The sequence below is a fragment of the Apodemus sylvaticus genome, chromosome 22 (assembly GCF_947179515.1).
Source record: "Apodemus sylvaticus chromosome 22, mApoSyl1.1, whole genome shotgun sequence".
Lineage (NCBI taxonomy): Eukaryota > Metazoa > Chordata > Mammalia > Rodentia > Muridae > Apodemus > Apodemus sylvaticus.
The window spans coordinates 3,323,642-3,395,730 of NC_067493.1; the positions used below are offsets into that span (position 1 = coordinate 3,323,642).

Genomic DNA, 72,089 nt, shown 5'->3' on the forward strand with positions numbered 1-72,089 from the left:
AAGCGCAGCACTGTGAGAGGTCGGCCATGTAAGCCCTTTGGTGATGGTGCAATCTCAGTTGCAATTGATGGGCCAAGACATAAGGGGGTCATGCATAGGAGCTGAGGCTTGGCACCATGAAAAGTGACTATGAGAGGCTGTATGTGAAGCCTAGTTATGGCAGAAAACAGCAGTGTTTTGGAGATGACAGTACCATGAGATGACCACCAAGAACAGCAGCAGCAGTGGAGTACAGGCAGCTGAACCCTAGAAGAAATGTTGTGTGCTACAAAGGGCAGAGTGGGAGAAATGACCACAGCCCTCAGAGGAGCCTGGAAGTTCTTGAGTTGGATTCCAGACATTGAAGTATTTAAGTTTGAGTTTTGCTTTTGATTGTGACTGTGCCCTGATATTTTTCACTCTTGAAGGAAGAAAGTATTTTAGTGGAGCCCACAGTTAAGAGAATTTGAATTTTTAAAATACTTTGAATTTTAATAGATATTGGACCTTTTAAAGGAATTGAATTTTTAATATATAAAGAGTATGGGACTTGTAAAGTTATTTAGATCTTAGGGATGAATAAGAAAGTAAGGATATAGGATTAATAATGATATGCTGGTGTGTCAAGTGACAAGGGGTCAAATGTACTGGCTGATTTATGTGTCAACTTGACACAGGCTGGAGTTATCAGAGAAATGAGCTTACCTTGGGGAATTTCCTCCAAGAGATCTAACTGTGGGCCATGTTTTTCAATTTGTGATCAAGAGCGGAGTGTCTCTTGTGGATTGGGACCATCCCTGGACTTGTATTCTTAGGTTATATAAGAGAGCAGGCTGAGTTCCTTTTACCTCCTTTGGTTATGAACAGATGTATGGAAGTAAAAGGTCAATAAACCCTTTCCTCTCCAACTTGCTTCATGGTCATGATATTTGTTCAGGAATAGAAACCCTGACTAAGATATGGGGTAATGAAAATGAGTAGCAGTTGAGCCTCACCAGTATGAGCAGCCAGGAAAGGTTAGTGGCGAGGTAAAGACACAGGAGCAGTTGAAGATTCAGGACTGAAGAGATTTTGAAATGAAGCTGGGTCTTGCATAGCGGTGTGTGTGTTTGTGTGTGTGCATGTGTGTGTGTGTGTATGTGTGTGTGTGTGTGTGTGTGTGTGTGTGTGTGCTTGTGTGTGTGTGTGTGTGTGTGTGTGTGTGTGTTGGGGGGACATGCTAGTCCCAATCTGGATACCCATTTTCTTTTTTTAGTGTCTTATCGTTGAGGTTCACCATTCTTTATGTCTGAGTGCATTCTTCCTTTCCATCTGCTAATTCCTTTTGGAACAACCTGGAAACACAGTTTTGCCCTTGGGAAGGCAGTGGTGAAACTTAGTAGATTGTTGATGAGCTTCCTTGCTTTCCTTTAAAAACAAAACAAAACTAGAATTGCCCATCTGTTGAGTCTGGAACTCAAAACAGTGAAAAATGTATAAGAGCACTTTATCATCACTATCATTATTATTATTATTGATTGTCAAGAGCGTTTTTTTTTCTGTGTAGCCCTGGCTGTTCTGGAATTTTCTCTGTAGACCAGGCTGGCCTTGATCTCACAAGAGATCCACCTGCCTCTGCCTACAGAGTGCTGGGATTAAAGACTTGCACCACCACCACCAGTCTTAAGAGTTTAGGAGAAAGGCATTTCACTTTTTTGGTGACATGCGGATCATCATGTTTGGGGAAATTTAATTTACAGTTATGATGGGAATTAAGTATCTGGATGGTTAAGATCATGTTCATCTACCTGTAGAAAGGAATGTGAGTTGACATCACTTAATAATGGCTTTCCCTCTTGTGCTACCACAGATGGCAGATTCTGCAGCTCCCCCAGCATTGCTGTTGGAGAGCATGCTGACAGTAAAATGGGCTGAGGTGCATCACATGTGTGTGTTAGGCATTAGGGATTTGGTACAGCATCAGTATATGGTACAGATATCACTTTGATAACTGTCATGGGTGCTGCTTTTGCCTGGCATGGCAGAGATGATGAGAGTTTATTTATTCAACAAATGAGATAGTGGAGTTGATGTGTTTAGCAGGGAGCCTGGCATCTAATAAGGTATCGAGTGCCCAGGGAATGGTTATATGGAATGCTTAGGTTGGGTCTTATTCCAGTATGCGGGCATATATTTTAAAAATAACAGCAGTGCATTTAAAATGTTGACAGACCCTAAAAGTAAATGTCTTACAGGAACTAGGCCTGCTTTTCCTCTTAACTTTGAGAACATAAAATAATAATGAGAGAATGTCCCAGATGTCTAGAAAAGACAAAGATATATAAGTTTTGACTTTTTCCCCTTAAAACTCTTCATAATAGACATGGTATGAATAGGATTTGATTAAAATAATAAAACCTTAAAATATTTTTTATTTAAAAAAACAAACACATTCAGAGGTGGGATTTACCTTGCAATCGAATGCACAAGGGTGACACCTGAGGCTCAGTCTTAAGGCATCAGGCAGTGAGATTGCTGGGAATTAAAGTGCAATTGACATGTCAGGGTAAGATGAGGCTGTGGGGGAAGATGATATGGATGGGTCCTCAATGGATGGGTAAGGGGGTGGCCTTGGAACATGTTTGAGACTGGTGGGACATTTTCCATGCTTGTCAAGGGTATTTGATTGTCTGGTTTGGTTTGTTTGTTTGATTGATTGTTTGATTGATTGATTGTTTTTTAGACTGGGTTTCATTATTTGCCTTAGCTGTCCCTAGATCTTGTTCTGTAGACCAGGCAGGACTCAAACTCACAAGAGATCCGCATGGCTCTACCTTCCACCCCAAGTACTGGGTATAAAGGTGTGTACCACTACTGCTTGGCTGTCCAGGCTACTTTAAATAGACATAGACGAGCAGTGAGAGCCACATGAGACCTGAGACCACATGGCAACTGCTAAGTGCAAAACCTGTGTTTGCTGTGCTACTGTGTAGTTGAAGCAGTAGGGATATGAGAGGGTTTTAAAAGTGTGGGACCTTCAGCAGCCAAGTCATTAGCTCAGTGGCGAAACTTTGGCCCATTTTTTTACTGTGTTTGCAGTTATCACTGTAAAGCTGTAAAGTAGAGCAGTGTTATTTAACATTTCCTTTGAGAAAGGAGTCCAAGCCCCATGTCCATAAGATGCTGCATTGAAGTAACAAGCTGTAATTTCTAAATGTCGCCTGCAAACTTTTTTCTCAAACTGAAGTCCTTTGAGTAGCATACATAGAGTATGTGATGTTTATTAACTTGAGGATTTGAGGCAGGATCTTGCTGTGTAGTCTAAGGCTGCCCTAAAACTCACTGTGTCTTCTAGGTTGGCTGGAGCTCACTGCAGTCTCCTGCTTTACAAGTACCCAGTGGTGTGTGTGGTGGTGGCAGTGAATCAATGCCTCACCTGGCTTGGCTTATGCTTTTAAAGAATCTCTTCAGAGCCTGAGGAGGAGGAGGTGTGTCCTGACCTCAGAGTAGTTAATAAATTGATCAGCAAGTACTAACTAATAACAAGGACATTTTACTGCCATTCTTTAATAAACTTAAGAATTTCTTTAGGTACAGTGTGTTAGTGAGCTGGGGAAAACTGATGTTGTGAGTCACATTTATTCTTCTTTTGTATGTAAACTGGGCCGCATAGTAATGTAAAGATATTTCCCATCTGGGAATTCTAGGTTTGTGGACAATTCACTTTCCACTTTCAATGGGCGACAGAAAGAAGATTTTGCTATTATGAAAATGAGGACTAGGAAGGCAGATGGGAGAAAAGATAAAAGCAGAGTCTACATAGCAAAACAAACAAATTCTTTGACCTAATCCTGAGACTAACCCTAACTCTGACATTTCTTCTTTGTGTAATAGGGATACTATTGATTCAGTGGGACCATCAAGAATAATGGTGGCCACCTTAACCATAACCCTGTGCCTAACCCTTGGACTTACCCTAATACTCTAATACTATCTAAACCCCTTAATTTCCTAAGCATCGTAATCCTAAATACACTTATCCTGATCCTAACCATAACCCTCTAATCCCCTAACAATAACCCTAATCCTGGTTATTGTGGGGGATGTTTCTTAAGTATACCTTTTAAATTGAGAATCCCATTCTTACTCTTGATCTTTAGAGATTTTCTGATCCAGCTTTGGCCTAGGCTATAGATGCATTTTTAAACTATATATGGAAAGGTCATTTGTGTGTGTGTGTGTGTGTGTGTGTGTGTGTGTGTGTATGTGTGTGTGTGTGTTTTCATTTGTATAACTATTCCCTGTAAGATGCTGCAAAATTAAATTAACCAGTTCTTGATTTATTTAACTTCCCTTGGCTTGACAGCCTTCATCAGGACAGTCTATTAACTACCCTTTCTATATACAGAGAAAGATTCATTTTCTCTACGATGTAAGATAGGCTTATCTCGAAGATCTATACTAATCCAACTGTATAGATTACAGATTTTTTTCTCTATTTTGCCACTGATGAAAATGTGCTGGATAATAATAGTGCTCAACAGTGTCTCCCTTATGCATCTGGCTTTTCATCTGAGGTTGTCTATTACCTGTCATCTGTTTGAGGGAGCTTCAGTTTCCCTGATCCAAGCATTTAGCCATAAACAAAACGCTTGCTTTGTTTGTTTGTTTGTTTTGTGACAGGTTTTCTCTCTATAACCCTGGATTTTCCAGAACATACTTTGTAGACCAAGCTGGCCTGGAAAAAGTACACCAGCCTCTGCCTCCCAAGTGCTAGGATTACAGGCATGCACCACCACTGGCTGACTAAAGCTCTTTTCATTAAAAATATATCCTTAATGTTCAAAGCTTGGGTCATGCATTGGTTCATCCATTACTGGGTCATATTGATACCTCCAATGCACCTTTAGCAATGGGCTTTGCAAACTCTTCACCATGATTATGGGAAGAAGACAAGTGCTTTGAGAAATGCTTAGGCAAAGTCTGTAATCAGGTCCTCTTAAGTGCAGGGTCTTGGTTCACAGAGGGGAGGAACAGGCGGCTAACCAGCTGCTGATGGAATGTTGAGTCCTCCCCAAGCACTAGGTGGGGTGAGATTCCTCTTGGAATTTTGATTCAAATGATGAGTTCAAACCCCTCCTGGTATCTCAAGGTTTTTTTTTTCCTAGACACAGACACTAAAGCACACTCTAACCTAAGGAGGGCTTGACTCACTGGCCAATCAAGGCTGCCAGACAGACCTGCAAGTCAGGCAAAGAGGCGGGATCTTCCAGGTGCCTTTTTGTGTGTTCTCTGTGGTATGCAGCTTGAATGGTTCTCTGCGTCCTGCTCTGAGCTTTGCTTTTGGGTGCTGTGAGGGGACCTCAGGGAAGCTCTGAAATCAAGACATGGTGAGCACAAGATATCTCCCCTCAATGGGGAGGTCCATGTGGCTGAGCAGTGGGTGCTGGGGTGGTGGGTCCACTATGGGGTTGGATCGGAAGCATCAGCCACATGTGACTTCCTGTGAGGTTTCTAGTGGTGCTTCTTACTTGCAAGTTCAGGGCATGACCTATGAATAACTTCAGTATCATGGCTGATTGTAATTCTGCCCAAAACATCTGGTCTAGTTGCTTTCTTGTAGAAGCCTGGGTGGTTTCTGTGAATATACATCACCTGTGTCCAATCTATTTTTTTCTTTTTATAATATACATTATGAAGTCGGGGTCAGGCCTGGAGAGTTGGCTCAGAGGATAAGAGCTCTGGCTATTCTTACACCGGCCATGAGTTCAATTCTTAGCAATCACATGGTGGCTCATAACTGTAAGTAATGGGATCTGGTGGCCTCTTCTGGCCTGCAGGAATAAATGTAGGGAGAACATTTTATAAGTAATGAATTCATTCCTTAAAAACCTAGAAGACAAATATGAATCTAATAGTTCTGGTTTCATACATTACTCATTCTATTGTTTAATTTGTTTTTTTGGCTGTAGCTTTTTTTATATGTATTTAATATGTTTAGTGTTGTGATTATTACATAGCAAAGGGACTTTTATCCAATTGTTTGGTATTTTTGATGTTTCTTGTACATTAACGGGCACCTTTTTTGCTTTAGAAAAATTTTCCATTCATCATTTCATTTGAAATATTTTTGAGACCTTTATGCTGATTGATCTTTTTCATCTTCCTCCTCCTCCTCCTCCTCATTCTCCTTCTCCTTCTTCTTCTTCTTCTTCTTCTTCTTCTTCTTATTATTATTCCTTCTCTCTCTCTATCATGTCCTGAGAAACTAAACGCAACTGAAACATGTAAGAGTCAGATGTGAAAGAGGTTGTTTGAGGGAAAGGAGAGGAGTGAAACCCTGAGGATGGTGACTTATTTTCCTGCCTGGTATTGCTTATCTTTCCATCCAGGTGTCTGGGCAGCATCATTTGTAGTGATTATTGGTCTAGTTAAGGTTTCCCAGTTTGTCTTGGTGGTGAGGATGTTTATTCCTGTGTTACATTTTTCTGTCTAGATTTTCATTGTGTTGGCTGAGTGTGGCTTCTTTTACTGACATTTTTGTTATATTCAAGAGAGATTGCTAGTTAATGTTGAAAGCTAGGAGAGGAGGTGGGCAGTAAGAGATGATCTTCTCAATCCACAAAGAGACATGGTCAAGAGAGAGGTAAATCTGCCAGCATTTCATTATTTCAGAGCTACAGTCATCTTAAGGAGCCTCAGTTGAGGGTGTGCCCTCATCAGAATGGCTGGTTGCTATGTCTGTGTGAGACAGTGTGGATGATTGAAGTGGGAAGGGTCTTCCACTGAGGGTGACAATATTCATAAGCCAGTGGGCCTGGGCTGGATGAGAAAGATACCTGAGCATGGGACACTGACCAACGGGGAGGAACATGGAGCTGAGCAGTGGGTGCTGGGGTGGTGGGTCCACTGTGGTGTTGGATTGGAAGCATCAACCAGATGTGACTTCCTGTGAGATTTCTACTGGTGCTTCTTACTTGCAAGTTGAGGCCATGACCTATGAATAACTTCAGTATCATGGCTGATTGTCATTCTGTTCGAAACATCTGGACTAGTTGCTTTCTTGTAGAAGCATGGGTGGTGTCTATGCACCTGTGTCCAAATTATATTTTCCTTTTATCATATACATTAAGAAGGCAGGGTAAGGCCTGGGGAGATGTCTCAGAGGATAAGCGCTCTGGCTATTCTTACTCAGTCCATGAGTTCAATTCTAGGCAACCACGTGGTGGCTCATAATTATATGTAATTGGATCTGGGATCTGGGACCCTATTCTGGACTGCAGGAATACATGCAGGGAGAACATTGTATTAGTAATGAATTAATTCCTTATGAAAAGACTAACCCTACCCTGGCATTTTTTCTTTGTGTAATAGGAATACTATTGATTCAGTGGGACCATCGAGAATAATGGTGGTCAGCTTAACCTTAAACCTGAGTTTAATCCTGGGACTTATCCTACATTTCTAATCCTATTTTAACCCCTTAATTTCCTAACCCTAACAACCCCTATCCTGATCCTAACCATTACCCTGTAATCCCCTAACTGAAACCCTGATTTCTGTGGGGGATGCTTCGTTTGTTGTATGTAAACTGGTTTGGTTGGTGTAATTAAATCTCAACTGGGGGGGGGGTGTCCTGCTTGACTTTAGGATTTGGCCCTCTTCAGTGTCTAATTCTCACTACTATGCATTTCAGCTAAGATCACCCCCATAGACTCCCTCTAGCCATCCCTTTCATTGTCTGTGGCGCATCCTTAAGCCTGCACCCTTAGAACCTTGACAGCTACAGATTTCAGTTCATTTTCCTGTCCCTATGGCCCTTCCTTTTCTCTCACCACACCTGTTACTTGCCTCCCCTTTTTTTTTCTTTTGCCTATGTGCATGAATAAGAATATTATGTTTTTCACCTTTACTATTGTCAGAAGATGGCCTCAGAATTTTTATTTTGAAGTAATGAGTAGTTGTTGGTCCTGTGTGTTTGTGAGAAATTGACCACCATTATGTGGAAGACAAGCAAGAGCTCTCCACTGATGAATTCTCTCTCCAAACCTACATTGCTTATTTATCATCAACATTTATATTACTATTATTTTCATCTGTTCGTTTGTAACTATTTGATCATGCATTGTCTTTTAGTAAAATTTTATTAATGTTATAGTTTAAACTGTTGCACTTCACGTTTCTGCAACATTAACACAGATCTGAAATGAATGCATGATTCTTTGCAGGAACTCTTAGTAAAGAATTGTGAGTTCTCTATCATTTTTGTTTCCTTGGTTGATTTTGGAAGATTGTTGATGTTCTTAATATATAACTTTTGGTCTCCTAGAACACATTACATAGGCCATGCTGCCGTCAAGCTAAATGACATATACCTGCCTGTAACTCTGTGATTAAAGGCATGAGCAAATACACCCAGCTTGCCCATGAGTTTTGTAGTTAGTAATCGTTCATACAATTTTTCAGATGTGTGCTCAGTATTTTGGATCTGTTGCCCCTGCATCAACCTCTCAATTGGCATTTCTCTGGCAAGTCTGTATCCTATTCAATGTGTTCAAAATTGACACACCTAAATGTTATAAGTCAAAATCCCTCTAAAATGACACAGTGATTATAAATTCTGAGTCAGAATATAAGTGCATCATGTGCCAAAATTATATGTATATGTTTTTGAGGAAGCATATATTTCCTTTACAGTGATGTTAATATGATCCTTTGTGTTATACACATGTATGGGATATTTAGGATGCCATGACTTTTGATGATGTACATGTGAACTTCACTGGGGAAGAGTGGAATTTGCTGGATCCTTCCCAGAAAAATCTCTACAAAGATGTGATGTTGGAAACCTACCTGAACCTCGAAGCTATAGGTAAGACTGTTATTTTTTTTTCTAAAGGAAAGAAAGGTTTCTTGGTTATTGATGATCTTCTATTATTTTAATTGTGAATAATGAAGATTGAGCTGAATAATTCAAATTTACTGAATTTTAATTGTAACCTTCATAATGCAGTGATAATTCACAGTACCTTGAATTTTGCCTAATTTCCAATAGTATATCATTGATTTTCTGGTACTGTGTTTTAGGCTATTATCAGGAAGATCATCATCTTGAAGAAAATTGTCAAATTAGTAGAAGACATGAAAGGTAATTTTTATGTGCAGGCTGATACAAATTTGCCTCTGAGGAAGTGTCCATATGTTCTGGAATCTCCATTGAAAAGCAAGAGTGTAAAATAACAGTCCTTTAAGAGTAGCTCTAATTATAATATTCTGACAAAACCATATATATACCTTAAGATCTGATATCTGGTTAGTGTATCCATTTGATATGTAGCTCCTTAAGAACTATGCTATGCACCTGTCAATCTGTATAGTCTCATAGTACTTAGAAATTGTATATTGAATAGAGAAAAATTTATATCCAAAACATCCTAATAAGCATATACTCCATAGTAAGATTATAGGGATATTGAAGGAAGCAACACATTTTTTTGTTCTAGAACAATGAGAAGTTATGTAGCATTCTGCCTTTGCTAGACATTAGGAATATGATGTACATTTGCAACTAAGTGGTTTTATAGTTTTACAGGGAATATCCCCAAACTCATAGTGTAGAAAATCTTTATGGGTACTAGGAATTTGGAAATTTTTCTGTGTATCCTGGTTCACAGTAAAATGTGTTGTAATTTACTCTATAGGGGAAATTATGAATGTAATTAGTGTTGCAAAGATGAGAGTTGTTCAAACTTTCTTCAGATAGCTGAAATATATTATATAAAAATCCCTTATATAAACAGGATGTTATAAATATGAGCCATGTAATAACGATCACAAGTGACTTGAACAACTCTTGATGAGGGAGAACACCATAAACATACAAAGGGCTAAAACCTTAGGATCTGATGCTTTTCTACCATATACCAAATTGTAAACATAATTCAAACTGATTACATGATTCATAAGAGTAATTAATACAGTAAAGGTTTCACATGTGCTAATTATTGTTGCAGGCCTTTAAGAAGTCATAGTGGAGAGAAACCATATGAATGTAAAGTCTTTGCAAGACCCAGTAATCTCCAATATCATAAAAGAACACATACTGGAGAGAAGCCATATGAATGTAATCAATGTGGTAAATTCTTTGCAAGAACCAGTCATCTCCAAGATCATAAAAGAGCACACAGTGGAGAGAAACCTTATGAATGTAATCAATGTGTTAAAGCCTTTGTAAGTCACAGTGTTCTCAAAAGCCATAAAAAAACACATACTGGAGAGAAACCTTATAAATGTAATCAATGTAGTAAAGCATTTGCATGTCACAGTCATCTCCAATATCATAAAAGAACACATACTGGAGAGAAACCTTATGAATGTAATCAATGTGGTAAAGCCTTTGCACAGCGTAGTAATCTCCAAAGACATAAAATGACACATACTGGAAAGAAACCTTATGAATGTAATCAATGTGGTAAAGCCTTTACACAGCACACTAATCTCCAATATCATTAAAGAACACATACTGGAGAGAAACCTTATGAATGTAAACAATGTGGTAAAGCCTTTGCAAGACCCAGTGATCTCCAAAGACATAAAAGAACACACACTGGACAGAAAACTTATTAATGTAATCAATGTGGTAAAGTGTTTTCACCAGGGATAAGTCCCCAAATTCTGTGTCCTGGAGAGAAAATTAATGAATATGATCATGAATTAAGTGGGAGTAAGGAGGGTATCATAAAGTAGGATATGATAGACATGGGTGCTTGGGATTATTTCCACTCTGGAGATGTTTTTTTTGTTTGTTTGTTTGTTTGTTTGTTTTTTTAATGCTTTTGCAAAGAAGTTTGCTGTCCTCGTCTGAAGAGTTTCCTTGAGGTTAAGGTAAAAATATTTACATTAATTGTATTGACAAAGTAAGTCATGAAAATCACCGCATAGAATTTGGCATGAAATTTTTTAACAAACATAGAAACTAAGAAAGTAAAAATAAAAAAAGAAAGGTTCAAAATACAAGGCATCGTCAGGAAGTTGAATCCCGTTTAATCTTGTGATCAAGGATATTCAATGGCATTAAAGGAATAGTTACATTAGGACAAGACTACATTCAGCTAAACATATGGGTTTGCAGTTGTATGAAAGAGAACTGTATCATGTTAGGAATTATTATTACCTAGTTATTGTTTTGATGTAGACATATGAAGATACAAGTATGTGTCAAATTGCCAAGGGATATATTTGGATTCTGGGTTCTGAATTTAAAATATAAACAGAAAATCTTAGTTCCAGGCATGCTGTTACATGTTTTTTAACCCACCATTCACGAGATAGAGTCATGCAGAACTTTGAGATCAAGGTAGATCTCTAAGCATGTTCCAGGAAAGCCAAGATTAAGCAGTGATATATTTGAAATATTGAAAGCTGCTGATAATGGAATAGAAGGAGCCATGTTCCAGCCCCAGGAAGCACCAGAACTCTGAGAATTTTATCATGAAGTGGTGTTGAATATTGTCAGAGAAGTTTATATTACCTCATGAGATGATCAATTCTTGGTTTTTCTTAAACTTTAATCCCATTTTGTTGAACCATCACTGTTTCTAGAATGAAGCCTTCCTCACTGTTAATGGTGGACGATCTTTTGATGTGTTTTATATTTTATTTTATTTGTTTTATCTTTTAAGCATTTTTGAATCTGTAGTATTAGGGTAATTGGTCTGTAATTCTTTTTTTATCACACAGTCTTTCTTGACTGGATGTATGAGTAATCAGGGGTTCAGAAAATAAATTGACTAATATTGATTTTGTTTCTATATTGTTGAATACACTGAATTCTTGTTAAATCCTCTTTGAAAGTCTGGTAGGACTCTACCCTAAAACTCATAGACGTGGGCTCATATTGGGGACATATTTTTAATGAATTCTATTTTCCTTCATGTTTATGTCAGTTTAAGTTGTTTTTCTCTAGTTTAATTTTGGGATGTGGAATATATTGAGGAAGTTAGCTATTTCTATTAGAATTTCCAAGTTGGTGGAATGCACCCTTTTAAACTATGTCTTTACCACTCTCTGGATTTCATTAATTTGTATATTCTTTATCTTTTAATAGGGGTTTGTTTATCTTGTCTAATAAAAGGATCAAAAGACCAACTTCATGTTTCATTAATTCTTTGAATGGTTCTTTTTCTATTTTATCAATTTCATCCCCCAACTTGAAAATTTCTTGATGTCTCCTCCTCGTTTTCTTTGCTCCTTCACTTCTTTTTGTTGTAACCTTTAAAACATGCTGTTAAATTGCCAACATGGGAGTTCTCCAATTTTTTTCATGTAGGCATTTTGTGCTGTGAACTTTCTTTTAGCTCCACTTTCATTTTCTTTGTGTTCCATGAGATTGTACATGTTGCATATTCATTTCCATTCAACTCTAGAAAGTCTCTGATTTCTTCCTTTTTTCTGTGTAGACCCATTTTCTCTCAAACATTAGTTTGTAGTCAGTTAGCTGTCCTCCCTCATCTCTTACAACACTGAGACATCAACAGATTTTGGTCCAGATCATATATTTTGTCTCAACAGAGAGTATGGGGACTCCTGGGTCTGGTGCAATCAAGGACATGAGGAACCCAATTTCTAGGGGCCACCCACTGGGCTTTCTTGTTGCTCTCTGGCATGCAATTTAGTCCTTCACCATCAGATCGGTCCTCTCCTTACAAATGGCCCCATGGGTATGCGAGGTAACAATAGCACACCAGTCATGTGTGTTCTGTCTTTTCTCAGCTCTAATGACATTTCAGAGCTGCCAGTTCAACTTCCTGGGCTGACATTCCTGCCACGTGTTGTCCTCCACATGTGATCTCGGTATTTGACACCACCACTGCCCCAGCGTACCCCTGTCCATCCTGAATGAGGCAGTTGCAATTGGTGAACCCTCTTACCCCTACATCCATTTAAGCCATCATGCAGAGGCCCATCCAGTGAGGTCAGGGTCCCACAGCAGGACAGCTGAGTAGTTACACTGGGGGGATTCAAGAAGGGTGGCTGGTAATGAGTCCTTCTGATATCATTTTTACCCAGAAGCCATTGTGACTGAGGTGTAAATAGAGTGGTTGTTAGCTTATGCCAATTGGTTACACATTGGCCATTGGCTAATGCCAGGACCCCTGGTCTGAGTATGCAGTCCACAGGTCTACAGAGGTCACCTGAAGTTGGTAGAATAAGGCTTTTTTTCTTTGTAGAGGCTTAAATAGCCTCAATTTTAAGGCATCTAAGAGGTCCTCCATTTTTGTTTTCTTCTGTAGCCACTGGGAAGTCATTTATAAACTGATGAAGAGACTCTATCTGTAGGTTTTAGTACAATATAATTTTGAACTGTATCAACAAAAGATGATGGGTTTCCATTTTACTTTTAGGGTAACCCTGGTCTTGTGGTGGGGGCACTTTTGATTCTCAGGGCCCCCTTATCTCCTTTTTAGGCATCACTCATGGTCTTCTGATTTGGCCGTGACTGACAACAGGATCCTTCCCAGGTCTCCAGTCTGTTGCTTCTGTCCTCCAATCTGCGTCTTCTCTGCAGTCTGTCCTCCATTAAATACTCTCTTTGCCACTGTCCTCAAATCTCTTAGACAACTCTGTCCTAACTACTCCACCCTCTGGGGCTTTGTCTTCATAGCTGGTGTTCCCTGATTGACAAAATCTCAAGCCACTGCTGCCTTTGCTTCTGGTGAATCAGGATCCATGGGTGTGTATTGTCAAAAATGTCTCCATGACACAATCTAAAAAAGCTGAAGGGTTTTTATTTTCTCTCTTTTATTTTTTCATACACTCTGGCCAAATTTGTGAGCCATCTTGTGACTACCTCGAGACCTGCCAGCATAGCCGGACTATGGACAAAAGAGCCTCCTCTTACCTTCAGTGTTGTTGCAATAACAGTTTGGGTGAGTTAGGGTAATGCAAGCATATTGGGACCAGTAACCACCTCATGTACCAAACCCAGACACTATTGTGGATGCCAACAAGTGTTTGCTGACAGGATCCTGATATAGTTGTCTCCTGAGAGGCTCTGCCAGTGCATGACAAACACAGAGGTGGACACTCTCAGCCGGCCATTGAACTGAACACAGGGTCAACAATGGAGGAGCTAGAGAAAGGACCCAAGGAACCGAAGGGGTTTGTAGCCCCATAGGAGGAACAACAATATGAACCAACCAGTAACCCCAGACCTCCCAGGGACTAAACCACAAACCGAAGAGTACACATGGAGGGACCCATGGCTCCAGCCACATGGGTAGCACAGGTCGGACATCCATGAGGGGAGAGGCCTTTAGACCTGTGAGTGCTTATTGCCCCAGGGTAGGGGAATAACAGGTCAGGGAAGCAGGAGTGGGTGGATTAGTGAGTACGGGAGGGGGATGGGATAGAGGGTTTATAGAGGGGAAATGAGGAAAGGGGACATTTGAAATGTAAATAAAATATAAATATAAACATATGAATATATAATATAAAATATATAAAATGTAAATAAGTATAAAAATAAAAAAAATGTAAAAAAAAAAAAAAAAAAAAAAAAAAAAAAAAAAAAAAACACTTGGAAAGCAGAGGCAGGTGGATTTCTGAGTTTGAGGTCAGCCTGATCTATAGAGTGAGTTCCAGGACATCCAGGGCTACACAGGGAAACCCTGTCTCAAAAAACAAAAACAAAAAAATAAACGTAAATAGGAAAATATCTAATTAAAAATTCTTTAAACAAAACACAACATTAACTCTCATTGTAACCTTGAATGGATAATGGTCAATTCACAAGAATCTTAATCACTGCTGTTGTTTGATAAAACACTCTGTCATGAGAACAAGTTTATTCCAGCTCGCGGTTCACAGTAAAGTCCCTCATGGTGGGCAATGCCACTCTGAAGTGTGAAGCAGCTGCTCACTCACATCAGGTGTATAGATAATCAGGATGCCAAGAGCAATGAACGCCTGCTGCTGCTCAGCCCCTTTCCACACACTGCCCGGGATCCTAGCCAGGGAAAGGTGCTGCCCACAGTGGGTGGGGCTTCCCACACCAGTTAAGATAACCAAGGCCGTCCCTTACAGCCACGCCCCGAGGCACCTCCCCCTTGTTAGGATTCTGTCTAAGCTCCACCCCCACAGTTACCTGGCAACAGCCAGATATGCCCCGCCCCATTGTTACCTGGCAACAGCCAGGTATGCCCCTCCCCACTGTTACCTGGCAACAGCCAGGTAGGTCTGGTGCACTATAAAAGGGGCTGCCTGCCCCTCCCCCTTTCATATTCTCTCACTCCCAGCTTCTCTCTTGCCCCTTCTTGGGCTCCCCTCCCTTCCTCTCCCCTCCCCCTCTCTCCACATGGTCATGGCCGCTTCTGCTTCTCTACTCTCTCCCTCTCTCTGCCTTTCTCTGCCTCTACTTCCCTCTTAACTCCCCTCTCCATGCCCTGAATAAACTCTATTCTGTACTATACCATCTTGTGTCTGGTAACCTCAGGAGGAAGGGAGGCCTTTGTGTGGGCCCACTGAGGCACGCCCTTCCCCCCACACCGTGGTTAGAACATAGTCTCTCACCTCTTTCTCTTGCTTTGATCACAACACCCCTGACCACTCTAGCTCTTATTAAGTAGACAATTGAGGTTGAATATCATGGTGGCTTTGAAGCTCGGTCTATTTATCTAGATACTGGGGTCATCTGTCTTGTCTTGCAAGAGTATATGAAATCATTTTCTCAGATTAATTATAATATATAATAATATATATAATGATATATAATATATTATAATATATAATATATATAATTAATAATATACAATAATAGATTTTATATTAAAATATTTTATATTTCTAAAATCTATTTGTTGGAATTTGTGCATTTACTAGCTTTCCCACCAGATCTTAAATGTATTGTGTGACTGTGCCTGACCAAATTGACGGTCAAAAGTTAAGGGGCTGGGTGGGTACAAACAAGGCCTAGCGACTCCTACATATTCTGCTCCTTGCTCCCCTCTCATTTCCCTCCTCACCAGGGGTAGTATTTTCCTTCGTTACTGTAATCAATATGGCTGCCCAGTGGCTTTGTTCCACAGAGATCAAAGCTCTTCATAAGCTTTACCTCAGTTTCTCCCCTTGGTCTGGGAGGGGCAAATTGCTAGTTAGCCTAGGATGACCCCTCCCACTCCACAGATGAGAACAAGGGCAAGGACTCAAGAACTGACTCGTGGGTGGAGGGAGTACCTGGTGGCAGCCCTGCCAGGGAAACATGGCTCCCTAAGGACTATGTGGGTGACTTGGATTTCCCAGATGACATTGCCACTGTGAGCAAAAATGGTCTCACCCTCCACTCTTTCCCCCAAAGTGACTCCCACTGATGAATTCTTCACATATCTGTGTAGGGTTGTTACTGTTTTGGTGACGTGCTGATCATCATGTTTGGGGAAATTTAATTTATAGTTATGATGGGAATTAAGTCTCTGGGTGGTTAAGATATTGTTCATGTCCCTGTAGAAAGTAATGTGAGTTGACGTCACTTAATCATGGCTTTCCCTGTAGTGCTACCACAGATGGCAGACAATGCAGCTCCCCCCGCATTGCTGATGGAGTTCATGCTGACAGCCACATGGGCTGAGCTGGATCACACGTGTGTGTTAGGCATTAGGGGTTCCGCACAACACCATTATCCGGTAAAGATATCATTTTGATAACTGTCATGGCTGCTGCTTATGCCTGGCGTGGCCGAGATGATGAGAGTTTATATATTAAACAAATGAGACAGTGGATTTGATGTGTTAAGCAGAGAGCCTGGCATCTAATCAGTTATGGAGTGCTCAGGGCATGGTTATATTGAAAGTGTAGGCTGAGCCTTATTCAAGTATGCATGCATATATTTTAAAAATAACAGCAGTGCGTTTAACATGTAGACAGACCCCAAAATTAAATTTCTTACAGGAATTAGGCTAGCCTCTCCTCTCAACATTGAGAACTAACATAAAATAATAATAATAATGAGTGAATGTCTCAGATGTCTAGAAAAGATAAAAATGTGTAAGTTTTGACTTTTCCCCCTTAAAGCCCTCCGCAATAGACAAGCAATACATAGGCTTTGGTTTGCAAACTAAAGCCTTAATTTTTATTAAAAAAAAAAAAAACACATTTGGAAGTGGGATTTACCTTGCAATCAAATGCAGAAGTGTGACTCCTGAAGCTCAGTCTTAAGGCATCAGGCAGTGAGCTTGCAGGGAATTAAAGTGCTGTTGACTTGTCAGGGTGAGATGAGGCTGTGGGGGAAGATGATACGGGTGGGTCCTCAATGGATGCGTAAGGGGATGAACTTGGAGCATGTTTGAGACTGGTGGGACATTTTGCATGCTTGTCAAGGGTTTTAGATTGTTTGCTTGTTTTTTTTTTTTTTTGTTGTTGTTGTTGTTTTTGGGGGGGACAGGATTTCATCATTAGCCCTAGATGTCCCTAGATATAGTTTTGTAGACCAATCTGGTCTCGAACTCACAAGATATCAGCCTGTTTCTGCCCCCCTCCCCCCCAAGTGCTCGGGTTGAAGGTGTGTTCCACCACTGCTTTGTTGTCCATGTTCTTTTTAAATATGGTAGGATGTAGAGCAACACTGAGAGCCACCTGAGACCTGAGAACACATGGCAACTGCTAAGTGCAAAACCTGCTCTTGCTGTCCTACTGTTTTGTTGAAAAGGAAGGGAGTCGAGAGGGGGTTAGAAGGGTGGGAACTTCAGCAGCCAAGCCATTAGCTCAGGGGCTAAACTTTTTGCCCATATTTTTTATTGACTGTGTTTGCAGTTATCACTGTAAAGCAGTAATGTCGCCCATTGTTATTTAATATTCCCTCTGATAAAGGTGTCCAAGCCCCGGATCCGGAGGTGGCTGTGTTGAAGTAACGTGCTGTAATTTCTGAATGTCGCCTGCAATCTTTGTTCTCAAACTGGAGTCGTTTGAGTAGCACACATGTAGTGTGTGATGTTTATTAACTTGAGTGTTTTGAGACAGGATCCTGCTGTGTAGTCTCGGGCTGCCCTAGAACTCACTACGTCTTCTTAGTTGGCTGGAGCTCACTGCAGTCTCCTGGTTGACAAGTGCCCAGTGATGTGTGTGTGGTGGTTGCAGTGTGTGTGTGCCTCACCTAGCTAGGCTGATGCTTTTAAAGAAACTCTTCAGAGACTGGGGAGGGATGAGGTGTGTCCTGACCTCAGAGTAGGTAATGAATTGATCAGCAACAACTAACTAATATCAAGGACATTTACTGTCATTCTTTAAAAAACATAATAATTAGCCAGGCATGGTGGCGCACGCCTGTAATCCCAGCACTTGGGAGGCAGAGACAGGCAGATTTCTGAGTTTGAAGCCAGTCTGGTCTACAGAGTGAGTTCCAGGACAGCCAGGACAACATAGAGAAACCCTGTCTCAAAAAACAAAAAACCAAAAAACAACAACAACAAAAAACCAACAAAAAAACATAATAATTTTTTTAGGTGCAGTGTGTCTGTGAGCTTGGGAAAGCTTTTGTTGGGAGTCCTACGTACTCTTCTGTTGTATGTGAACTGGGCCCCATGATGACGTAATGATATTTCCCATCTGAGAATTCTGCCTTTGCGGATAACTCACTTTCTACTTTCATTGGGGGCTGGAAAGAAGATTTTGATATTATGAAAAAGAGGACTAGGAAGGCAGATGAGTGAAAAGATAGAACCTGGTTTCGCACAGCACAACAAACAATTCCTTTGACACGATCCTGAGACTGACCCTAACTCTGACCTTTCTTCTTTGTAAAATAGGGAAACTTTTGATTCAGGGAAACCATGAAGAATAATGGTGGCCATCTTGAACCTAACCCTGAGCCTATCCCTGTGACTTATTCTAAATCTCTAATCTTATCTTATCTCCTTAATTTCCTAAGCATCTTAACCATAACAACCCTTGTTCTGATCCTAACCATACCCTCTAATCCCCTAGGGGTGTTTCTAAATTATACATTTTAAATTGAGAAACCGTTTCTTACTCTTGATCTTTAGAGATGTTCTGATCCACCTTTGATCTAGACTAGAGATGCTTTTTCAACCTATATATGGAAAGGTCATTTTTGTTTTTTGTATTTGTACTACTTTATTTTACAAAACAAAAGAGGTTTGTTTAACTTTACTTTTTCAGAACTCGCATCGGAAGTAATTATTTCCTAAGTATTCCCTGTAAGATCCTGCAACGTGAAATTAACGAGTGCTTGATATATTTAACTTCCCTTGGCTGACAGCCTTCATCAGGACATTCTATTAATTACCCTTTCTATATACAGAGAAAGATTCATTTTCTCTATGATTTGAGTCAGGCTTATCTAGAAATTCTATACTAATCTAACTGTGTGATTTTTCTCTAATTTGCCACTGATAAAAATTGTCTGGATAATAATAGTGTCCAACAATGATTGCCTTACATATCTGGCTTTTCATCTGAGGTTGTCTATTACCGATCATCTGTTTAAGGGAGCTTCAGTTTCACTGATCCAACCATTTAGCCATAAACAAACCTCTTGGTTTGTTTGTTTGTTTGTTTGTTTGTTTGTTTTGTGACTGATTTTCTCTATAGCCCTGGCTGTCCTGGAACTCACTTTGTAGGCCAGGCTGTTATTCCTGTGTTACAGTTTTCTGTCTAGATTTTCATAGTGTTGGCAGGGTGTGGACTCTTTCACTGACCTCTTTGATATGTTCAGGAGAGATTGCGGGTTAATGTTGACTGCTAGGAGAGCAGGTGGGCAGCAAGAGATCATCTTTTCAATCCACAAGGGGACATAGTCAGGAGAGAGGTAAACCTGCAGTCATTTCTCCATGTCAGAGCTATGTTCATCTGAAGGAGCCTCAGTTGAGGGTGTGCTCTCATCAGAATGGCAGTTGTTATGTCTGTGTGAGGTAGTGTTCGTGATTGTGAATGTGACAATATTCATAAACAAGTGGGCCTGAGCTGGATGAGAGAGCGACCTGAGCATGGGACAACGCCCAAGCCGGAGTGCAAGCCAGGAGACAGTGCTTGTCCATGTTTTTACCTTCAGTTTGTAGCTCCAGTTTCATAAAACAGGCCTAAACAGACAAAAAAAATGTAGAAAATAATCCCATGTGTCCTATCACATCAACAAAGACTTAGGCTGGGTTTGTAATCATAAGAGAAGTCCCACATCAACATGGATACTGAACAACACCCTACTCCATGATAACTTGGACAAGGAAGAATTAAAGAAAAAACCATTAGAATTTAGTGAAAATGAAGGCAAAAAAAAAAATCCAAACCTTTGACACACAACGGACACAGTGCTGATAAGAAAACTCACAGCTCTGGTTATTTGTAATTCCCACAAAAAAACAAGGATTAGGTGAATAGTCTCCCGTTGACTACAAACAATGCCGTCCTCTGATGCATATGTGACTGGGGTCCTGCACAAGCCCAAGTATGCTCTTTGCTGCATGGCTTAGACGCTGTGAGCTCCCAGGGGTCTGGGTTACTGATACTGTTGGTCTTCTTAAGTTGTTGGAATCCCCTACAGCTCCTTCAATTCTTCTTCTAACTCTTCCATAGGGATCCATGTCCTGAGTGCAATGATTGGCTGTGAGTATCTGCATCTGTCTCAGTTGCTGTCAGAGCCTCTCAGAGGACAGCCATGCTAGGCTCCTGTCTGCAAGAACATAGGGTTTCTTCCCTTCTCAAATGGCTGTCTCCCAATATAGATTTTTGTATTGAAAAGAAGAATTAAAAACAGTTTATGATAAAATTGAAGATTTTCGTGGAAAATATTTCTGATAATATAGAAGAGATATATAGAAAAAAGTTTAAAGTTTAAAATTTTCATGGAAACTTAAAGAGTAAAATGATATACATAAAACATTGCTATATTATTTCAAAAATAAAATAGAACCTGTTATGGTTGAATTAAAGTTTTACATGGAAAACATTTCTGATAAAATTATAGAAAATTTTAGAAAAAGTATGTTAAAATTTAAGATTATCATGGAAAATTTTATATAGATAAAATAATGGTAGGCATCCACCTTCAATTAACTTAGAAAGGTTTTTTATATCTACCATTTCATCTATAAAATTGCTATGGAAATATTAAATTTTAACGTGTTTGTCTACATATTCTTGAATTTTATTAGAAATATTTTTACATAAATCTTCAACTTAACCTGAAAATGTTTGCAATTCCACTTTCAGTCAACTTAGAATTATTTTATACCTCTCATTTTATCTATATAATCTCCATGATAATTTTCAATTTTAACATGTTTTTCTATATATTTTTCAAACTCATCAGAAACATTTTCCATGTAAATCATTGAGTTTATCAGAAAATGTTTACAATTCCAATGTAGTATTCACAACGAGACAGACCTATGCTTTTCACAATCAGAAAAGGGAGCTTCAGGCCCACCAGACCTTGATGTTGGTGGTGACTCAATACTGACACTTTGAGTAGCTTGTACAAACCTGTTTTTTGTTATGAGCATGCGCCAAGTAGCTGGTTGTACATCACAGTTGTCTCCTGTGTTATAGTTTGGAGACAGGTTTCTAAACAAACCTGATGAAGGAACATGGGAATCCTAACATCCTAGTCTCTAACCGGCCTGCTTAGCATCCTATCTGTGGGGTGTGTTTAAGGCCATCCTCCATCAGATAAATGCTACTTACTGTCGCTATTTCCTAAGCTCGGTAAGAGCTTTCCTTCACCAAATCCAACCTTCTACGCCTCAGTTTAATATTGCAGTGCTCCCCAACACATGAGAGGCCTTTTAAATATTCCGCAACATTAACAGCAGGTGGATCTTACACCTTGGTGTTAACTGCTAAGGGCAGAACTTGTAGAAGATTCCAGAGTAACCAGCGCTGTCAAATTTTGGCATCCTGCCCATGACATTTCTTCAAGCAAGCCCCTGGTCCAAGTATTTTGAGCAGATTCAGCCCTGATAGTGAAGTTATTCAGAGGTCACGGCCTGATCTAGCAAGGGAGCAGCACCACAAGGGACCCCACAGGTGCAAACATCTGGCTACACCTGGCCGACGCTTCCCATGCAGCTCTAGGGAGGACCAACCACCACTGCTCCCACTGCTCATATGTCTGCTCCTCCTCACTATGAGCAGTGACTCTGTGCTCAACATGTCTCAAAAATGGAGCTTACTTGAGGTTCCCTTACAGCACCTCAATTTTATTAGGATTATTTTCCATGTAAATCTCCAATTTTATCAAAATCTTCTAATTCTCTCATTTTTTAATTTAGAAATAATTTTTATTTCTATCATTTTAGAAGCATCCATTTCCTTGTAAATCTTCAACTTTCATACATTTTTCTATGTATTTCTTCAATTTTATCCTGGATATATTCCAGGAAAATCTACCCTTTCATCCCAAATTTTTCTATGTCCTTGGTCATTCAGTAAAAATAAAATTATCTACATTTTTTAACATTATTTCCCCCCCTTCCATTTCATCCCAAATTTTTCTATGTCCTTGGTCATTCAGTAAAAATAAAATTATCTACATTTTTTAACATTATTTTCCAAGAAGTTCTTCAATTTTAACAAATTTTTCAATATATCACTTTAATTATCTCGGAAATGTCGTACATGTAAACCCTCAATTTTATCAGAAAATTATTCTAGTTTATTTTTCAATCATTTTAGGAATTTTTTATGTCTACTGTTTATCTGTATTATTTTTCAATTAAAACCTTCACTATTTCAAGTTCTACTTCATTTTTTTCACAAATATTTTCAGTGAATGTTTCTACTACCTTTTACAATTAGTTTAGAAATAGTTTATATGTCTAACATTTTCTCTGTATTATCTTTTCTGATATCTTCAATTATAATACATTTCCTGTATATTACTTCAATTGTATTAGAAATATTTTCCATCAAAATCTTCAATTTTATCAAAAATTTTTCTAGGTTATTGGACAATGTTTTAGGTATATTTTCTATGTTTACTATTTTACTATTATTATTTTCCAATTAATTCTTCAATTTGAACACACATATCTTAAATATCACTACAGATATTAGTTAAGATAAACTTTAATTTTATAAGAAAATATTTCTATTTAATTTCTCAATTATTTAGAGATGTTTTTATGTACACAAAATTATCTGAATAATTTCCAGTGAAAATCTTCAATTTAACAGTACTTTTCTATATATTGTTTCAATTATATCAGAAAAAATTCTTTGAATATCATGAATTTTATGAGAAAATGTTTCTAGGTGCTTGATTTAGTAAAGATGATTTATCTTTTACCATTATTATTTTCCAACAGATTCTTCAATTTTAACACTTTATTTTTCAATTTTTTCCTAAAAATGAGTTTGCCTACACATTTAGTTTTCTTTGTCAACATTTTATGTGTATTTATATTCAATGCCAAATCTTAATTTTAAATAATTTTTCTGTATATTTCTTCAAATTTATAAGAAGTATTTTCCATGAAAGCCATCAATTTGATTAGAATTTTTTTACATGGTTTGTCAAGCAGTTTTGATGTATTATCTATGTTTACACTTTCACGTGTATTATTTTACATCAAATTCTTCAATTTTAACACACATATTTATATATTTCTTTAAATTCAGTGAAAATGTCACATTGGCATCACTGTCAGTCACTCAGAGACTGCTGGTCCTGCCCCTGACATCACGCCAACCCTGCCCCTCGCCCATCTATCTCAGCCCTGGGCGGGAGCCATGTTGGATTCCCTGACTGTGACCCAGCAACCGCTGGCCGCGCCCCCTGGCGTCACCCGAGCCTCGCCCTCGGCCGTGACCATGCACCTCAGCCCCTGGCGGGCGCCATGTTGGCGTCCCTGTCCGTCACCCAGCAACCGCTGGCACCACCCCTGATGTCACCGCAGGGCCCGCCCTGCATCCAGCCTCCTGGAATGTTGTCATTTCTTGTCTTCTATTCTATGAATGAAAGTGGGCTGGGAGTTTGAATGTGCGCGTTGGTCTGAGGTCTGGCAGAGGCGAGAAGGAGGTGAGTGCGTGCATTTAGCACTGCTGCGATTGCTGAGCTTCCCGGGCTCTGAGCAGCTGGGTCTGGAATTGTGGACCGCATTCACATGCGCATCCAGATGAAGATAGTGCTCCATGCTGTGGGTGTCTGTGAGCTCTCAAGTCACACCGCGCTATCCTCCTGTGGTCTCCACAGAAGCAGTCTGTGAGTTTGGAGAGGCCGGGCAAGAAGCCGGCTTCCTGCTCTGTAAAGTTTACAGTAGGGCGGAGTCCAAACCCTCTCTGTGCTCTGGGCAGGGACAGTGGATGGGCAAGGCGCGGCCTTCCCACTCTGGAAAGTTTGCAGTGGGGCCGAGTACAGACCCTCTCAGTGCTCCTCCAGGCAGGGACAATGGCCGGGCAAGACGCTGGCTTCCCGCTCTGGAAAGTTTGCAGCGGGGCAGAGTGCAAACCCTCTCTGTGCTCCTCCAGGCAGGGACAATGGCCGGGCAAGACGCTGGCTTCCCGCTCTGCTCTGGAAAGTTTGCAGCAGGGCAGAGTGCAAACCCTCTCTGTGCTCAGGGCGGGGACAGTGTCTGGGAAAGGCGCCGACTTCCTGCTCTAGAAAGTTTACAGTGGGGCGGAGTGCACACCCTCTCTGTGCTCCTGGCAGGGACAGTGGATGGGCAAGGTGCAGGCTTCCCGCTCTGGAAAGTTGGCACTGGGGCGGAGTGCAAACCCTCCCTGTGCTCCTCCAGGCGGGCACAGTGGCCTCCTAGCACGACCCTCCTGTGGGAACAGAAGCCGAACCTGGCCTCCATGGATCTGGGCTGTGCGCCCGGCCCTGGCTTCTGCCTGTGAGCTGGTGAGACAGGAAGGGAATTCTCAGGCCAATAAACTGCATCCTGTTCTTTAATGACACAGGGTGGGCTGTGACATGACAAAGACCTGGTAGAGTTTACAGAGGTCTGGGCTGGCGCTTTCCCAAGGAACATAAGTAATCAGGTTGGAGCTGGCTGGTGTCAAAGGCTGTGGGATGGACGGGGCTACATCCCAGGCTATTTTTTTTCTTTAGTTTTGTTAGTTATTTATGTAGTAGTTATTTATATTGTTTTCCTTTGATACTTGCTGTTAAATTTTCCTGTGCAGGAAAGACACTTTCATATGATCTGTTTGATATTTTGGATGCTTCTTTTACATTCACAGGCACCTCCATTAGTTTAAGAAAGTTTTCATTTATTGTTTTATTTGGAAATGTTTTCTAGACATTTATGCTGATTGAGGTTTTCCCTGTGGCTGTGCAGCTTGAATGGTTCTCTGTGTCCTGCTCTGAGCTCTGCTGTTGTGTGCAGTGAGGGGACCTCAGGGAAGCTCAGAAATCAAGACATGGTGAGTACAGGATCAGTGCCCACAATGGGGAGGAAGATGTGGTTGAGCAGTGTGTCCTCTATGGGGTTGGATTGGAAAGATCAGCCAGATGTGACTTCCTGTGAGGTTTCTAGTGGTTGCTTCTTACTTGATAGTTCAGGCCATGATCTCTGAATAATTTCAGTATCATGGCTGATTGTAATTCTGTTTGAAACATCTGGACCAGTTGCTTTCTTGTAGAAGCATGGGTGGCTTCTGAGACTATGCAGCATCTTTTTGTCTTTTATAATATACAAGAAGAAAGCAGGAATAGACCTGGAGAGATGGCTCAGAGGTTAAGAGCTGTGGCTGTTTCTTCACAGTTCATGAGTTCAATTCTTAGCAACCACATGGTGGCTCACAACCAAATGTAATGGGATCTGGTGCCCTCTTCTGGCCTGCAGGAATACATGCAGGGAGAACATTGTGTGTGTAATGAATTAATTCCATATAAATAAGATGGATATGAAGCTAATAGTTGTGATTTCATACATTTCTAATTTTTGTTTTGTTTAGTTTGTTAAATTTTTCTGCTGCAGTTTTTTTAATATTTCCTTTTATTATATGTTAAGTGTTTTGATTATTATGTTTCAAAGGGACTTTTTCTCAGTCTGTTTAGTATTTTTGATGGTTCTTGTACATTATCAGACACCTTCTTTAGTTTAGCAAAATTTTCATTTATGATTTTATTGGAAATATTTTCCAGACTTTATCCTCCTCCTGTTTCTTCTCCTCTTCCTCCTCCTCCTCTTCTTTTTCTTCTTCTTCTTCTTCCTCCTCCTCCTCCTTCTCCTCCTCTTCCTCCTCCTCCTCCTCTTCCTCCTCCTCCTCCTCCTCCTCCTCCTCCTCCTCCTCCTCCTCCTCCTCCTCCTCCTCCTCCTCCTCCTCCTCCTCCTCTTCTTCTTCTTCTTCTTCTTCTTCTTCTTCTTCTTCTTCTTCTTCTTCTTCTTCTTCTTCTTCTTCTTCTTCTTCTTCTTTGGCTTCTTCTTCTTTTTCTTATTCTTCCTTTTCTTCTTCCCCTTCTTCTTCTCCTTCTTCTTCTTCCTCTTCTTCTTCCTTTCTCCAATTGTTTGTAACTTTGCTTTCTCATATGTTACAGAACTCTTTGTTGTTTAGTCCCAGTAAAGTTTTATAATCCACATTTATTTTTGACCATTGTATCCAATTTTTTCTATTTTTTTTTCTTTTTTATAATAAATTCTTTATTTACATTTCAAATTTGGTCTACCGTCCTGGTTCCCCCCTCCCCCAAAAATCCATTAAGCAATTTCCCCTCCCCAATCAACCCTAAACTGCTCCTCTTTTCTGATATTACTCTGCACTATGGTATCAAGTTTTTCCAGGGCCAAGGGCCTTTCCTCCCTTTGGTGTCTAACAATACAATCCTCTGCTGCCTATGCATATGGAGCCATGAGTAATTCCATGTGTACTCTTTGGTTGATGATTTTGTCCCTGGGAGCTCTGGGAGTACTGGGTGACTTATTGCTGTTCCTTCTGTGGCACTGCAAAGCCCTTCAGCTCCGTGGGTCCTTTCTCTAGCTCCCCCATTGTGGACAAATGATATCTCACAGTTATTAACAGGAACTATACAAAATAGTCCGTCCAACTCTAGTGCTTTAAATCTTATTATAAATACCAAGTCTTTTGTGTCTTTTACTTGGAATCCTTATCATTCAATTGTGGTAAAAAAAATAATAATATTTACCCCAACAAGGTGGCTTTAATTATTCTTTCTGTCCAATGATTGGAATGAAAAATAAGATGGCCAATGATACTCAGTAGTCCTGGCTCTTTTTCTTTCTAGAAAATGTGCTTTCAGAAAGCTTTTTAAGAAGATAAAAGGATAACCTTGAACTCCAACTATATAGGATCAGAGTAGAAGACCTAGAAGTCCCTATATATAAATACTTCTTTTTTAAGACCATTAAATGTTAACACCATAAGTAAAAATAGTTTTAACAAATAAATCCACAATTTATTGTCAGAATATTAATTCAGGAGTGGGGAATAAAATATTTTTATTCCCCATTTCTTTTTTGTTTGTTTTGTTTTGTTTTGTTTTGTTGTGTTTTTTTCGAGACAGGGTTTCTCTGGATAGCCCTGGCTGTCCTGGAACTCACTCTGTAGACCAGGCTGGCTTCGAACTCAGAAATCTACCTGCCTCTGCCTCCCAGAGTGCTGGGATTACTGGCGTGCGCCACCACCGCCCGGCCTTATTCCCCATTTCTAAGTTTCAATGATACCACGTTTTATAATTATCATAGTTTATCAAAGGATAAAAGGTAAAATTATTGTTTTTCCCTAAAGAAAATTGACAAAGCATTTCTTTAAAAAAAGATTTATTTATTTATTTCATGTATGGGAGCATAATATCCCTGTCTTCAGACACAGAGGAAGAGGGCATCATGATCCTGTGACATATGGTAGTGATCCACCATGTGGTTGTTGGGAATTGAACTGAGAACCTCTCGAAGAGCAGTCAGTGCTCTTAAATGCTGAGCCTTCTCTCCAGCCCTGAAGTACATTCTATACATCAAAAACAAGTTACTCAGGATATCTTTAGACAAATTCACATGACCTAATTATTTATTCCCCCTACAAATTATAGAAATACTGGCCACCCATGTCCTCTCATTTCACAGAGTTTTAATAACATTTAAAAAGGCCTTCTGTGATTATATTAATTAAAGGGAGTTGAAGATATAAAAATGGTTGTTGTTTAATTTAGACAATAAGTCAGAAGCCCTGTGCTGATCTTTCTGTCTTAGTATATTTATTGGTTTTTAATGAGGCCTTTTGAGATATAAATATTGTTTGAATTATTAGAGTGTTTATGTCTATATAAACATTTACACATGTATATTTCATTTTCAAGGCACACAAGTATCTTTCTTACATTGAGTGAAGACAATGTCCAATATGAATATCAAATCCAGATCTAGGAAAACAAAAATCTTTAGAAGTAATTTAGAACCCTAAGGGAGAGTGACATTATGATATACTAGAATTGGGATAGGGTTGATAGAGATAGCACTATGACCAGATCTGTATGTTTACATATATAATGTCCTTAAAAGTAGACATTACAATTTAAATATATATCCTCGTTTTACCTATTCCAAATACAGATTCAGAGACATAATATCATTTCATATTTATTTTATCTGTGGGGATTTATTGATTAAATATACCTTTGTCTATTCATATTAATTTTAAAGTTTATTTATTAAGAATAAAATTAACTTAGTCAAAGTTAACCAGTTTACTTTACTTGTAATTTATTTGGTATTAAGAAAAAATGTGAAGAATAAACTATGATTTCATGTGGATATTCTATACATAAGTAATAATAGACAAATTTTATTAAGCCATGAATTTATGTTTATTGATTGTCTGGGATTCTTTTTCCATAATTTTGATTGATTATCTTGTGAAAACTTCACATAGAGATCTTTAGTGAACATATTTTTAGTTTGGACAGAAAGTAAACCATACATATCTAGAGCAGAATAGTATTGAAGGGTATTTTATCTCAGAGGAAAATTAGCTGACAAAAAAATAACTAACAGTAAGACCCAGCATAGGGTTGCACAATTATTCTTTGCTGGCAACAATCTGTCTGGCCCTTGGAAACTTATCCCTTGATTATCTGCTTGATTTTGTGAATATAAAAGTCATCACTTCCTTTTTATTATGCCAGTTTGGAACTAGTATGGATAAACTTTTAGGTTTTTAGAGAAACAATTAAATGAATAAGGTAGAAGATATCAAAATAAGAACAAAACAAAACATTAAGATATAAAATAAATAACTTAGATGTCTTATATTTTGTGTAATAGGGATCCTATTGATTCTGTGAGTCCACTAAGAATAATGATGGAGACCATTTTGTCTTGTACCATTTGGTTATATTTACCAAAGTTGTGGTGAAGACAAATGGCCCATGCAATATTTATGATATCATGACCAAAGAGGGGCATTGAGTCCCATGATTTTGTCCATCTTATGAAACTGAGAACAAAAAAAGCTCTATTGTTTTCTTTTGTATGTGAGCTGGGCCCCATAATAATGTAAAGATATTTCCCTTCTGGGAATTCTAGGTTCCTGGATAACTCATTTTCCACCTTCATTGGGGCAGGAAAGATTTTGATCTTATGAAAAAGAGGTTTAGGAAGGCAGATGAGCAAAAAGATAGAAACTGAGTTCACAGAGCACAACAAACGAATTCTTTGACCTAATCCTGAGACTAACCCTAACCCTAACCCTGACATTTCTTCTTTAGGTAGTAGGGATACTATTGATTCAGGGGATTATCAAGAATAATGATGACTACATTAACTCTACCCCTGAGCCTAACCCTGTGACTAACCCTAAATCTCTAATCCTATCTTAACTCCTTAAATCCTAACCATCCTAACCCTAATAACCCTTATCCTGATACTAACCATAATCCTCTAATCCCCTAACCCTAACTCTAACCCTGCTTATTCTGGGGGATGTTTCTTAATTATACACTTTCAACTGAGAATCCCTTTCTTAATCTTGATCTTTTGAGATGTTCTGATCCACCTTTGACTTAGGCTATATGTGCTTTTTGCAACGTACCTATAAAAGTGTCATGAAAAGGTAGTTCTTTTGTTTTGGTACTTGTACTGTTTTATTTTATAAAACAAAGATGATTTATTTGTTTTTTAAACTAGCATTAGGAAGTACTTATTTCTTAATTATTTTGGTATATAAAGATCAGTTGTAATACCCTGCAACATGAAATCAAAAAGTCCTGATTTTTTTAATTTTTGGTGGCTGTCAACTTTTATTGATACATTATATTAACTATCCTTTCTATATACATAGAAAGATTCATTATCTATATGATTTGGGATAAGCTTACCTAGAAAATCTATACTAATCCAATTGTGCTTTTTCTCTACTTTGCCACTGATGAAGATGTTTTGACTAGTAATAATGCTCAACAGTGTTATGTTTCTGGCTTTTCTCCTGGTGTTGTTTTATATCTATCATCTTGGTTTGTTTCTGTTTGTTGATTTATTTATTATTTTTTTTGGACAGGGTTTTCTTTGTATAGCACTGGCTGTTCTGGAAATCATTCTGTATATCAGGCTAGACTCAAACTCAGAAATCTACCTGCCTCTGCCTCTCCAGGACTGGGATTACAGGCTTGCACCACGACTGCCTGGCTAAAGTATTTCTTAGCAAAAATCCATCTTTAATGTTAATAGCCTAGGTCATGCATTGGGTCATCCATTCCTGGGTCACATGTGTACCTCCAAATCACCTTGTGTAATCGTTTATGAAAGCTATTTATCTTCATTATGTGAAGAAGATAAGTGCTTTGAGAAAATCTCAGGCAAGTTCAGAAGTCAGGTCCCGGTAATCATAGGGTCATGGTTCTTAGAGGGAAAGAACAGACTAGACAGAGCTGGAATGGTGTGTCCTGCCCCAGGACTGGGTGGGGTGAGATTCATCTTGGAATCTGCTTTGAATTGCTAATGGAGTACAAACCACACCTGATATGTGAAAAAAGGTCTGACCCTAGACAGGAAGCACACTTTAACCTGAGGAGGGCTAAGACTCACTGACCAATCAAGGGATCCAGGCAAACCTGCCAGTCAGACAAAAAGGCGGGATCTTCCGGGTGTTTTTCTATGTGTTAATTGGGGCTGCTCAGCTTGAATGGTTCTCTGTGTCCTACTCTGAAATCTGCTGTTGGGTGCTGTGAGGGGACCTCAGGGAAACTCTGAAATCAAGACATGGTGAGCACAGGATATTGGCCCAAAATGGGTAGGAACATGCAGCTGAGCTGTGGGACCAGGGGTGGTGGGCCCTCTATGGGGTTGGATCAGAAGCATCAGCCAGATGTGACCTCCTGTGAGGTTTCTAGTGGTGCTTCTTACATGCTAGTTCATGACCTCTGAATAACTTCATTACCATGGCTGATTGTAAATCTGTCCAAAATATCTGAACCAGTTGCTTTCTTATAGAAGCATGGATGGTTTCTGTGAATTTGTAGCACCTCTGTCCAAGCCATCTTGTTTTTTATAATATACATTAAGAAGGTAGGGTTCAGCCAGGTGGTGGTGGTGCACGCCTATAATCCCAGCACTTGGGAGGCAGAGGCAGACACATTTCTGAATTAGAGGCCAGGCTCAACTACAAATGTGAGTTCCAGGACAGCTAGGGCTACACAGAGAAACCCTGTCTCAAAAAAAAAAAAAAAAAAAAAAAAAAAAAGGTAGGGTTAGGTCTGGAGAGATGGCTCAGAGGTTAAGAGCTCTGTTCCCACACAGGTCATGAGTTCAATTCTTAGCAACCTCATGATGCCACACAACTATTTGTAATGGAATCTGGTGCCCACTTCTGGCTTGTAGGAAAATATGCAGGGAGAATATTATATAAGTAATTAATTTATTCCTTGAAATAAAGTAGATGGATATGAATCTAATAGTTTTTATTTCATTCATTTCTAGTTTCTGCTTTGTTTAGTGTGTTAATTTTTCCTATTTTTCCTGCTGTAGTTTTTTTTTTTTTTTATTTCTTAAACGGTTTATATTTCTTTTAAATGTTTAGTGTTATGACTATTATGTGGCAAAGGGACTCTTTCCCAACCTGTTTGGTATTTTTGATGCTTCTTGTACATTAACAGACACCTTCTTTAGTTTAGGAAAAATTTTCATTTATGATTTTATTTGAAATATTTTCTAGACTTTTATGTTGATTGATCTTCTTCTTCTTCTTCTTCTTCTTCTTCTTCTTCTTCTTCTTCTTCTTCTTCTTCTTCTTCTTCTTCTTCTTCTTCTTCTTCTTTTTCTTCTTCTTGCTCCTCTTCTTCTTTTTCAGCTTCTACTCCTCTTCCTCCTCTTCTTCCATCTCCTTCTTCTCTTCCTCTACAATATCCTAATGGAGGATGTCTGATGTAAAAATGCATATATGGGGCAAGGGAGAGGAGCAAGAACCTGAGGAGTTATATTCTCTTATATTTCAGTAGAATGTTCTCTAAATATCAGATGGATTCATATTCATTCTGTCAGTTACAGAAGACACGCCTCTAAACAAAACAAAAGCACATAATAGCCCTCATGCACTTATACTCAGTGATTTCAATACCCCTCTCTCACCAATGGACCAATTCTCCAGACCAAAACTAAACAGAAATATTCCAGCTAAAAAAATCAAAGCATCTAATTATAATTTTTAATGATGAAGAGACCATGGAGAATAGAAATAAGAGATTATAGCACTGACACTGGTATTACATATCTTTCTATGCTGGTCCTAGGTATTTGAATTTTTGGTGATTATTGGTCTAGGTACTAGTTTCTCAGGTTTTCTTGTTGAAACTGCCCCTTCAGCTTTTTTCTCATGCTCCCATACCTTCACTATAATCACTTTCCTTAGATTATATAAAATACAATAGGTACATTTGCTATTCAATGTTAATCTATTTATTAGTCTGGTTGTTTTATATTTTTAATTTAATTTTATTTTTTGCTTTTCTTTTCCAAAACATATTTCTCTGTGAACCTTGTCTGTCCTTAATGTAGGAAGAGAAACCGCAATAGACACATGTCTTGTGCTTGTAATATAAGCATATTTTTGTGCGTTTTTTTCCTCCACATCTTTAGTGTTGAAATTTGGTCAAATATATAGACTATATTCTATTTCTCAGAATGGCATATATTCATGACATCAATATTATCTGAGCATTCAGGTTCATTACGTTTTAGATGAATGATGTTCTTTCTCAGTCTTGTGTTTGTTCTCAAATGTTTGAACAAATGGAAATATTTTGCCTGTGTCCTTGAATATGAATACCATCTTTGTCTCATCTTTAGAGTTGTCAGAGGATAGCCTCAGAACTCCTGATCTTGAAGTAATGAGTAGCTGTTGGTCCCCCATGTGTTTACGAGGAATTTTCCACCATTATGTGGAAGACCAGCAGGTGCTTTCCAATGCTGAGCTCTCTCCTACCCTAAGTTGCTTATTTATGATCAACATTTATATTACTATTATTTTCATCTGTCCATTTGTAACAACTTAATCATGTATTCTCTTTAAGTAAAATTTTATTAATGTTATAGATTAAACTGTTACACTTCCTGTTTCTGCCAGATGAATTCAGATGTGCAGTGAATGTATAATTCTTTGCAGGAACTTTAGTAAAGAACTGTGATTTCTATATCACTTATTTCCTTGGTTGATTTTTATATGGATTGAGGGTTTTCAAATATAACTTTTAGTCTCCTAGAACACATTACAAAGGCCATGCCAGTGTCAAGTTATTAGACATACACCTGCGTGTGCCTCTGTGATTAAAGACATGAGCAAATACACCCAGCTTGCCCATCATGTTTCTAGTTAGTAATTGTTCATACAATTTTTCAGATGTGTGCTTGGTATTGTGGATCTGTTTCCTCTGCATCTCCCTCTCAATTTGCATTTCTTTGGCAAGGCTGTATCCTATTCAAAGTGTTCAAAAGTGACAGAGGTGTATCTTATAATTAAAGCTCCTTCTAACATGACACAGTGATTATAAATTCTGAGTCAGAAAATAAGCAGAGCAAGCACAAGAATTATGTGAATATATATTTGAGAAAGCATATATTTGTTTTCCAGTGATGTTAGTATCATGCTTTGTGTTGTACATTTGTATGGGATATTTAGGATGCAGTGACTTTTGATGATGTGCATGTGAAATTCACGGAGGAAGAGTGGAATTTGCTGGATCCTTCCCAGAAGAGTCTCTACAAAAATGTGATGTTTGAAACCTACCTGAACCTCAAAGCTGTAGGTAAGAATGTTATATTTTTTTTTTCAGAAGAAAAAAATGTTTCTTGGTTATTGATGATCTTCTATTATTTTAACTGTATGAAAATTGAGCCGAATAATTCAATTTTACTGAATTTTCACTGTAACTTTCACAGTACAGTTAAAATTCACAGTATCTTTAATATTGCCTAATTTCCAATAGTATATCATTCATTTCCTTGTACTGTGTTTTAGGCTATAATTGGGAAGATCATCATCTTGAAGAACATTGTCAAAGTAGTAGAAAACATGAAAGGTAATTTTCATGTGCAAGCTTATACAAAATTGTCTCTGAGGAAATTTTAATATCTTATGGACTCTCCAGTTAAAAGAAAAATAACAATACCTTAAGTGTAGCTATGATTATAATATTCTTGCAAAACCATGTACCTCAAGATCCAATATCTGGTTTGTGTATCCGTTTGATAAATAGCTCCATTAGAGCTATGCTGTTTACCTGCCATTCTGTATAGCCTCAAAGTATTTAGAAATTGCATAATGAATAATGATAAATCTATATCCAAAACATTCTAATAAGCAGTTAGTCCATAGAAAGTATGGTGATACTCATATTCTTGTAGTAATATGTTTAAGTTTGGTGAGAGAGCATTTTATGAGTATCAAGAATGTTGTTGTAGATGTTTAAGTTTGGTGAGAGAGCATTTTATGAGTATCAAGAATGTTGTTGTAGAGAAACATTAGACTATATTGCACATGGTATGAGAAACAAAAATTCAAACTGTGAATGCAATGTGTAAAACTTTCATTTATCATTCTTTTTTATTAGGTATATTGTGTGTCACAATGGATAAAAATGATGTGAGCATGGGGATATTGAACGAGGATACATAAATTTTTTTGTTCTAAAACAAGAAGGTACATATACATAGTATTCTGACTTTGATAGAAATTAGGAATGTGAAAGATATTTGCAATTAGTTGGTTTTCTAGTTTTACAGGGAATATCCCAAAACTCATAGTATAGAAAATCTTTATGGGTATTAAGAATTTGAAAATTCTTCTGTGTGTCCTTGTTAACAGTCAAAAGTGTTGTAATTCATACGAGAGGAGAAAATATGAATACAATCAGTGTTATAAAGACCAGAGTTGTTCTTTCTTCAGATAGCTAAAATACATCATATGAAAAGAGGGTGTTATAAATATGAGCCTTGTAATAACCATCACAGGGGTCGTGAACTACTCATGATGAGGGAGAATGCCATGAACATATAAATTACTAAAACCTTAAGATCTGCTGCTTCTTTACCATTAGAGAAATTGTAAACTTAATTCATATTGATTACATGATTGATCAGATTTATGAATGTCATAAAGATTTCACATGTGCTAATTATCATTGCAGGCATGTAAGAAGATATACTGGAGTGAAAGTCTATGAGTGTAATATATGTGGTAAAGCCTTTACAAGATCAAGTCATCTCCAATATCATAAAATAGCACATACTGGAGAGAAACCTGATAATGTAATCAATGTGGTAAAGCTTTTACAAGATGCAGTAATCTCCAATATCATAAAAGAACACATAATGGAGAGAAACCTGATGAATGTAATCAATGTGGTAAAGGCTTTGCAAGATCCAGTCACCACCAATATCATAAAACAACACATACTGGAGAGAAACCTTATGAATGTAATCAATGTGGTAAAGCCTTTGCACAGCACAGTTATCTCCAAAGACATAAAAGAACACATACTGGAGAAAAACCTTATGAGTGTAATCAATGTAGTAAAGCCTTTGCACAGCACAGTCATCTCCAATATCATAAAAGAACACATACTGGAGAGAAACCTTATGAATGCAATCAATGTGGTAAAGCCTTTGGACAGCACAGTGCTCTCCAAATACATAAAAGAACACATACTGGAGAGAAACCTTACGAATGTAATCAATGTGGTAAAGCCTTTGCATGTCACGGTGATCTCCAAAGACATAAAAGAACACATACTGGAGAGAAACCTTATGAATGTAATCAAGGTGGTAAAGCCTTTACAAGACCCAGTCATCTCCAGTATCATAAAAGAACACACACCGGACAGAAAACTTATTAATGTAATCAATGTGGTAAAGTGTTTTCACTAGGGATAAGTCTCCTAATTCTGTGTGCTGGACAGAAACATAATGAAAATGATCATGAATTAAGTGGGAATTAGGAGGGTATCATAGTAGGATATGATAGACATGGGTGCTTGGGATTGTTTCCACTCTGGAGATTTTTTTTTTTTGATGTTTTTGCAAAGAAATTTTCTGCCCTTGTCTGAAGAGTTTCTTTTAGGTTAAAGTAAAGCTGTTTACATTAATTTTATTGATAAAGTAAGTCATGAAAATCACCGCATAGTATTTGACCTGAAAGTTTTTAACAAGCATAGAAACTAAGAAAGGAAAAATAAAAAAGAAAGGTTCAAAATACAAGGCATCATCAGGAAGCTGAATGACGTTTAATCTAGTGATCAAGGATATTCAATGGCAATAAAGGAATGGTTACATTAGGCCAAGATTACATTCAGCTAAACATATGGGTTTGCAGTTGTATGAAAGAGAACTGTATCAGGTTAGGAATTATTATTACCTGGATACTGTTTTGATGTAGACATATGAAGATACAATTATGTGTCAAATTGCCAAGAGATAGATTTGGATTCTGCGTTCTGAATTTAAAATATAAGCAGAAAGGCTTAGTTCATGTCATGGTGTTACATGCTTTTTAACCCACCATTCATGAGACAGAGTCATGCAGATCTTTGAGATCAAGGTAGATCTCTAAGCAAGTTCCAGGAAAGCCAAGATTAGGCAGTGATATATTTGAAATATTGAAAGCTGCTGATAATTGAATAAAAGGAGCCATGTTCTAGCCCCAGTAAGCAGCAGAACTCTGAGAATTTTATCATGAAGTGGTGTTGAATATTGTCAGAGAATTTTACATTACGTCATGAGATGATCAATTCTTGGTTTTTCTTACACTTTAATCCCATTTTGTTGAACCATCACTTTTTCTAGAATGAAGCCTTCCTCATTGTTAATGGTGGATGATCTTTTGATGTGTTTTATATTTTATTTTATTTGTTTTATCTTTTAAGTATTTTTGAATCTGTGGTTTTAGAGATAATTGTTCTGTAATTATTGTTTTATCACACAGTCTTTCTTGACTGGATATATGAGTAATCGCGTTCAGAAAATAAATTGACTAATATTTATTTTGTTTCTATATTGTTGAATACACTGAATTCTTGTTAAATCCTCTTTGAAAGTCTCTTAGGATTCTACCCTAAAACTTATAGACGTGGGCTCACATTGGGGACATATTTTTAATGAATTCTGTTTTCCTTCATGTTTATGTCAGTTTAAGTTGTTTTTCTCTAGTTTAATTTTGGGATGTGGAATCTATTGAGGAAGTTAGATATTTCTTTTAGAATTTCCAAGTTGGTGGAGTGCACCCTTTTTAAACTATGTCTTTACGACTCTCTGGATTTCTTCGTTACCTGTTATTTAATTCCCCATTTCATTTTAGATTCATTAATTTGTATATTCTTTATCTTTTAATAGGGGTTTGTTTATCTTGTCTAATAAAAGGATCAAAAGACCAACTCCATGTTTCATTAATTCTTTGAATTGTTCTCTTCCTATTATATCAATTTCATCCCCCAACTTGAAACTTTCTTGATGTCTCCTCCTCGTTTTCTTTGCTCCCTCACTTCTTTTTGTTGTATCCTTTAAAACATGCTGTTAAATTGCCAGCATGGGGGTTCTCCAATGTTTTCATGTAGGCATTTTGTGCTGCAAAATTTCCTTTATCTCCACTTTCATTTTCTTTGTGTTCCATGAGATTGTGCATGTTGCATATTCATTTCCCATGATCTCTAGAAAGTCTCTGATTTCTTCCTATTTTTTTTGTGTAGACCCATTTTCTCTCACACATTAGTTGGTAGTCAGTTAGCTGTCCTCCCTCATCTCTTACAACACTGATACATCAACAGGTTTTTGGCCCAGATCATATATTTTTTCTCATCAGAGAGTGTGGGGACTCCTGGGTCTGGTGCAATCAAGGACATGAGGAACCCAATTTCTAGGGGCCACCCACTGGGCTTTCTTGTTGCTCTCTGGGGTGCAATTTAGTCCTTCCCCATCAGATCAGTCTTCTCCGTACAAATGGCCCCATGGGTATGAGAGGTAACAATAGCACACCAGCCATGTGTGTCTTGTCTTTTCTCAGCTCTAATGATATTTCAGAGCTGCCAGTTCAACTTGCTGGGCTGACATTCCTGCCAGGTGTGGTCCTCCACATGTGTTCTCCGTATTTGACACCTCCGCTGCCCCAGCGTACCCCTGTCCATCCTGAATGAGGCAGTTGCCATTGGTGAACCCTGTTACCCGTACATCTATGTGAGCAGTCATACAGAGGACCATCCAGCCAGGTCAGGTTCCAACAGCAGGTCAGCTGAGTAGTTACACTGGGTAGATTCAAGAAGGGTGGCTGGCAATGAGTCCTTCTGATATCATTTTTACCCAGAAGCCATTGTAACTGAGGTGTAAATAGAGTGGTTGTTAGCTTGTGCCCATTGGTTACACATTGGCCATTGGCTAATGCCAGGACCCCTGGTCTGAGTATGCAGTCCATAGGTCTACAAAGGTCACCTGAAGTTGGCAGAGTAAGGCTTTTTTTCTTTGCAGAGGCTTAAATAGCCTCAATTTTAAGGCATCTAAGAGGTCCTCCATTTTTGTTTTCTTCTGTAGCCACTGGACAGTCATTTATAAACTGATGAAGAGACTCCATATGTAGGTTTTAGTACAATATAATGTTGAACCTTATCAACAAAAGATGATGGGTTTCCATTTTACTTTACTGTAACCCTGGTCTTGTGGTGGGGACACTTTTGATGCTCAGGGTCCCCTTATCTCCTTTTTAGGCGTCACTCATGGTCTTCTGATTTGCCTTGGCTGACAACAGGGTCTTTCCTAGGTCTCCAGTCTGTTGCTTCTGTCCTCCCATCTGTGTCTCCTCTGCAGTCTGTCCTCCATTAAACACTCTCTTTGCCACTATCCTTAAATCTCTTAGACAACTCTTTCCTAACTATTCACCCTCTGGGGCTTTGTCTTCATAGCTGGTGTTCCCTGATTGACAAAAGCTCAAGCCACTGATGCCTTTGCTTCTGGTGATTCAGGGTCCATGGGTGTGTACTGTCAAAAATGTCTCCATGACCCTGTCTAAAAAAATATGTAGGGCTTTTATTTTCTCTCTGCCTAATATTATTCACTCTGGACAAATTTGTGGAGCATCTTGTGGCCACCTTGAGACCTGCCAGCAGAGATGGATGGTGGACAAAAGGCCTCCTCTTACCTTCAGTGTTGTGGCAATAACAGTTTGGGTGAGTTAGGGTAATGCAAGCATATTGGGGCCAGTAACCAGCTCATATACCAAACCCACACACAATTGTGCCTGCCAAAAAGTGCTTGCTGACAGGAGCCTGATATAGTTGTCTCCTGAGAGTCTGTGCCAGTTCCTGACACACACAGAGGGGGACACTCTCAGCCAGCCATTGAACTGAGCAAAGGGTCAACAATGGGGGAGCTAGAGAAAGGACCCAAGGAGCTGAAGGTGTTTGCAGCCCCATAGGAGAAACAACAATATGAGCCACCCAGTACCCCCCAGAGCTCCCAGGGACTAAACCACCAACCGAAGTGTGCACATGGAGGGACCCTTGGCTCCAGACACATGGGTAGCAGAGGATGGCCTGGTCGGACATCCATGAGAGGAGAGGCCCTTGGACCCATGAAGACTCATTGCCCCACGGTAGGGGAATACCAGGTCAGGGAAGCAGGAGTGGGTGGGTTAGTGAGCATGGGGAGGGGGATGGGATAGAGGATTTTCAGAGGGAAAACGAGGAAAGGGGACATTTGAAATGTAAATAAAATATAAATAGAAACATATGTATATATAATATAAAATATATAAAATATAAATAAATATAAAAATAAAAAATTTTAAAAAGCACTTGGGAAGCAGAGGCAGGTGGATTTCTGAGTTTGAGGCCAGCCTGATCTACAGAGTGAGTTCCAGGACAGCCAGGACTACACAGAGAAACCCTGTCTCAATGAAACAAAAGCAAAAAATAAATGTAAATAAGAAAATATCTAATAAAAAATTATTTAAACAAAACACAGTACCTCTCATTGTGACCACCTTGAATGGATAAAGGTCAATTCACAAGTATCTTAATCACTGCTGTTGTTTGATCAAACACTCTGTCAGGAGAACAGGTTTATTCCAGCTCACGGTTCACAGTAAAGCCCCTCATGGTGGGCATTGCCACTCTGAAGTGTGAAGCAGCTGCTCACTCACATCAGGTATGTAAATAATCAGGACGCCAAGAGCAATGAACGCCTGCTGCTGCTCAGACCCTTTCCACACACTGCCCGGGATCCTAGCCAGGGAATGGTGCCGCCCACAGTGGGTGGGGCTTCCCACACCAGTTAAGATAACCAAGGCCATCCCTTACAGCGACGCCCTGAGTCACCTCCCCCTTGTTAGGATTCTGTCTAAGCTCCACCCCACAGTTACCTGGCAACAGCCAGATATGCCCCGCCCCACCGTTACCTGGCAACAGTCAGATAGGTCTGGTGCACTATAAAAGGGGCTGCTTGCCCCTCCCCCTCTCTCATTCTCTCACTCTCAGCTTCTCTCTTCCCCTTCCTGGGTTCCCCTCCCTTCCTCTCCCCTCCCCCCTCTCTCCACATGGTCATGGCCGCCTCTGCTTCTCTACTCTCTCCCTCTCTCTGCCGTTCTCTGCCTCTATTTCCCTCTTAACTCCCCTCTCCATGCCCTGAATAAACTCTATTCTGTACTATAACTTGTCTTATGTCTGGTAACCTCAGGAGGAAGGGATGCTTTGGCATGGGCTGACAGAAGATCCCCTAATTACAAGTCTTAGCAGGCTTCAGGGTTCCAAGACTACAAACAGAGTTCTGGGTGAGGTTTTTCACTTCTTCTTCTAACTGAAAGCCCTTTGAAGCCATGCCAAGCATCCTAGGTTCCTGGGACGGTCAGAAGCAGGATTCTGGTCAGGGCAGACTACACCGTCACAGGTCGCAAGTTCCAGCATTTTCTCCCTGAGCAAGCTTGCCGAGGGTTGGTCTGGCTCCTCTATGCCTTTGTCTTATAATTAAAGACCCTTCTAAAATCACACAGTGATTATAAATTATGAGTCAGAAAATAAGCAGAGCAAGCATGAGAATTATGTGAATATATATTTGAGAAAGCATATATTTATTTTTCTGGAGATGTTAGTATTAAGGGTGGCTCTGGCATTATATGTAGCAGAGGAAGGCCTTGCGCATCAATGGAGAGAAGAGGTTATTTGTCCCATGAAAGCTCAAAGCCCCAGTGTAGGAGAACGCCAGGGCAAGGAGGCAGGAGTGGGGGGGTGGGGGCCACACCCTCATAGAAAGAGGAACAGGTGTGGGGTACAGAGTTTCTGGGGAGAAATTAGGAAATTGGACTTGATATTGTCAAGTACTCAGGTACTAATTAAATACAACATTACCTCTCATTGTGACCACCTTGAATGGATAAAGGTCAATTCACAAGTATATTAATCACTGCTGTTGTTTGATAAAACACTTTGTCAGGAGAACAGGTTTATTCCAGCTCACGGTTCACAGTAAAGTCCCTCATGGTGGGCAATGCCACTCTGAAGTGTGAAGCAGCTGCACACTCACATCAGGTGTGTAAATAATCAGGACACCAAGAGCAATGAACGCCTGCTGCTGCTCAGCCCCTTTCCACACACTGCCCGGGATCCTAGCCAGGGAATGGTGCCGCCCACAGTGGGTGGGGCTTCCCACACCAGGTAAGATAACCAAGGCTGTCCCTTACAGCCACGCCCCGAGTCACCTCCCCCTTGTTAGGATTCTGTCTAAGCTCTACCCCACCGTTACCTGGCAACAGCCAGGTATGCCCCACCCCACCATTACCTGGCAATAGCCAGGTAGGTCTGGTGCACTATAAAAGGGGCTGCTTGCCCCTCCCCCTCTCTTATCCTCTCACTCTCAGGTTCTCTCTTGCCCCTTCTTGGGTTCCCCTCCCTTCCTCTCCCCTCCCCCATCTCTCCACATGGTCATGGCCGCCTCTGCTTCTCTACTCTCTCCCTCTCTCTGCCTTTCTCTTTCTTTACTTCCCTCTTGACTCCACTCTCCATGCCCTGAATAAACTCTATTCTGTCCTATACCTTGTCTTGTGTCTGGTAACCTCAGGAGGAAGGGATGCCTTGGCGAGGGCTGACAGAAGATCCCCTAATTACAAGTCTTAGCAGGATTCAGGGTTCCAAGACTACAAACAGAGTTCTGAGTGAGTTTATTTCACTTCTTCTTCTAACTGAAAGCCCTTTGAAGCCATGCCCAGCATCCTAGGTTCCTGGGATGGTCAGAAGCAGGATTCTGGTCAGGGCAGACTACACCATCACAGGTCGCAAGTTCCAGCATTTTCTCCTTGAGCAAGCTTGCGGAGGGTTGTCTGGCTCCTCTATACGTTTGTCTTAAATGTTGTCCACATCTCTTGGGGACACTTATTGCTTCCTCTGACACTCAGTCTGCAAGACTTCTGGGCCCTTCATGACACAATTCAATCTGCTGCTATGTCTCAGGTTGTCTAAGCTCTCAAATACATAGTAAAGGGGTATAGATCCCAATCAACAATCCAGCCATCATCAAAGCTGTGGTTTGTCTCTCCACAGAAAGAAAGATGCTGAGACGTGGAAGATCCTAAACTCATGGCTGGCAAGTCACGTCCACTTGGTAGTCCATGCTCTCTGTAATCTGCTGTATTTTTGACAAAACTAAGACAGTACTCCCTCAGAACCTTCAGATTATCCATGGAATGCTGAGAGTAAGTCCTTGACCTTCTCATATAAAGAAGTCTCCAATTAGTTAATTATACCCCCCCCCAAGCATTGCACTGTGGTAAATTGGGTGTTAAATCCACAATACTAACATTTATTTGCATTGCCTACGGAGGCAAGATTCTGCCCAGTCTGGTGGTGCAAGAATTTAATCTCAGCACCTATAGGAAAATCTTCAATTTAACACTACTTTTCTATGCACTTTTCAATTTTATCAGAAATATTTTCCATGTAAATCATCAATTTAATAAGAAAATGTTTGTAAGTGCTTGATTTAGTAAAGATGATTTATCTTTTACCATTATTATTTTCCAACTGATAATTCAATTTTAACACTTTATTTTTCAATTTTTTCCTAAAATTGAGTTTGCCTACACATTTACTTTTCTTTGTCAACTTTTTATGTGTATTTATTTTCAATGCCAAATCTTAATTTTAAATACATTTTCTGTATATTTCTTCAATTTTATAAGAAGTATTTTCCATGAAAGCCATCAATCTGTTGAGAATTTTTTTACATGGTTTGTCAGGCAGTTTTAATGTATTATCTATGTTTACACTTTCATGTGTATTATTGTACATCAAATTCTTCAATTTTAACACACATATTTATATATTTCTTCAAATTCAGTGAAAATGTCACATTGGCATCACTGTCAGTCACTCAGAGACTGCTGGCCCTGCCCCTGACATCACGCCAACCCCGCCCCTCGCCCATCTATCTCAGCCCTGGGCGGAAGCCATGTTGGATTCCCCGCTTGTCACCCAGTAACCGCTGGCCATGCCCCCTGACGTCACCCGCACCCCGCCCCCTCCCCATGACCATGCACCTCAGCCCCTGGCGGGCGCCACATTAGTGTCCCTGTCTGTCACCCGGCAACCGTTGGCACCACGCCTGACGTCAGCGCAGCGCCTGCCCTGCATCCAGCCTCCTGGAATGTCGTCATTTCCTGTCTTTAATTTTTATGAATGAAAGTGGGCTGGGAGTTTTAATGTGCGTGTTGGTCAGAGGTCTGGCAGAGGCAGAAAGTAGGTGAGTGCGTGTATTTAGCAACTGCTGGGATTGCTGAGCCCCCTGGGCTCTGAGCAGCCAGGCCTAGACTTGTGGAATGGGACCACATTCCTGTGCGCTTTCAGATGAAGATAGGGCTCCATGCTGAGGATGTGTGTGAACTCTGGAGTAACTCTGGGCTATCCTCCTGTTGTCTCAGCAGAAGTGGTCTGTGAGTTTGGAGAGGCCAGGCAAGTCGCAGGCTTCCGCTCTGGAAATTTGCAGCGGGGCAGAGTGCAAACCCTCTCTGTGCTCCTCCAGGCAGGGACAATGGCCAGGCAAGGCGCGGGCTTCCCGCTCTGGAAAGTTTGCAGCAGGGCGGAGTGCAAACCCTCTCTGTGCTCCTCCAGGTGGGCACAGTGGCCGGGCAAGGCTCAGGCTTCCTGCTCTGCTCTGGAAAGTTTGCAGCAGGGCCAAGTGCAAACCCTCTCTGTGCTCCTCCAGGCCGGGACAGTGGCTGGGCAAGGCGCGGGCTTCCTGCTCTGGAAAGTTTGCACCTGGTCAAGTGAAAACTCTCTCTGTGCTCCTCCAGGCAGGAACAGTGGCCTCCTAACACGACCCTCCTGTGGGAACAGAAGCCGAGCCTGGCCGCCATGGATCGCTGGGCTGTGCGCCCGTCTCTGGCTTCTGTCTGTGAGCTGGTGAGACAGGAAGGGAATTCACAGGCCAATAAACTGCATTCTGTTCCTTAATGACACAGGCTGGGCTGTGACATGACAAAGTCTTGGTAGAGTTTACAGAGGTCTGGGCTGGCGCTTTCCCAAGGAACATAAATGATCAGGTTGGAGCTGGCTGGGGTGAAAGGCTGTGGGATGGACGGGGCTAGGTCCCAGGCTATTTTTTTTTCTTTAGTTTTGTTAGTTATTTATGTAGTAGTTATTCATATTGTTTTCCTTTGATGCTTGCTGTTTTGATTACTGTGCAGGAAAGACACTTTTCTACAATCTGTTTGATATTTTGGATGCTTCTTTTACATTAACAGGCACCTCCATTAGTTTAAGAAAGTTTTCATTTATGGTTTCATTTGGAAATGTTTTCTAGACATTTATGCTGATTGAGCGTTTTCCCTGTGGGTGTGCAGCTTGAATTCTTCTGTGTGTCCTGCTCTGAGCTCTGCTGTTGTGTGCTGTGAGGGGACCCCAGGGAAACTCTGAAATCAAGACATGGTGAGTACAAGATCACTGCCCACAATGGGGAGGAACATGTGGTTGAGCAGTGTGTCCTCTATGGGGTTGGATTGGAATGATCATCCAGATGTGACTTCCTGTGAGGTTTCTAGTGGTTGCTTCTTACTTGATAGTTCAGGCCATGATCTCTGAATAATTTCAGTATCATGGCTGATTGTAATTCTGTCCAAAACATCTGGACCAGTTGATTTCTTGTAGAAGCATGGGTGCTTTCTGAGACTACGCAGCATCTTTTTGTCTTTTATAATATACAAGAAGAAAGCAGGAATAGACCTGGAGAGATGGCTCAGAGGTTAAGAGCTGTGACTGTTCCTACACAGTTCATGAGTTCAATTCTTAGCAACCACATGGTGCCTCACAACCATATGTAATGGGATCTGGTGCCCTCTTCTGGCCTGCAGGAATACATGCAGGGAGAACATTGTGTAATGAAATAATTCCATAAAAATAAGATGGATATGAAGCTAATAGTTCTGATTTCATACATTACTAGTTTTTATTTTGTTTAGTTTCTTACTTTTTTCTGCTGTAGTTTTTTTTTATATTTCTTTAACCTGTATGTTTAGTGTTTTGATTATTATGCGGCAAATGAAGGACCTCTTTCTCATTGTTTTTCTACTTTTGATGCTTCCAATTCATTAACAGGCATCTTCTTTAGTTTAAGAGAGTTTTCATTCATTATTTCATTTGAAATATTAAATATTTTCTAGACCTTTATGTTGATTGATTCTTCTTCTTCTTCTTCTTCTTCTTCTTCTTCTTCTTCTTCTTCTTCTTCTTCTTCTTCTTCTTCTTCTTTCTTGTTATTCACCTTCTCCTTCTTCTTTTCATCTGCTCCTCCTCCTCCTTCTTTAACTTCTCTGACATGTCCTGAGAAAATAAACTAAATCATGGAAGAGATAGCTGCAAAAGAGGATGTATGGGGCAAGAGAAGAGAGTGAGAAACTGAGGTTGGTGATTTTTTTTCCTGGCCAGTGTTCATTATTATCCTATGCTGGTGTTTGGGCAGCTGCATTTGTGGTGATTATGTCTCTAGGTACTGGTTTCTCAGGGTGTCATTTTTGGGTGGGAGTTTACTCCTGGCTTATGGTTTGCTGTCTATATTTTTAGAAAATGTTGGGTGACTGTTGCCCCTTTTGCTGACCTGTTTGGTTGGTATGTTGAAGAGGAAATGCTGACTAATGTTAAAAGCTTCGAGAGGAGGTGGTCAGTAAGAGATACTCTTAGCAATCCACAAGGATCCATAGTCAGGAGAGAGGTGAAGCTGCCATCATTTCTACATTTCAGAGCTACAGTCATCTGAAGGAGCCTCAGTTGTGGATGTGTCCTCATCAAAATGGCAGTTGCTATGTCTGAGAGTGATAGTCTTGATGATTATGAGTGTGACAATATTCATAAGCAAGTGGGCCTAGGATGGATGAGAGGACTTCCTGAGCATGCCACATGGACCAATCTGAAGAACAAGCCAAGAGATGATGTTTGTCCGTGCTTTTGCCTACTGTTTGTAGCTTCTGTTCTATTCTAAGCTCCCAAAGTGGTGAACTGATATCTGCCAGAACCATTAACAGCAACGATTTATTATGAGATTTATTATTGTTTTTATGAGATGTTTTTTGCTTCAGGATTCTACTACAGCAAGATAGTAGCAAGTTAGAACAACAACAACAACAACAAAAATGGTATCAATAGATGATTTTGCTGCTGGACAGAGTCGAGGTTCTGTTTTGAGGGATATGGAAATTATTAGAAATTGAGATGGCAAGAGTCATAGAAAGCTGTTCATGGAGTTTAATCAGTTGTTCTTATAGGATTGTGAGTTTGGAGTGTTGAGAATATGCAACCAGAGGAAATCGAGATCATAGCATTTGAGTGGAAAATAGACTCTGAAATTTTTAGAGAGAGGTCATTCGTGTAATATTTTAGACAAGAATCTTTTCTCCTTGGCTTACACCCTGAAATATTGAGTGGGGTAAAATTTGAAATGAATGTGCTGGTTTCTATATTTTCATCCCAATGTGTGTGTTTGTTCATTTTCCCACTTATTTATTTATTATTTATATATTTTATTTAAATTCGAACTGCTACCATCTCTTCAGTGCAGTTTACACAGTCCTTCATTTCTAACTCCTTTTATCTCTCTAAGGAGCTCGGGGACCACGGGAGTATCTACAAACCTTGGCTATGCATCTCAGCTACAATCAACCCCATTGAATCCCTCTTGTCCTCCCTTTCGTGGTCTGTGGCACATTCTAAAGATGCCTAAACTCTTAGACCCCTAACAGCTGCAGACTTCAATTAATTTTCCTCACCCTATGGCCCTTCCTTTCTCCTCCCCACAACTTTTTGTTACTTCCCCTTCCCCTTTCTTAACTACACGCCTTTCCAGTTCTTTCTCTTTCATCTGTCTCCTATGACTATTTTATTTCTACTTCTGAATGAGATTCAACCATGCTCATTTTAGACTTCCTTCTTTTTAAAGATTTATTTATTATATATATATATATATATATATATATATATATATATATATATATATATATGAACACTCTTCGCTGTCTTCAGACACACCAGAAGAGGGTGTCAGATCTCATTACTTGTGGTTGTTAGCCATCATGTGCTTGCTGGTATTGGACCTAAAGTCTTTCCAAAGAGCAGTCAGTGCTCTTAGCTGCTGAGTCATCTATCCAGCCCCTTAGCCTTCCTTCTTGTTTAGTTTCTTCAGGGCCAAGAAATGCAGCAGGGATATCCAGTACATTATGGCTATTATTCATTTGTATGTGAGTACATATATGCATGTCATTTGGGGTCTGGGATACCTCACTTAGAATGATGGTATTTAGACGTATCGATGTGTCTGCAAAATTCATGTTGTCATTGTTTTTACAGGCTAAATATAATTCCATTTTGTAAATGATCCATTTGTTCTGTATCCATATTTTTGTTGAGGTACATCTTAATTTTTTTCTTAGTTTCAAGCTGTTATAAATGAAACAGATATGAACTTAGTGGAGCACATACCCATGTGGATAGACGTCTAAGAACATATCCTAAGTGTAACACTTCTTCCAGCTAAGTTTTAAATTCATAAAAGTAGTAGGCAATGTGTTTCCAAGTTGCAAGAAGGAACTTTAAATAAAACCTGCTGCAAATGTGGTTTAAGTGACGCAATGTCCATCAACTTAGAAGTCAAACTTGAGAGGATTATTCATATGGTATGTCTTCTGAAAACTGATAGATGATAAATATCAAGATTATGGATTATTCCTGTATGGTTTCAGTTTGGCACTATTACACCATTCTTTTGTACAGTCAGAACCCCAGGGAAGTTCATTGCAGTGAAATTATGAGGATGATGCTTGAGTTGCATTTTGTGACCACAACTTGTTGAGATAACTAAGGTATTGGTAAATCTGCCATAGAAAGATGTATACAGGGAAAGGAAGTAGCCAAAATGTTAAAAGATGTGACTTTCAAGATTTTGCCTTGAGTGTCCAAGGAGACTTTAGACATTTGATCAGTGTAGGAGCTCCTGCAGACTGCTAGGATCACTGAAGAAAGACTGAATGAATTTACATCACACGATGAACCTTTGCCTATAGTGATCAGGGTATGTAGTTGATTGAAACAAAAAGCTGCCAGATAGGATGATGTCTTTGGCCGCTTGTCTGTCCTGTCTGTCTTTCTTTGTGAAGCTTGTGGAAGATCTTCTGGTAGGAGCCATTCCAGATACCTTCCAGGTAGTGTTTATAGAATGAAAATTTTATTTTTTCTCTCTTTTTTTGCTTTTCCAATAATTTATATATTCATTGTCACCCTTATCACTATCCCCATTATATGTCCCTTGCTATGGCAGAGTCCCTCCCCCAGTCTCCTCTGTTTTTCTTTGAGAGGATGTTGGGCCCCCAGGTAGCCCGAAAATTGGTGCATCAATTCTCTTGTGACTTAAGTACATCCTCTCTCTCTGAGGCCAGACATGGCAGCCCAGTTAAAGAAACAGATTCAAAAGATACCCCCCCACCCCACAGCTATAGGGAAAGCCCCTACTACAATTGTTAGATGACCTTCTGAGCCTGTTAGCTGCACATCTTCTATATATGTGCTACGGGCCTTAGTCCATCCTGTGTATGCTATTTGGTCTGTGGCTTAGTCTCTGAGTGTCCCCAAGGGTGCTTGTTACTTGAGTCTCTTGGTTTTGTGTGGAGTTCCTATCCTCCTCAGGGATTTCAGTCTTCCTGCCAACTCTTCCATAAGATCCCCCAAGGTCCATGCACGGTTTGACTCTGGATCTGTGCAGCTTTTTCAGTCAGCCTGTGGGTGGATCCTCTCAATAGACAATTAATCAAGGCTTCGGTGTGGGAGCATAACAGAGTGTCATTAATAATGTCATGGATTGGTGCCTGTCCATAGAATGGCACTCTCAAGTGGGGCAAATTTTCATTGGCCATGCCCTCAGTCTCTCCTCCAGATTTTACCCAGCATTTCTTTTAGAGGGGAAACATTGTGTCCATGGTGTGTTCTGTGTTGTGGTTGAAACTGACCCTTCAGCTTTCTTGTCATGCTCCCATATATTCACGATAATCTCTTTCCTTAAATCATATAAAATACAATGGATACATTTGCTAATCAGTGATAATCTATTTTACAAGTCTAGTTGTTTTACATTTTTATATTTATTCTATTTTTTGCTTTTCTTTTCCAAACGAAATTTTGCTGTGTAACTTCCTCTGTCCTTAAAGTTGTAGAGAAACCACAAAAGAAAAATGTCTTCTATTTGTAATATAAGCATATTTTTGTGTGGTTTTTCTTTTTTGTTTTGTTTTGTTTTGGTTTGGTTTGGTTTTGGATTTGGTTTTTTCTAGACAGGGTTTCTCTGTATATCCCTGGCTGTCCTGGAACTCACATTGTAGACCAGGCTGGCCTCGAACTCAGAAATCCGCCTGCCTCTGCCTCCCAGAGTGCTGGGATTACAGGTGTGCACCACCACCGCCCGGCTCCGTGGTTTTTCATCCATATCTTTAGTATTGAAATTTGACCAAATATTATAGACTAAACTTCATATTTCTGGCAGATGAATACAGATGTGCAGTGAATTTATAATTCTTTGTAGGAACTTTCATAAAGAACTTTGAGTTCAGTATCATTTTCCCCATGGTTGTTTTTTGTAGCGATTGAGGGTCTTAAAATATACATTTTAGTCTCCTAGAACACATTACAAAGGCCATGCTGGTGTCTAGGTAAATGGCATACACCTGCCTGTGCCTCTGTGATTAAAGACATGAGAAAATACACCCAGGTTGCCCATCATGTTTGTAGTTAGTAATTGTTCATACAATTTTTTCAGATGTGTGCTTGGTATTGTGGATCTGTTTCCTCTGCATCTCCCTCTCAATTTGGATTTCTCTAGCAAAGCTGTATCCTATTCAACGTGTTCAAAAGTAACAGAGGTGTATCTTATAATTAAAGCTCCTTCTAAAATGACACAGTAATTATAAATTCTGAGTCAGAAAATAAGCAGAGAAGGCATGAGAATTATGTGTATATATATTTGAAAAAGCATATATTTATTTTCCGGTGATGTTAGTATCATGCTTTGTGTTGTACATTTATGGGATATTTAGGATGCAGTGACTTTTGATGATGTGCATGTGAAATTCACTGAGGAAGAGTGGAATTTGCTGGATCCTTCCCAGAAGAGTCTCTACAAAAATGTGATGTTTGAAACCTATCTGAACCTCAAAGCTATAGGTAAGACTGTTATTATTTTTTTCAGAAGGAAACAAATGTTTCTTGGTTATTGATGATCTTCTATTATTTTAATTGTATGAAAGTAGAGCTGAATAATTCAGTTTCACTGAATTATCACTGTAACTTTCACAGTACAGTTAAAATTTACAGTATCTTTAATTTTGTTTATGTTCCAATAGTATATCATTCATTTTATTGTACTGTGTTTTAGGCTATAATTGGGAAGACCATCATCTTGAAGAACATTGTCAAAGTAGTAGAAAACATGAAAGGTAATTTTCATGTGCAAGCTTATACAAAATTGTCTCTGAAGAAAATTTAATATCTTATGGAATCTCCAGTTAAAAGCAAGACTATAAAATAACAGTCCTTTACGTGTAGGTATGATTATAATATTCTTACAAAACAATGTACCTCAAGTTCCAGTATCTGCTTTGTGTATCCATTTGGTAAATAGCTCCATTAGAGCTATCCTGTGGACCTGACATTCTGTATAGCCTCAAAGTATTTAGAAATTGCGTAATGAATTATGATAAATCTATATCCAAAACATTCTAATAATCAGTTAGTCTATAGAAAGTTTGGTGATACTCATATTCTTGTAGTAATATGGTTAAGTTTGGTGAGAGACCATTTTATGAGTATCAAGAATGTTGTTGTTCAAACAGTGTGAATGCAATGTATAAAACTTTCATTTATCATTCTTTTTTATTAGGTATATCGTGTGTCACAATGGATAAAAATGAAGTGAGCGTAGGGATATTGAAAGAGGAAACATAAAATTTTTTGTTCTAAAACAAGAAGATACATAGTATTCTGACTTTGATAGAAATTAGGAATGTGAAAGATACTTGCAATTAGTTGGTTTTCTAGTTTTACAGGGAACATCCCAAAACTCATAGTATAGAAAATATGGGTGTTAAGAATTTGCAAATTCTTCTGTGTGTCCTTGTTAACAGTCAAAAGTGTAATTCACACGAGAGAAGAAAATATGAATACAATAAGTGTTATAAAGATCAAAGTTGTTCTTTCTTCAGATAGCTAAAATGCATCATATAAAAAGATGGTGTTATAAATATGAGCCATGTAATAACTATCACAGGGGTCTTGAACTACTCATGATGAGGAAGAACACCATGAACATATAAATTACTAAAACCGTAAGATCTACTGCTTCTTTACCGTTAGACAAATTGTAAACTTAATTCATTTAGATTATATGATTGATCAGAGTTATGAATGTGGTAAAGATTTCACATGTGCTAATTATCGTTGCAGGCATGTAAGAAGATATACTGGAGTGAAACCCTATGAGTGTAATATATGTGGTAAAGCCTTTACAAGATCAAGTCATCACCAGTATCATAAAACAGCACATACTGGAGAGAAACCTTATGAATGTAATCAATGTGGTAAAGCCTTTGCACAGTGCAGTCATCTCCAATATCATAAAAGAACACATACTGGAGAGAAACCTTATGAATGTAATCAATGTGGTAAAACCTTTGCACAGCACAGTGATCTCCAAAGACATAAAAGAACACATACTGGAGAGAAACCTTATGAGTGCCATCAATGTGGTAAAGCCTTTTCACAGCGCAGTCATCTCCAATATCATAAAAGAACACATACTGGAGAGAAGCCTTATGAATGTAATCAATGTGGTAAAACCTTTGCATGTCACAGTAATCTACAAACACATAAAAGAACACATACTGGAGAGAAACCTTATGAATGTAATCAATGTGGTAAAGCCTTTGCCTATCACAGTCATCTCCAAAATCATAAAAGAACACATACTGGAGAGAAACCATATGAATGTAAACAATGTGGTAAAATGTTTGCACAGCGCAGTCATCTCCAATATCATAAAAGAACACATACCGGAGAGAAACCTTATGAATGTAAACAATGTGGTAAAGCCTTTGCAAGATCCAGTCATCTCCAAAGACATAAAAGAACACATACTGGAGAGAAACCTTATGAGTGCCGTCTATGTGGTAAAGCCTTTGCACAGTGCAGCACTCTCCAAAGACATAAAAGAACACATACAGGAGAGAAACCTTATAAATGTAATCAATGTAGTAAAGCCTTTACAAGACCCCGTCATCTCCAGTATCATAAAAGAACACACACCGGACTGAAAACGTATTAATGTGATCAATGTGGTACAGTGTTTTCACCAGGGATAAGTCTCCAAATTCTGTGTGCTAGAGAGAAAGTTAATGAATATGACCATGAATTAAGTGGGAGTTAGGAGAGTATCATAGTAGGATATGATAGACATGGGTGCTTGGGATTATTTCCACTCTGCAGATTTTTTTTTTTTTTTGATGCTTTTGCAAAGAAGTTTGCTGCCCTCGTCTGAAGAGTTTCCTTGAGGTTAAGGTAAAGATGTTTGCATTAATTTTATTGACCAAGTAAGTCACGAAAATCACTGCATAGAATTTGGCCTGAAAGTTTTTAACAAGCATAGAAACTAAGAAAGGAAAAATGAAAAAAAAAAAAATGAAAGATTCAAAATACAAGGCATCATCAGGAAGTTGAATGAAGTTTAATTTTCTGATCAAGGATATTCAATGGTATTAAAGGAATGGTTACATTAGGACAAGATTACATTCAGCTAAACATATGGATTTGCAGTTGTATGAAGGTGAACTGTATCATGTTAGGAATTATTATTACCAGGTTATTGTTTTGATGTAGACATATGAACATACAAGTATGTGTCAAATTGCCAAGGGATAGATTTGGATACTGGGTTCTGATTTTAAAATATAAACAGAAAGGCTGAGTTCAAGGCATGTTGTTACATGCTTTTTGACACACCATTCACGACACAAGAGTTATGCAGATCATTGAGATCAAGGTAGATCTCTAAGTAAGTTCCAGGAAAGCCAAGATCAGGCAGTGATATATTTGAAATATTGAAAGCTGCTGATAATGGAATGGAAGGAGCCATGTTCCAACCCCAGTAAGCAGCACAACTCAGCAGCTCGGTCTTAAATGGTAATAATAGAAGGAACTACTGAGACAACTGATGCTGGCTAGCTAGTAATTAGAGGTGATGAAGAAGACATCAGCATCACTGTGGTGAAAACTGACTGGCATTTTCTGAGTGACAAAAAAGGTGTGTTCTAGAGCTCACCAAGGTTGGACCTAATCATGCAGCTGGGCTTGGTCATGTGTAAGAATAACCCAGGTGGTATTAAATTTGAGTTCATGAAGTTGTCATGCAGAACAGCTGAGGCTTGGCACCATTGAGCAAGCATAAGGGAGGCTATGGGTCAAGACTAGTTCTAGCAGAAGAACCCAGCACCTTGAAGATGGAAGTACCATGGGATGAACAGCAAGAACAACAGGAGCAGGAGAATGGAGTCAACCAGAGCTTAAAGTGATACAGAGGGCAGAGCTGGAAAAGTGACCCAATCTCTTTGGAGGAGCAGAGAAGATCATGTGTGGATCCAGGACATTGAAACAAGGACCTGTGAAAGTGAAGTTATCTTAGAGACCCCAAGTTTTTGAGATGTTAGAACTATATGATACCTGCTCAGGAATTGAATAAAAGCAGTCAAAGGGAACAAATTGTGCTTCAGTAAACAAAGCAGAAAGGAGTTGGAGACCTGAAGAACACTTTGACATCAGACATGGAGATGCAGAGTTTGGAGATTGTTTTGCTGGCTTTGGTCTTCCTTCTGTCCAGTATTTCCTCATGATTACCTTTACAAATAATAAAGTATATCCTGTGAATTTCAAGGTATATGATGTGCTTTATTGTTTCCAAAAATATAGCGGATTACTCTTGCATGATAGGATTAAACACAGAAGAGTCTTTGATGTTTGGACTTTTAACATTTTTGAGACTTTGATAGATGATGGTGCCTTTTAACATTGGAGATCATGTGTTTTGCCATATGCTTTATTTAAGTATAGTTGCCTTACACTCTTGTGTTTGAACAATCATATGGGGCCAGGCAGTGGAATGTGGTAGTTATGATTTATGTGGGAGAGGGAGTGGCACTAATAGCAGATGTGGGTTTTTTGCAGAAAGTTTAACAGTGTTGGGGTGGGTTTGGGGTTCCTCCCCGTGCTGAAGAAACCCTCCTTTTAGCACCCTGGAAGATGTCTCTTCCTAACTTTCTTTTGATCAAGATGCAGAACTCTCATATTCTTCTCCAGCATTATGTTTGCCTGTAAGCGTACCATGTTTCCTCCTATGAGGAAAATGTTCTAAACTTCTGAAACTGAAACACAGTCCCAATTAAATGTTTAGAAAGCTTCAGAGGGATTGTATAGTGAACTTTATAGGAATGCCTCCCTCCTAGGTCGTAGAGAAGCCCAGAGGATAATATTCCCAGTATAGTTGATGGCTGGTGCCTTTTTACGGATCTTGAGGGGTGGAAGAGAAAGAGAAGAGATCTCTTGATATCTCAGAATGAAGACATTATCAGAACAATAATACAACCCTCCTTCCAATTCCAAGCTCAAAGCTGCTTCTGAGAGGCTACATAGCCCTTACCATATCACAAAGGAGCTGAGAATCTGCACTGATATTCTAGGTGGGGGAACTGAGCTTAGAGAGAGTGTAGTGCTTGTCAACCACAGTGGAAAATGGAGTATGTGAACATGGGGTTCCTACCTTCCAGCAGAAGAGATTGACTGAGCATTGTCATGGGGACTAGCCCCTCCGACTGGTTTCCTCTTCCTGATCAGAGGGATAATGGGAATCATCTTGAGTAAGCCAGGGAACCTTTGTAAGACCCACTTGTAAATGGGCATGGCAGTAGCTCCTATTTTCTAGGCTTTGAGGGAAACTCTGAGTTGAGCAGTTGAATGTGAAAGCCTGCTATCCCCAAGGTGCATGCACACACACAGAAATGTTAGCTCGCTCTGGAGATGATGGATGGATGTTTAAAGTAGTCCCACAAAGGGAGTTCCAGTGATCGCAAGTGCTGCTCTCCTCAAACATGGAGAAAGCATTTTAAAAACAGACCTTACTGGGTCATGATGGCAAAGACCTTCCATTCTAGCACTTGGGAAGTTGGGATAGGAGAACTATAACACCCTGCCTCAAAAGAGTAAGGGTATATATACAGCTCAGTAGTAGAATGCTGGTCTAGCATGCATAAGGCTCTGGGTTCCAAACCCAGCACTGGAAACCAACCAAACACACACACACACACACACACACACACACACACACACACACACACACACACACACCCTAGACTTTCCATTGTAACTCTCCGATCCCGGGGCACTAGAGACCTTTGCAGGGTTCTTGGCCCTTGCTTCTCTCCTCCCTAAGCCTATCCTTTGCTCATGAAGCAACTACAAATCAAGATAATGTAACAAGTGAGCACACTTTGTAGGGTATTATTTATGGGTAGGAAATGAAACAAGACTATTTCCTGTCCTGGGAGGGGGGAGCGGTTCAGGGTCTGTGGTGTACAAATGTAGGTCTTGGGGCAGGCAGTTCAGAGGGTGGGGATTGGCATGGTGATAGGCTTTTGGGTTAAAGGCATAGCCACAAGGTTCTGAGGTCAGCTGGGCACCTCTGGGATATTGCCACCAGGTGTGGGACACATCAATGTGTGTGCATTTTGGAAGTCTGTCTGTAAGCACCCTGCAACCAAAGTCATTGCTGGGCTTTCTCTCCTGTGTGTCTCCATTTTGTGTTTGATTTCCCACAGCATTTCTCTGCTCCCACTCATGGAATTACAGGATGCTCTTTTCCAAAGCAGTAATTAGAGAGATTGCTTCACTGAACCAAAGCTAAGGGATGGAGATTCTCCCAAGAAATTGACTGTTTACTATGAGCCAGACACCTGACCTACGATGTTCAAGGTTATGTCTTATTCAGCCTTTGCAAAATATTTATGAGGTAAGGTGTTACCAGCGTCCTCTCCAGCATTTGTGTTGGGGGGGGGGGGACGGCATACGGTAATAGAGAGAATCCTACAGCTGAGCACATAGAGCCTCAACTCCATGACCCATCTGTTCTGTCTCCCACATCCATGATGTACAGAGGGTAGACCAGAAGGAGGACTTTCAGAGGGGTGATTGTTGAAATCCATCCACAGAAGACCCGAGGAACATCTGCTCATTCTATCTCTGAGTGAAGTTGTAGGACAAATCCAGAACATTCTCTATCCATCTCCAGTCTCATTTTGCAGACTTGCCCTCTTTGACACGTGGTTGGCCCCTGTATCTTATTCCTCTGTATCTCTGATTGGCTTCTTTTGTCTTTGTCATTATTGTCATCATATTCTAGTCCCTTCCTCTGAACACCTTGCTTCACCCCACTATTATTTGGCATGGGTTGGGGAGACCCAGCTGAGCTGTGTGGCCTTGGTGGGTGTGGCAGATGTCACAGTTCAGTGGTATTAGAACAGCACCACTTGATAGTCATATTCACAGGACCTCCCTGCAGTCTGTGCAGATGCAGATTCTGGTCCTGACTCTGGGAAGGGCTTAGCATCTCTGTCTCTGATGTGCTCCCATGGACTACTGATGCTTCTGGTACCCAGAGTACAAGCTGGAACAGCTGAGTCCAGCCTTATGCCACTCTCTCCATTTTGTCTGATAAATTACTCAGGAAAGGTATTTATAGCTATTGTGGCACATTTAGAGGCAGATAAGCTCAAATTCCATCTTCCATGGATGGCCTGTGTGGGTTGGGGCAAGGCTGGTGATGCCCATAGAAAGGCCTGGAGACCTGTTAGAGCATCAGATTCTTCAAGCTCTGTGTGGTAGTTGCAGACTTTTAATCCGAGATGTAAACATTCTGGAAGGAAAGAATCAGGAGTTCAAGGCAATCCCCAGATGTATTTAGAGCTCAAAACTAACCTAAACTTCATGAAAACCCATGTGTCAACGAACCAACCCAACAACCTTATCAACAAACCAACCAACCAACCAACCAACCAATCAACCAATCAACCCAACAATCCCAGGAAATGGAGAGAAATACAGATTTTATTCTCTGATCCACTCCAGACTAACTGAGCCAGCTCTTCCGCTATGATTGAGAATACCCCACTTGCAGGCAGTGGCGGTTCACGCCTTTAATCCCAGCACTCGGGGATGAGGTGAGGGGGCAGAAGCAGGTGAATCTCTGGCTCAAGGTAGGCCTGATCTACAGAGAATTCCACTTTGGGCGAATATCTAACATAGTGGGTTTCAGTTCTGATTGCACATGGGAGCACTTGCATGCTCTTTAAACATTACAGACCAGCGGGTGCTGCAGAGTTGTCTCAGTAGGTCAACATGCCTGCTATGCATTCCTGGCAGCATGAGTCTGATCCCTCAGGAAGCACATGGAAGTTGAATGAAGGAACCTACTCCATAAAGTCATCCTCCATTCTCTACACAGAGGACTCAGGTCCTCTGCTCAGATGGAACCAGCCAGCCTCACAGTGTCCCTGGACCGTGATGACAATGATCATAGGCCCAGCCTGGCTGGCTCTCCTCTCTTCTTTCTCCATCCCCTATTGCCCTGATCAGGAAAGTGAAACCCCTGCATTTCTCTCCATCCTCTCTTCAGGTCTTTTTTTCTCTCCCCTGCTCAGTGGGAGCTTTGTCATGGTAGTGAAGGCTCCTGAAATCCCATGTGTCCCCACACTTGCCGTCTGCTAGCTCCTGCATCATTTGGATCCGGTGTATGTCAGGTGTCATTTAAACATCAACCAGCTCAAGAATTCCATCCAATAATACCTTTTAAACTCAGCAAAAGCAGACAGACCTTTATCCTCACATCCATGTCTACCCTATTGGGTAGGCTCTGACAACAGGGCTCCAAGTTATTAGCGCTAACCATGCATGAGAAATTACTCAGCTGTTCTGGAACTGTAAGGTCCTGGTGAGCTGACCAGGAGATGTTGACTTGGGAGAGAAAATGCAGGTATCAGTTCTGGGCCTCTTGGTCCCTTCACTTTTTAGCTGAGAATTTCAATAGCCTCCTCTTGGCAGACACTTGAGTTGTTTATCCTGTGTGGTTGGAAATGACTAGTGTTGCTGTAAAAACAATGTGTTTTATACTTCCCTGTTTGTAGCATTGGCTTTTGTGATCCATTGAGAATGGGTGTATATGTGTGTTTGCATATATGTGTGAATGTGTATGTGCATGCATGTATAACAATGTGTGTGTGTGTGTGTGTGTGTGTGTGTGTGTGTGTGTGTGCAAAACAGCTATTCTTTGTTAATTTCCATTCAGGTTGGCAGTTCAAATATTTCTCCTCTAGTGAAATACTTCAATCTGTCCTCCTCACCTGTGATCTCAGATGATGGCACACAATGGGAAGGACCAGAAAGTCCACACCACTGTGAGCCTACTCTGCCTTGCTTTATGGCTTTGGAAATGTATGTTCTGTCCCTTGAGTTCATTTCCTTCTTTTTTACCATAAAGAAGACTTTTCCATTTCACTTCAGCCTCATCTTAGAACAGCCCACACTTCATCCAACAAACTATCCTTCCAGCCTGGTTTATTCTTGAGATGCCTTATAGATACTAGTTGTCTCTGCAGCCAGTGGGAGCTTTAAAGATAGAAACCAAAAACCAGGATGGCTGGAGCAGAGATGGGAGGCCAACTGTAGGAAGTGAGGTCTGTGTGGCACTGGCTCCATTCCGCAAATGTCATTCCAAAGCCCACATTCCATGTGAGAGAGGGCCCTTTTCAGAATGGTAGACAATTTGTGCACCAGATGTTCGGTCATCTGGGATCCCATGGGGGTCTTCTTACCTCTCCTTGGCATCCATCTTGCCTAGCTCTTCAATTCAACAGTGGCAGCAGTACCTCCAGGAGGGCAGTGGGTCTGGATGTGGGAAGAGTTTCTAGATTGGAGAGTCAGAGGTGGGGGAGAGATGTCTCTAAGAAGTTCAGTGTGGAAGTAGCTACATCACTGAGAACTTATCAAAAATGTGACTTCTTGGGTCTCACCTCTGGTGTCTCTGGTTCCCAGGGGCCTGGACTTTAATAAGTTCTGTAGGTGAATTTAACACACACCCTTAAGTCCTAAGGCTCCTTTGCGGGCACAATCAGAAGGTAAAGGGATCCTCCTGGCTCCATTAGGAGATGGGATGGAACCAGCTCCTCTAGATAACCTTACGCTCATTAGCAATGTGCACTAATGCTCTCTGAGTGTGATAATAAGATGGGATCTATAAAAATCTGCCTAAGAGTTGATAGAGCAGTAATTTAGATCCAATAGAGAAAATGTGGTTTTGGGCTGGGCCACACATTCAGTCATTAATAGTCAGTATAATTGGATGTATATTACCTAGGGAGCCCAGAGTGTGGCAGAGTAGGAGGGAATTCAGGTGTCAGAAGATATGACCCAGCTCTCCACTTCATTCTCCAGCTCGGCAATGAAGCAACATGTGGCAGGGACAGTCCGTCAGTCCTCTGTAGTTTGAAACACTGCTTATAGACAGGGGACCGCTGGTCCGCACTCAGCCACAGATCAGTATGAAGCAGTGTTAAAAATAAGTAAATAGATTTTTAAAAGCTGTATGGTTCTTTCATTGACCAAGTTCCCCGCCCATCCGCTTCTCTCCTCAGAGCCTTTGCTCTGGGAACTAACTCACTTATAAGTCTTCTTAGGCTCAGATGTATCAGCTCTGATACATGGTTCATACACATGGTATAACTGCCACCTTACCTATAAGCTGGGGAGGCAGTAAGTTACTCTTCTTGCAGGAGGCTAAAATGAGATAACATGTGCAAAGTCTCTGTTGCCTGATATGAAGAAGGCAGTGGGAATATAGGAAGAGGCTACCACCACAGCCTTCCTCAAGAACAGTGCTAAGGAAACAGTCCACACAGAAATGGTTCATGGCTTCAACTCTGAACAATTCAAGGGCACATCTGGAGAGACCAGGAAACTGATTTGCTGAAGACCTGCCTTTCATTGTGAGCAGATATTTCCTGGGGTCTTGTAGGACAGCAATGTATTCTCTCCCAGTTCTGGAGACTGCTGGTCTCAAGCCAAGTGTCGGCAGGACTGGTTTCTTTTGTGGCCATGAGGGACATTACATCCCAGGTCCCTGTCCTATCTACTGGAAGACTCAAGTGTCCCTGATTTTCCTACCTGTTCCTGCACCAGTTTCTGCCATGTATGTTGGCTGCTGTTCATATTTGTCTTTTGATTTTAATTAATTAATCAATTAATTAATTAAATTATGTATTTTGCAGTACATTTGGAGAGTGATTTTGGGGACCCAGCAGGCATGCCGGGAACCCCTGAGTACTGAACTATACCCGTGGCATTGCTTTATTTTCCGTCTGGAGACAAGGTCTTGCTACATTGCCTGGGTTGCCCTCTGCACTCTCTCAGACATTAGCTAGACTGGTCTCTGTTTCCCTGTAGAACTGAACTTGTGATATTGCTATCTCATCCCCCTGGGTAATGATTATGGTTGCATATAACGAAATTGCCCGTCTTGTCTTCTGAGACAAGGTCTCTGACTGTCCTCAAGTTCACCAGCTAAGCTGGCTTCACTGGCTATTAGCCCAGGGATATGCCTGTCTCTGCCTAGACAGTACTTCAATTACAAACGTGTACCTGGCTTTCTAATGGATTTGGGGGAATCGAACTTGGGTCCTGTTCCCAAGGCAAATGTTTTTGTTGGCTAAGGTGCCACCAAGCCCTATTTAAGCAAACAAACACAGACATCCTATTTCTAGTGTTCAAATAAGTCATATTGATGATGTTGGATTTGATTACTGCTATAAATGCTGATCTAAACAGGGTCACTTGTTGAGGTCTGGGGGAGTTTAATCTGTCTCTTCGGGGAGCAAGAGGGGCACAATTCAATTCATATAATGAGAAATCTGTGCTGCCTGGCTAAGCTGACAGTGGGAGCCCATGCTCTCTGATGGTTGCCTTCCCACCATCCCATTCCCCTATCCAGCAGGCTGAGAGGCGTCAGGGCACCGCCCTCAGGACATGTACAGCCCTGCACAGGTCCCTGCTTGCTACCCTGAAAGGACACCTCATTTAGTGAGCCTCTTTCCAGGGAGCACTGGGTCGTGGCAAGAGGCTTGGGGTGGGGTTGGAGTGTGTTGGTGGGCATGGACTCACTTTTCACTTAGATGTTTTTATTATATTTTTTGATAATTTCACATGTAGATATATGTGTAAATATATTTATATCACTTCCCCCACCATCTGCTTTCCCCTTCCAATATCTTCCCATATTCCCCTCTTTGTTCCCTTCTCAAATTCATAACCTCCTCTTCAGCTGGTATTAAATGGTGTGTGTGTGCGTGCGTGTGTGTGTGTGTGTGTGTGTGTGTGTTGCACACACAGTCTTTGGGACTGACCACAGTCTTTGGGACTGACCACAGTCTTTGATGGGTGCAGCTTCCCTGCTCTGTTAAGAAGATACTACCTTAAGACAGGCATCCTCCTCCTCTCCTGCCTCCTAAGATCTTTGCCTTTCACTTTTGAAGGAATGCAGGCCTCCCAGGCCACATGCTAATAGTTTTGCCTTGGGTGCCTTTCTGCAGCAGTCTGGAGGATCACATTTGCTTGGATGGCTTCAAGGCTCCCTTTCTGCTTCCACACTTTTCCTGGAACCCTTTAGGTTTCCTGCCTTGGGATGCTTTGCTGGTTCCTGTTCTGTTGCAATGGAGAAATTGCTTCCTGTGGCTGTGGTTTATCACATGCAAATAAACCAGAGGTAAGGAAAGGGAAGATGACAGGAGGGAGGGAACCTCAGCCTGCCTTTCTAGTTCCCTGGTCTCTTTCTTTGCTCAGTAGCTAAGGGGCAGATAAAAGGAGAGAAAGGGAGTGAGAAGAAAGAGCGATAGAGTAGGAGCCATGATTAAAGTATGTTACGTACACATATGGAAGTGTCATAATGAAAATGCTTGAATATATGGTAGTAAATAACATAGAAACAAATCATAGAAGAGCCACTAGAAGGAAAAGCTCCCGAGGTCAGCTTACTGTTTCTGCTAAATTCCCAGAAGCCCTTGGCTCCCTCCTGGGAGGATCTCCTCTTAGATCCTGGCCAGCCAACGTGGTTCCTCTTGGGTATTGTTGTATTAGTTCACTGTCTGCTGCTATAACAAAACAATGTGAAGCTAGGCATGACTGAGCCAAAGAGATTTATATAGAGCACAGTTCTGGAGTTTCAAGGACCGGATGCTGGGCACGGCTCAGCTCTGGGGAGGTGACCTTCTTGGCTGATCACATCTTTGCAGCTGGCATCATGGTGGTTGCCTAGGCAAGAAAGAGAAATCATGTTTATGGGCCCCAGGGGACAGTTCAGCTGCGGACACACTTGCCTTATATGATAGAGGGTCTGAGCTTGATCTCTAGACTGCACATAAAAAGCCAGGTTGGCAATAAAGCCTTGTATCCTCAACACCAAGGAAGCAGAGAAGGGAGGCTAGCCAGATGGCCTGCCCAGCCAGTCTATCTATTTGGTGAGTCCCAGTTCCAGCCCAGCGAGAGACTCTGTCTCAGAGTCCAAGGTGGTTGGCGCCTGAGGTTGTAAATCTGAACACCCTCCCCCACCCCCCACACCTTATTCACACAAAAGCTTCTTGCCTCACTCAAGTGATGGGTACTTACCTCTTACCTCATCTATAGTCTCTGTCTATGTATTCCCTGACAGGGTGTCTATCTTGACCCTCCAAATTTACTCTTCTTACCTTCTGGAGTGTTCTTTCCCCAGAGACCACATGGTTGACTGCTGGTGAGGGATTCCAGGAGACCACATGGTTGACTGCCAGTGAGGGTTTGATGAGATGTTTTAGGGATTATTTCCTCAATCACTAGTCTGACACAGCATCGTAGCGTCCACCAGCCCCACCCTGTCCTATGCTCATCTGGGTCCTTGCCTCACATGCAGGGTACAGAGCAGATGCTTGGCAGAAGCTGTCTGTGTGAGTGTTTGAAGAAAGGGGCCATGAGAATCAACTTCCTTTTTTCTTTCTCTTTCTTTCTTTCTCTCTTTCTTTCTTTCTCTCTTTCTTTCTTTCTCTCTCTCTTTCTCTCTCTCTCTCTCTTTCTTTCTTTCTTTCTTTCTTTCTTTCTTTCTTTCTTTCTTTCTTTTTTTCTTTCTTTCTTTCTTTCTTTCTTTCTTTCTTTCTTTCTTTCTTTCTTTCTTTCTTTCTTTCTTTCTTTCTTTCTCTCTTTCCCATAAGACAAATTCTAGCTCATGCCCTTTATTTTCATTGTTTTCTCCAGTCATCCATAGGCCAATACAACCCAATCTCACCTAATCTGACACTGTTTTCCATAAGTGCCGGGTAATCTCGACGCAGGTCCTCATGCTTGATTAGAAAGCCCTTAACCCACTAGTTCCACCCATTTTCAAACCAAATCTTACTTGCTTTGTCATACCCTGTCTTCCTGCCCTCCATAAACCACAGAAAAATTACTAGCAAATGAATTGTGAATAAATAAACAAGCAAGTTTTTTAATTGAGTTCACATAGAACTTAATTTCAAACTGTGGCCCACCATTTAAACAAGCAGCATGTACCAGCTGATAGGAGGTCCCCAACGCACATACAGTAGAGGACTGCTGGCTCTGTGTTCATTCAGAGATGATGCACCTAACCCTCAAGAGATTGGAGGCCCCAGGGAGTTTAGAGGTCAGGTGGGATGGGAGGTGGGAACATCCACATGGCGACAGGGGGAGGAGAGGAGGTATAGGATGTGGAACAGTCAGAGGGCAGACAAGGGTTGGCAGGGTGGGGAATAAAATATGGAGAGTATAAAAATAATTACTTAATAAAAACTTTAAAAAATTAGCACAGAAAATTTAGAACACACACTTTCTTTGATTTATTAAATAATCCTGGAGTTATATTGTGAGAACCAACTTTCTAACCGGTGGGTAGCCTGTTCCCTGAATATGTTATTCATTTGGTGCAGTGGCCCAGGACCGTGGGCAGGACAATGGGGACTGCTACCTGTGGCCTGGACTGCCCACTACCTGACCCTATCTGCCAATACACCCTCATGGCCAATAAAAGGAAATATAAAAATTCACAGCAGAATATCTTTGGGCTAGCTAGCTCCTGTCTTTGGGGATGAACACACTAATGTACCTTTCGGGAATTATTATAAGCTGGAAAGTTCATTAAATTCACAGTGGTACCATTTCTGTTACCCACTATTGTGAAGAACAGCCATCACTGTTCCATGACTCAATGAGCCTTTCCCAGGACCACACCTTTCTTGTGATTGAAAACATATTTTCATTCTTTTTTTCCTGTTTACTTAATTTTTGCCTGATATTATCAGTTAATTTTGTCTGACTGGCATTTAAAAATGAAGAGATTGAGCAGGGCCATGGAAAATGGAAGGAGAACACAAGCAAGACTCCTGGTGCCTGCAAAGCTGTTCAGTATGGTGAGGGCTTCAGCAAACTCTGCTCGTTGCCATGGGCAGCCGAGTCGTGCATAGAGGATGGCTTCTCAGAGTGTCCTCAAACCGTTCTGGGTCATGGTCCCTTCTCCATGAATATCTCATATACAAATTTGCTTAGGGAGAAATATTAGATGAAATTATAGATTGAATTTTAGAATCTATTAGAAATCCATTCAGTGTCTGTGCCAGCACTATATCTTTCTGAAGACTTGATCAAACGTGCTGTGTGGATCAGTGAGGATCATTTGATCCTGTGTGTATGTTGGATGCCTACCAGATTACCAATCTTGTGTTAATAATTTGTGTTGGCCCAGTGTGGCTTTCCATATTTGGACACCAAATTGCAATCCTTGTTTTATACGCCTACTTCTCAGTTGGAGGTGACCCTATAACACGTTTCTAACAAGGATTCTGGGCTAAATCACAGGAAGGAAGTGTACATCTCTAGCCTTTTGCAGCCAACTTGCTTCCTCTCCATCCATTCACAGCTCTTGCCAGTTAACATATTTGCAAACAGGTCTCCCCCTATATATCCTAGGAACTAAATGACCAACCAAAGAGTACACATGGAGGGACCCATGGCTCCTGTTGCATATTTAGCAGAGAATGGCCTTGTTGGGCATCAATGGGAGAAGAGAACCTTGGTCCTGTGAAGGCTCGATGCTCCAGTGTAGGGAATATGAATCGGGCTGCTGGAATGGGTGGTTGAGTTGGGAACACACTTATAGTGGCAGGGGGAGGGGGGATCTTTTACGGGATTTCTAGGGGGGGGGCGGGGAAAGGGGATAACATTTGAAATGTCCAGAAAGAAAGAAAATATCTAATAAAAATTGTGTGGTGGGGGTTAAGAAATAAAGCACACCACTTTCCCATTATATTGACATTGAAAAAAATTGACATCTCTTGTGTTGAAAGGAAGAGGTGTTAAATGCCAGTGTCCCAGGAGAGGTCTGTAAAGAAGAGCACTTCAGTTTCTGGTAAGTAGAGGGAAAATTTTATCATGAAGGCAAAGGCTGTTCCATATGACATAAGCAATCTTGTCTGGACATTCCATTGTTCTCTGGAGAGCTCTAGGCATCCCCTGTGATGTCACCAGGGTTGTAACAACACTAATTGCTCCTAGTGCATCCCCTGTAGAGTTCACCCATATTAATGCTTTCAAGACAGAAGTGTGTCTACAAGAAGAATGAAACAGGAACTTAGTTAAGGGAGAGGAAGAAATCTGGTGTTCCAAGTGTAAACCAGTAAGGAAGAGGTTGTGGTTGTAAAGAAAGAGTGATTCCTGGGAAGGAGACTTGAAAATTCCTGGAGAAGACATACTTGGGTCTGGCATCTAAGTAATGAGTCACAGGAAACAGAGCCTCTGTCAAGCTAATGAACTTTCAGTCTTATCAAAATTCCAGAAAAAAAAAAAAAGAATTCCAGCATAATACCCAAACCAGGTACTGGTAAAGCCAAAGTTATTTTACTCTTAATAAAATATTTTATGCTTTTACTCCTATTTTGTTACCATTTACTCTTACAGGGTATTGAGGGTATAACATGGGAATAAAAGAAAGCCAGAATGAGCCAGGGAGGAGGTAACACTTACCAATTTATTGCAGGACATCACTGCACATTATTCTAAGTTGGCCATTTATAATCAGTGGCTATTAGATAGTATTAATGTGAAACCAAATGTGCATCAATGACTCTATATAGTGGCAACATAATCTTATGTTCTCAAACCTCCTTTGACTACCTCTCCTTGAGAATGATCCACTTAGCTCTCTGGATCAGCTATTGTGGTTGACGGACATATTGGTAATGCAGACAAACAACTGTCAGAAGCAGAGAGTGGATATGTTTGCCAGATCAGGGTTGCTCTGTTCTTTCAGTTGGTGAGTTTTTCAGTCTCTAGATGATTTTTCTGCCCCTATATGACTTTATAAACCACAAACATGGGACTAATGTGACATAGTAAGATATTGGTTATCTCCAAGGATATAAGTGCTTGTAGAGTGTGCCATTTATCCCTGGCTCCTGTAACCAGAAGCTTGAAGGTTCTGTATGTACATAGTACCCTATGTCATTGTAAATTAGCCTGGAGAGGCCATCTTTGTGGTCATTATAAGCATGTGTATGGAGGTAGAGGAACTGCCTGGCTGCTTAGATATACAACACTCTATAAGATTAAGGGAGAGCTGAGGTCCACAGAGCAGTCACCTTCAGCCTGGGCCAAAACATTAGCATTCCACTGGTTTCCAGGTAAATTCTTTGAGCCTCAGCATGGTTTGCCATTTCTCAATGCTGTCTCACTACATAACTTTACTTGTGTTCTTCTACTTAAGAAGGTTGGCAGACAGCCATAAACCCTACCCACTACTGCCCTCACTAAGAAGCGAGAAAAGAGGACAGTCTAACCACACACTTGGTTTCCAGTGAGAGAAATGAGCTGTGGCATCCCCTGAGAGTCATCACTGAAAGATTCGTTGACTATAGCTATGTATGGTTTCAAACTCCATGGTGTCAGTCTTTGGTCTGCAATGTCCTCCTCATCTTGCAGTTTTAAGGTATTTGTTTTATGAGTCTGTACCCTTAGGATATCCTGTGACTAACCACACGTCCCCAAATGATAATTCTTGGTAAGGCTGAACCAGAAAAACTTGGGTAGGAATGGGATGGAAAATGACCCCCTGTGCTTCATTCAAATGAAACGTGGGACTGAGATCTGAGTAAAAGAATTTATGGTTTGAAGCGGTGAAGAGTGGGTTCTCAGCATGAATTGAGAAATGGCTTGGCACCTGTTGCCTTTGTGAGATTCAAGCTGCTGGGAGAGTGTGGTGAGGCGTTTCAATGTTTTGGCATGTAACTGAGTTCTGGATACTCTGGATATAAATGTGAGGCTCATGAAATCCACTTTTTTTTTTAAAGCAGTGCTCTACTTCAAAGCCTTGGGTGTGTACACTTATTGCTGTGCATTGTGCCTTGTATTCTGTGACAATCTTCCTCCATGCATTTGTCCTGCATCCCACTGTGATCTCACTCTTTCTCTAATTGTGCACACACACACACACACACACACACGTGTGTGTGTGTGTGTGTGTGTATAGCTATCTTACTGTCACCTTCTCTCCCTTTTGGTTTTTGCATAAACATTTACATTCTTTGCCATTCTCCCAGAATGTGATAGCCAGGGTTCTGATTTATGTCCTTCAAATTTTTCTGTTTCACAGTTTCAATGTACTTACAGGGCTGAGGTGTCAGAGCCACATTTTAAACAGCACAACTCTTGGTTTATGTGCTCAGCTTCGAGACACTTTGTAATCCCTTTGCTATATTTGAATATTGTTCTACTATTTCAGCTCATTCCAAGAATATGGGCAATATCTAACTCTGCAGTAACTGTAACCCAGGTTTCTAGAATCCCGTTTTGAAAATTGGAGAAAACATGTAGTTTGGTATAGGCCAAGACCTGTAGCATCAACTCCTGCCAACATAATAGTATAGACTGCACCCTGAGTCCTTCTGTGCGAGCCCGTGCAGGCAGAGCACCATCCACCTGAACGCATAACTTTGGTGGCCTCTGTCTGGATAATGTGCTTTAGAATCGCCATAATTTCCTAGGATGTAGGATTCATAATAATGAAGGCTTGTTGAGAAGAACAGGAAAAGTATTTATGGTGGACTGCATCCCTGCACAAGTTTAGAACATATGAGGGACAGATGAAGATGCCATTTATGCTGGCAAATCAGGAATTTTAAAAGGTCAGCATCCAGAGAAGTATGGTTGATTCTTTGCTGACATTCTGCCATAGGTCACCTGGTATCTGTAAACTGACCCAGACAGAGATAGTACCATCTGTAGACACACTGGTACTAGGTGAGACTAGCACTAGGACCCAGAACTAAGTAATTCCTATACTGAGTGGGTGTCACTGTCTATCTTAGTAGCTGTAAAGAACCTGCTCCTAGCTGTGCCTTACTCACCTGGGGTCCTCTGTATAGTGTTTAGTTGCTTTGGAAAATAATACCAGATGGATAGACTGACCTAGCTTCCTCTATTAGTGCCATCTTCTGGTAGAGAACAGTTTGATAGCAGTAATTCCCAGACTAAACCCTCCGTAATAGAAACTGTGGCCTGAGGCATATTTATTCTCTGTCAGATGGCAAAACAATCCTAGTATTCATAATATTCTATCAGCCATTCCTAAGGACCAGTTTGGGGATGGTCAAGATAGCAAACGAGTGTTTTCATGCAGCCTGCCCTGCAATTTTTGTAGAATGCAGATAGAGTCATGAAGTTTACCTTAGTGGTAGAGTATTTCTCTAACATGATCAATGCCTTAGAAACAATCTGACCAATACTTTTTTTTAATTAACTGTACCATTTGTTTTTCTACTATCAGACACCTCTTCATTAGAATCTCTCTCCAAGCTAATAATCTGCATCCTAATAGCTTTGCAGTGTGTAAACAAATAATTGTGTTGCTCCTTTCATACAAGAATTTTTAGGACTTTTAATCATCCAGTGTACATTATTCAATATATGGTTATTTCATTAGCTGATCCCTCTGCAATCCCTGACCCTGTGATTCCTGACCTTGCAACCCCTAACTCAATCACTGTCACTGAGCACTGCCCACCAGCTCCCCGCAAGTGCCTGACCCTGTGATATCATCGTGGGGGGAACACCGTTGTCAAATATCAAAGCCTCTGAGTAAAATAAATTAAATTCTTATTGATGAAGAAACGTTGGAGAATAGAAACAAATAAGAGATTAGAGGAGTGACACATAAAGAAAACCGAATAAAAAATTAATACCAACAATTGACTATAAAAGAAAACAAATATATTTAAAGTTTTATTAATGTTATAGTTTAAACTGTTACACTTCATGTTTCTGCCAAATGAATACAGATGTGCAGTGAATTTATAATTCTTTGTAGAAACTTTAGTAATGAACTGTGAGTTCTGTATCGTTTTTTTGTTTCCTTGGTTGATTTTTATATGGATTGAGGGTTTTAAAATATAACTTTTAGTCTCCTAGAACACATTACAAAGGTCATGCCAGTGTCAAGTTATTAGACATACACCTGCCTGTGCCTCTGTGATTAAAGACATGACAAATACACCCAGCTTGCCCATCATGTCTGTAGTTAGTAAATGTTCATACAATTTTTCAGATATGTTCTCAGGACTGTGGATCTGTTTCCCCTGCATGTCCCTCTCAGTTGGCATTTCTCTAGCAAGGCTGTATCCAATTCAAAGTGTTCAAAAGTGACAGACATGTATCTTATAATTAAAGCTACTTCTAAAATCACACAGTGATTATAAATTCTGAGTCAGAAAATAAGCAGAGCAAGCATGAGAATGATGTGAATATATATATGAGAAAGCATATATTTATTTTCTGGAGATGTTAGTATCATGCTTTGTGTTGTACATGTATGGGATATTTAGGATGCAGTGACATTTGATGATGTGCATGTGAAATTCACTGAGGAGGAGTGGAATTTGCTGGATCCTTCCCAGAAGAGTCTCTACAAAAATGTGATGTTGGAAACCTACCTGAACCTCAAAGCTATACGTAAGACTATATTTTTTCTGAAGGAACCAAATGTTTCTTGGTTAGTGACGATCTTCTATTATTTTAGTTGTATAAAAATTGAGCTGAATAATTCAGTTTCACTGAATTTTCACTGTAACTCTCACAGTGCAGTTAAAATTCACAGTACCTTTAATTTTGCCTATTTTCCAATACTATATCATTCATTTCCTATTACTGTGTTTTAGGCTATAATTGCGAAGAGCATCATCTGGAAGAACATTGTCAAAATAATAAAAGTCATGAAAGGTAATTTTCATGTGCAAGCTGTTACAAATTTATCTCTGAGGAAATTTTAATATCTTATGGAATCTCCAGCAAAAATCAAAAGTATAAAATCACAGTCCTTTAAGTATAGATATGATTATAATATTCTTACAAAACTATGTACCTCAAGATCTTATATCTTATTTGTGTATCCAGTTGATAAGTAGCTCCATTAGACCTGTGTTCTGGATCTGCAAATCTGTATAGTCTCATAGTATTTAGAAATTGCACATTGAATAGTGATAAATTTATATCCAAAAAATTCTAATAAGCAAATAGTTCATAGAAAATTTGGTAATACTAATATTCTTGTAGTAATATGGTTCAGTTTGGTGAGAGGACATTTTAGGAGAATCAGGAATATTGTTGTGGAGAAATATTAGTCCATATTGCACATGTTATGAGAAACAAAAATTCAAACAGTGTGAATGTAATGCGTAAACCTTTCATTTATCATTCTTTTTATTAGGTATATCATGTGTCACAATGGATAATAATCATGTGAGCATAGGGATATCGAAAGAAGAAACATAAAATTTTTGTTCTAAAACAAGAAGATATGTAGTATTCTGCCTTAGAAATAAATTAGGAATATGAAAGACATTTGCAATTAGTTGGATTTTTAGCTTTACAGGGAATATTCCAAAACTCATAGTGTAAAAAATCTTTATGAGTACTAGGAATTTGGAAATTCTTCTGTGTGTCCTGGTTCCCAGTCACATGTGCTGCAATTCACACTAGAGGAAAAATATGAATACAATCAGTATTATACAGA

The 72,089-nt window shown here is 40.1% G+C and overlaps 1 pseudogene; it reads left to right on the forward strand.

Moving 5' to 3' along the window:
• Window positions 1-8,709: 8,709 nt before the first annotated feature.
• LOC127673210 (zinc finger protein 431-like) lies at window positions 8,710-53,225 on the forward strand (annotated as a pseudogene).
• The last annotated feature ends 18,864 nt before the right edge of the window (window positions 53,226-72,089 follow it).